We start from the raw sequence: 67,820 nt of genomic DNA on the forward strand, positions 1-67,820 counted from the left end.
CTCGAAACAAGCTCTCAAGCTTTAGCTCCTCCAAATCGCTAGTGGTATGCAGCACTGACGATAGCGTTGCTAAGTTCTGAGACATGCGTGCGTGCAGGGTAGATCCAAGCAGGCAGATTATAAGCAAAACAGATTCCTTGGCAGGTAGCACCCTTTTCCCATTTTCTATTTATTTGTCCTCCGCCGATACTACAATACTACCGTTTTCATTTACTGTGTACATTGGTTCTTTCCTTATTTAATCAAGTTCTCATATCTCACCCCCTCAGGGGGGGAATATATTCAAAATAGTACTCTATTACCAATTATAAATCCTTTTAGGCATCTATGTGAACCGTACCTTTTACTTAGGGCTAGGAAAATAAGAAAATCATGCAAATCTCCTACAAATCACCAACATTTTTCCCATATACCACCCTAAACAACCTTCTACATTACTAATTGTTGCCACTTAATATGAAAAAAGAAAACTTCAAGTATACTTGCTTGATGCATCCCGACAAGAAAGTGAACCACCTAACATATGGGCTAGGACAAGCAGAGCACACGTACGAATGGGCCAAAATCACAAGGAAGAGTGCTGGGTGCACACGCATTCGACGCAAAAAAAAATTGCTAGGAAAATGACACAGAGGTAGGCCGCACATCACTCCCCACACATCATCATCATCATTATTTGAGCAAACAAAAGCACAAAATAAGAAATCTGAACAAGTTTTGTTGCAAAAAAAAAAAGAGATCTGAACAAGTAAGTAATATCAAACTAAACACTACCTAATCGGATTTCCAGCGAGAAGAACACATAGCACAATCGGTCGTCGCTATGATTTTTTTGCGTACACATGACGTATGTATTTTTACATCCAAGGAAGACCTGATGTATTTACATCCATATAAGCTAAATCCATCAGGTCAACAGTACCTGTTGTTCCCACAAAAGCTGCTAGCTCCGATCACAAGGCGTGCATCGGGCATACACGCGAACGAGTGCGATGCAGAAGTGCATGCAGTTCTTCAATGGATATACAGAGATACAGGTGCGGAGAGCATCCGGATCGCCTCACTGCTTCTCCGGCTTCCCGAGCGCCGCCTGGAGGCGCTCGCAGTCGATGAGGTAGGCGAAGCCGTAGGCCATGTTGGCGAGCGTGGCCTCGTGCAGGTCCCGGGTGGCCGTGGCGGTGGCGTCGGCGGAGAAGAAGACCCGGAACCCCCTCACGAAGGCGTCCCGCGCGGTGGTCTCGCAGCACAGGTTGGTCATGACGCCCGCCACGACCACCTCCTCGGCGCCCGCCCGCCGCAGCGCCTCCTCCAGCCCCGTGCCGGCGAACGCGCTGTACGTGCCCTTCTCCACCACGAGGTCCCCCTCGGCGCGCCCGGCGCCCGGGAGCAGCTCGGCCGCGGGCGTGCCGGCGTCGATGCGGTCGCCGTCGCCGGGCCACCACTCGCGGAGCGGGCGGCCGCGCGGGGCGTCCCGGTCGACGTGGCGGGTGTACACGACGGGCATGCCCGCGGCGCGGCAGAGCGCGACGGTGGAGGCGATCGCCGGCATGATCGGCGCCGCCAGCGTCGCGAAGTGGCCCTGCACGTCGATGACGAGCAGCGCGGCCCTGCGGGGGTCCGGGTCGCGGCGGCGCGTCTCGTACCTGGTGTACGTGGTGGCCGGAGGCGGCATGGCGAGCGGTGGGATCCTGTGGCTCTGGCTGGTGGCTGCGAGTGCGAGATCCCGAGGGAATCGGGCGGTGGGGCTTTTGGTGGGATGAGCTGGAGACGAGAGACTCCGAGAGCAGAGGGCTTGGAGACGCGACAGGTGTCAGCACGGCCAGCAGCGCATGGCCACGGTTCGGCTCGCGGCCTATGCCACGTATCCACGATCGATCGCTACGTGCCCGGCAAAAAGCTCCTTCGCCTTTCATGAAGGGCTGCTTCGTTATCACCCATGAAGGGCTGCTTCATCTGCAGGTACGGCACGATCATGATCCATGAATCGAACTTCGAAATCCTGGCTCTGTTTGGTTGTGTAGCGCAAGCTACTGTAGCAAATTTTTACTAAATAAAATCAGATTACAAAACTAACTCCACAACTCTTGCGCTACTTCGCAAGACGAATTTAATGATGTCTTTGACCACACAACTAGAAGATGATTACTGTAGCATTACTGTAGTCAATTATCGATTAATTACCGTCATTAGATTCGTCGCGCAAAGCTACACCCATCCGTAAAAAAGTTTTTTTTTTAAATAAACTTCATTTAGTACTTTATGTATGAAATTTTTTTTTAGCGCGATTAGGGCAAGCGAAACAAATAGGCCCGATCAATGGACATTGGACTCCGAGTAACGTAGCAGGCTTATGCCACCGTGTGCATGATCTCTCCAGATGTGACTTCTTTTCTTCAACAAATTATCAATGTGGACCATCACGTGAGCCGTGGTTTTATCTGCCACGTTATGCGCGGCTGCTCGCGTGCGTCGCGAACTTGCGTGCCAAGCCGCGATGCTGAGTCTACGGGTGACCGTAAGTTTCGAAACTTATGGTCACCCCGTTCGGTCTGCGCCTCGTCCATATCATGAGTCCGGATCCTCCCTCACCTCTTCACTTTTCTCTTTCCCCCTCCCCCTTCTGGATCCTCGCCAGATCCCCCTCCTCCCCCTCCCCCTCCTGGATCCTCGCCAGATCCCCTCCTCGGCGGATCCCAGCGGCGCGCTCGAGCTGCTGTGGGGGGCGGCGACCGGCGCGGCGGCGGGGCCGCTTTCCTTTCCCGTTCTCCTTCCTCCTCCTCCTCTTTCTCTTCCTCGGCGGATCTCGGTCGGTGAGCTCGAGCGGCTACGGGGGCAGCGACCGGTGGGGTGGTGCGGTGCCGGTGGGAAGACGGGCAGCTGCGGTGGGAAGACTAGCAGCGCATCGCCGCGCGCTCCACCGACGTCGCGCGCCGCCGGATCCGCCTCCCCGGGGGTGCGGCGGCCTCGCGCCTCCCTGGGCCGCGCGCTCCCCCGTCGGCGTGGAGGGCGACGAGCAGCGCGGATCCGCCGCCGCCTCTCTGAGTTTTTTTTGTAATTTTTTTCTTTTTTTTAAATTTTCTCTTGATTTTTTTTTTAATTTTTTGTACAATTTTCTTGAATTTTTTCTGCTCTCCAATTTTTTTCTTGAAATTTTTTTGTGCGCTGTCCTTTTTTTTGCTTGAAATTTTTTTCGGTCTCCAAAATTTTTCGTTAAAAAAATTTTCTCTCCAAAATTTCTCTTAAATTTTTTTTCCAAAATCGGAAAACGACAAAAAAATTACTAAAAAAGGAAAAAAAACGGTCGGGAGATCGACCGTAGGGAGCCCCTCCCTGCGGTCAACCGTAAATTAGCGAGACCCGTGCCAACCCGGGTAGAAACAGCCCTGAAATTCTTTTCCTGTGTTCGCCAGCCACAGTGTTGTCCTATGCTCCAAGGCATGGGATCCGAATTCGGCAGCACTGCATGCTGCAGCTGAGCGTCTTTATCAGAAAAGAAAACGAAGATGATAGCACTGAAACAAAACAGGCCTGGCCTTCGGGTGCTCCTATGTATTTTCTGAAAGATAGATAAGACATTTATCTTTAAAGTCTATTTAGGCCTAATTATCTACTATAAATATGTTCAACATTTTGATTGAATTAATTCAACATGTTATTAAACTAGTTCAACATTTGACCATCAAAATATTGAAATTGTACAGATAAAATGTTGAAGCTAGAAGCACAAAATGTTGAAATGTTGAACGGCGAACATCATGGAGCTTCTTCATCGGCGGCGGCGGCGCGAGCGGCGGCGTAGCGCGCGGGAGGCGGCAGCGGCGGCGGCCCAGCGCATGGGAGGCGGCGGCGGCGGCGGCCCAGCGCACGGGAGGCGGCGGCGGCGGCGCTTCCTGCGCGTGGCGGCGTGGCGGGTGTGGGCAGCAGCGGAGCGGGGTGCGGGCGCGGGGCACCGCACGGAGCGGCGTCGATGCGGGCGGTGGGGAGAGAAGGTTGGGAGAGAGAAGAGGTTAGGGTTTGAGGTAGATCCAAGGGCTGTTATTGTTTGCACGAATCTTAAACGCTGGAAGGTAAGTTGGAAAAATCTTACGAAAGATGGATAAGTTTTCTGCTGGCCTTCAGGCGCTTCAGGCGGAAGTCCAGCTTCAGATGTCATGGGCCAGGCCGAAACAACACAGGTATTTTCCTAATATAAGGCCCAAGTGTGGCCTGGCCCCCGAAGCTCTCGGGGAATTCCCGACCTTGGCAATGAAAAAGATTCAAAGGATTCGTGCGGATCATCAGCCATTAAACATAAACTGGACCATCACAAATCCTCAGCAAGTCAGGTCAAGAAAGTGTGAGAACCGACCAATTTACACTTGATTTAAGTGAAAATTATTGATTAATACTCGATTTAAGTGAAAATTATTGATTAATCCATTAAGATGAGAGTTAACACGTGTCCGTCTCTCGACACGTCACGTATTAAACCACATCATAGAGGCACTTAATCAACACAATTCACATAAAACAACCGCAAATCCGGTAGTCCCGGTACATGTTTGCCACATTCCCAGAACTAAGCACATGTACCGTTATACAATCACATACACAGTGCCGATGAACCACAAGAGCAGTTTTACATTAACAAAGTTCAACACAGGTTCGATATAGGAGGGTTCCACTAACTTCCATTACAAGCTTTAGGCTCACAAAAACCATATTAAACAGAAACTTAAAGTTTATTGAATATACATGCTCTCACGGAGCTCGATTACAGTAAAGACATACTTAGAATGATGATGCCTTGCTCAAGGACATCACCACAGCCGCAACGACCTACTCCTCCCCCGCATTGGGATCAGCGGGGTTGTAAGGATCGATGGACCAAGAGGGGGGGTGAATTGAGCCTTTTTCAAATTTCTAAAGCAATTAAAGCAACTTTAACCTATGCAATACTAGTAAGGCTCAATTCACCAACCGGCTAACTAAGCAAACTACACAAGCTATCAAAGATACAACAAGATATGAAACTAGGCAAGGTAGAGCTAAGTTATGATCTCTAAGGTCAAGCACATGAATAATTGCATGAAAGTAAGTGCTTGAAATGAAAGAGTTGGCAAGAGACAACCAGATTTTTTCCCGTGGTGTCGATGTGTTGGCACACACCCCTAATCCACGTTGTGACACTCACTAAGAGTCTTGTCACCTCCCATGTCACCGAGACTTGGGCGCTCACTAAGAGTCTCCGTTCACCATCCCGCCGTGGTGGAGCTCAAGCCACGTACAAACTTCTTCGGGCTCCCACAATCGTTGGCAAGCTCAGGAAGAAACACCTTCAATCACCAAGATCACCTAGGTGCTGCCAATCACCAAGAGTAACAAGCTAGGGCCTTCACTTGAGCAAGAACCGATCACCAAGAACGGATGCACACAAGCTTTTCTCTACTCAAGTCCTTAGTTTTGCTTTTTGAATGATTGAATGAACAAATGTGTCTGGAAGGTGAAGCTCAAGGTGGCTCTCAACAATAGTATGGTGTATGAATGTTGCCTGGTGTCAAGAGAGAGCAAAATGGCCCATTGGAGGGGTATATATAGGCAGCTCACACGAATAGAGCCGTTGGAGAAAAACTGCCAGAAAACTGCTTAGCGCCGGTTAATCCGACGAACCTCCAATACCTAGCGTCGGTTTAACCGATGCATGTAATCTGCCCATTTGGAAAACTAGCCGTTACAACTGGGGCAGATTGACCGACGTATCATCGGTTTAACCGGTGTGTGTAGTTGTCCACTGATTAACTGAAAAACCAACTCTCTGGACAACTGCACCGACGTTAACTCAAATCCATCATCGGTTTAACCGGTGAGTACAACTTCTGAAATCCCTGGAAAAACCATCTCACTGGTCAATTACACCGACGTTTAATTTCAAACATCGTCGGTTTAACCGGTGTATAGAACTTGAAACACCCTAGAAAAACCAACTCTGGACTAATGCACCGACGTCAATTTCAAACAACGTCGGTTTAACCGGTGTATGTACTTGTCCAGATTCTGAGAACTTCGTTTAACCGACGTATAGAAAAGTTGAGTCGTCGGTTAAACCGGTGTATAGACTTTTTCTGATTTTGCCTTTTCTGATTTGAGTATTGAATGAAATCTAAATATTCTTGAGATATAAGTTGAAAACCACTTATTTGAACTTTTTAGAACCTGAGTGACCATAGTGTGCATCCATTTTTAATTGATCATGTCCATGCTCAAGTTACTTGGCCTTAACCCCACTTAATAGTGCGATCACTACAAAACTATAAAACCTATACTAACCTAAGTGTCCTTCTCAACCTTACGACACTTAGGATTAGAAAGATCCTTAGTCTTGATATATAATTGAGTTGAATACCGAGATCGCCTTTTTGAATAATGAAACTTAGGGGCCTCTTTGACATATGACCAAATGAGCGATAATATTTCATTAAGCTGCACAAACTCATTAGTCACAATAATGGTTGTCATTAATCACCGAAACATACCTAGAGGGCCTAGATGCTTACAATCTCCCCCTTTTTGGTGATTGATGACAACACAAACAATAACTTAAACGAGAGAGCAAGAAAAGTAAACAGGATAAACTCAAGCAATCTCGAAAAAGAACCAAAGAGCTCAACGGCTCAAACGAAATCCATAGATATGTCTCAACACACGGCATACTCAAGAGTCAAATGTACATATCCATGAACTAACATCAAATGAGATATAAAACATCAAAATCCTGTGACTACGAGCTCTCTTTAACTCTACCCTCCCCCTGACTCCAAGTCCCCCTAACTCTCTCCCCCTTTGGCATCAAAGCACCAAAAAGGCGAGCTACTGATCCGGCTGTCGCGGCACGGCGAGGAAGCGGTCCGGGTCATCATCGTCGTCGTCGTCGGACGGAGAACCCTCGGTGACGGACGGGAGCTGCTGGTCTGAACTGACTGGGGGTGTAGCTGTCATAGAGGCTCTCGTGCTAGCGCTGCCTGGGAGAGGGTCCATAGAAGTGGTAACCGGCTCAGTAGAAGAAGTGTCAACATCTGAAGTAGTAAGTGCTGAAGCTGCCGGCTGTGTCGACTGCGGAACTATAGACTCCTCTCCTCCTCCCCCTGAAGGTAGTGTATGTGGTACGACGGGGAGAGCGACTGACTGAACTGCCGACGGTGAGTCCTGGAAGAGTGTAGTCGCTGGCAGTGGTGAGAAGAGCGGACGACATGCAGAACCAAGGAGTGCGGACATCGAGAACGTGGTCTCGGGTATCGCCGAAAAAGCTGGAGCTGCAGCAGGGGCTGGAGCTGGAGTGACTGCAAGCTGAGGTGCTCCAACACCCTGAAGTCCTGGCTGCTGCGGGGTGAGTCCGGTGTGAGTGTAAAGCTGTGTAATCATACCTAACATCGCCATCATGCCCTGCTGCATCTGCTGAAACTGAGCGTCTGTCCTCTGCGAAACTCTGTCAATAAGCCCGACGAAATGCTCCTCGGCTGCAGCACGCTCTCGGGCAGCCTCTCTCTGAATGGCTGCAAGCTGAGCCTCATGGGCTCTCCTGGCCTCCTCCTGTGCTATCCGATCCTCTCTCTGCTGAGTGACCAGCTGCTGAAGGAGAGAGGTGAGCTCGGACGGCTGAGTCACCTGGGACTCTGTGACTGTAGGAGCTGCTGGTGACTCTGGAGCTGGCTCTCTGGACCCTCCTGCCTCGTGATCGTGACTGGCTGGTGCTGCAGGAAAGTATTCAACGTCCTCGGAGGAGTCTGACTCAAGCTCAGACCAGTGTATCTCATCATCTCCTCCGGGAAGCTGTGCCTCTGCTGCCAGAAGTGTCTCGTCCTCCTGTGCTACTCGGGCCTGCGCCTCAGGTGATAACTGTGCCATAGCAGCTCTCTCTGCCTGTCTGCCCCTCCTCCGGTCCTGCGGTGCTGTGGGACGGTAGACCGGGAACCTGGGAGCCTCATCTTGACGGTATACTGCACTGACGGGTGACTCAGCTGGCACAATCATAGAGCATATGTAGCTGATCCAGTGAGCATAAGGAAACCGGCGTACTACACCCATCCCATCAGTGATCACATCCTCGATCTCAGCCAAAATGAAGTCAACAATGTCAAAAGGCTCATGAGTGAGTATGTGTAGAAGTAGCAGCTGCTGCAGGCCAGTGAACCCCTCTGGGTAGACACTCCTTGGTAACAGAGTCCTCCGGAGGGCCATGTGAACTGCATATGCCTCTGGAGTCAGCAGGCTAGGAACTCTGGCATATGACACTGGAAATGGCTGGCGGAAGCACTGAGAGATCGCCTTGTGAGAAGGTGCAATCCCGCTAATCATCGCTCTGCACGGTGGATTTGCGTCTTCGTATACCATCTCGTGCAGGGAGACATTGACCAGATCGACTCCGAGAATCCCTGCAATCGTCGCCCTGGACAAACCAAAGACCTGGCCTCCAAACACGAAGTGTATGGCTCTACGCTTGGGAGCTATCCAAGCTGTGGCAAAGAACACTCTGACCCAGTCCTCAATATACCTGTTCTGCTCCATCTCTAGTAACCTGGCCAGGCCTCTGAAGTGAGCAAAATGCTCTCTGACGTCTGCTCCCCCTGCGGCTGTCCTCAGAGAGACCCAGTCGAGCACTCTGTGTGGGAAGATCCTGTGCCCTCGCGTTTGGTAGGTCTCGTAGAAGCTGGCCTGAAGAAGCGTCCAGAACCTACGGTCGACCCTGCTGTCACGGGTCACGGGGAACCAGTCCTCCTCTGACACACTCCACCTGAGCCTCTTGACCTTCGCCGCATTGGCCTTGGTCAAGTTCTGGAGCAGCACACCTGGCTCCAGACGCACACCAATGTCCATACAGAACACTGCGCGCTCGGCCTCTAGGGCCTCGGCTCTGCGAGCTGCTGCAGCTGCAGCTGTGGACCTGCGAGGCTCCTGTGGATGGTGACCTCCTCGCGTCCTCGGTCCAGTGCGACGCTCAGTCACTGATGAAGACTCTCCTGCTGGGGACGTCTGCCGAGTGCGGCCAGAACGTCGTGGAGTCGGTGACCCCTAAGTACTCTGCCCTTGAGACTGCACAGACTGCTCTGCCTCTGAATCTGCATATGAATCTGCAGCTGTATCTGAGTGATCTGACTCTGCTGCGGCCTCAGTCGTGGCTCTGGTGGCCCTGGCACCTCGGACCCTGCCCATACCTCTGCCTCTCCCTCTGCCCCTGGCTGGCTGCTCCCGAATCGCGAACGGACGAGCACGGACTGACGCCTGCTCCTCGGCAGCCTTGGCCACCATCTCGGCTCTCTCGGCCTCTCTCTCTGCGCGGGTCCGGTTGCGGACGGGCTTCCCGACAACAACCTTCTTCCCCTTCCACTTCTCGCGACCCATCTCGATCAGGCAATACCTCGAACACCCTGCGAGCACTACCAGGGATGTGTGTGGGCTGCGCGGGTGAGTGCAGGCGGGCAGCACAGGCTGCGCTGCTACGTGGGCGTGCGTGGGTGGCGCACGGTGGCGTGGATGGCACGCGGCGGCGGCGGCTTCGTGCGGGCGGCGTGCGAGGAGATCAGCGCGGGCGCGTGCGGGCGAAGCGAGGGCGGCGTGAATGATGCGCGATGATGGCGGCTTCGGGTCAGCATTGAGCGGCGGCGTGTGGAGGTGCGAGACGCGGCGTGGATCGGTGATGGCGGCGGCTCGAGTTGGGTGCGGAGCGGCGGCGGCGTGAAGAGAGAACAAAGAAAGAAACAGAGTACGCGGGCGAGAGAGATATATGACAGGTGGGACCCGCGATTTTTCTGAACGCCGGTTCAACTGATGCCTAGGTCTAGAACGCCAGTCAATTGCATCAGTTCAGTTCACCTGAGACTCCAGCAGAAATTCATCTGAACGCCGGTTGATCCGACGATATGCATTTTGAACTCGCCTGTTGAACGCTGGTATCACCGGTTGATTGCTTGGTCAGATCTGTGTTGTGCTCACCGGTTGATCCGATGCTCTGACATTTGTATAAGCCGGTTGAACGCCTGGTTTGACTAAGCTTGAGACAAAAACTTAGTAACGCCGGTTAAACCGATGGGTATAGATCCATTAAGCGTCGGTTTAACCGGTGAACCCGAAAAACCTTCACTCAGCTCACTCTTCTATGCTAAGTCCAATAAACTTATAAAATTCAACTAAACTCAAGTTAATGGACTTGCATAGGCGACTTCACCCCTCAAAATAAATAGGGTAGCTCACTAGCTTAATAGTTTTTCTTTTTGAATACAAGGAAAAGCCGCAAAGAGAGACAAAGCGCCAAATAAAATGTATGAGCCTTGTCATAGGAATATTGAAGATAGAGAGCTTCAAGCTCATTATGACATGACTCACTAGGCAATAACACACCTAACACTTTGCTCTTTTCACTTTTCAAAAATTAAGATCTTGCATATGAAACAAGTCTCATTTTCATCAAGTGATCTCATTTGTGACCCTTACGCATGCAATGATGATGCAAGCTACAACCACATGAGAAAGTAAAGTAAACATGAAGTGCACATCTATATGACAAGAAATGCAAAACAGGAATTTAAGTTCTACTTGTCAAGTTTGAACCCACGGAAAGCTTCTTCATGATGAGCCTTTCTACAAGCCTAGAGGAAAACAAGTGGACCGCCACCTCTAGCTAAACCATTGCTCATCACTATCTTACCATGGTTAGATAAGTGTCCTATATGTATGCATTTTTCTATATGACATGTCACTTACATGACGTTTGCCGCATCTAATACATTAATCTCATTCCTTAGCCTAACAAAAGTACTCTCATCTAATGGTTTTGTGAATATATCCGCCAATTGCTCCTCGGATCTCACACCTTGAAGAGATATGTCTCCTTTAGCTTCGTGATCACGCAAGAAGTGATGGCGAATATCAATGTGCTTTGTGCGAGAGTGTTGAACCGGATTTTTGGCAATTTTTACGGCACTTTCATTGTCACAAAGGAGTGGTATCCTATCTAGTTTCACACCAAAGTCCAAAAGGGTTTGCTTCATATATAGGATTTGGGCACAACATGCACCGGCCACTATATATTCCGCTTCCGCGGTGGACAAAGCCACAAAATTTTGCTTCTTACTCGACCAAGAAACTAGAGAACGCCCAAGCAAGTGGCAACCCCCGGAGGTACTCTTGCGGTCCACACGGCTTCCGGCAAAATCCGAATCCGAGTATCCCAAGAGATCTAAGCTAGCGCCTTTGGGGTATCACAAGCCTATGCTTGGGGTGTGCTTGAGATATCGAAGGATCCTATTCACAGCCGAGAGGTGTGATTCCTTTGGGTTAGCTTGAAAGCCGGCACACAAGCACACACTAAATATTATATCGGGCCTAGATGCGGTAAGGTAAAGCAAAGACCCTATCATAGAACGATAGAGGGATTGATCAACCGGTTTACCGTCCACATCCAAGTCGAGATGCCCATTGGTTGCCATGGGTGTCTTGATCGGCTTGCACTCATCCATCTTGAACTTCTTCAAGATATCTTTAGTATACTTTTCTTGATGGATGAATGTCCCTTCCTTCAATTGTTTGACTTGAAAACCAAGGAAGAAGGTCAATTCGTCGATCATGGACATCTCGAATTCCCTAGACATCATGGTAGCAAACTAATGGTTAGTAAATCATTAGTTGATCTAAAGATAATATTGTCAACATAAATTTGACAAATGAAAAGATCCCCGTTGACGTCTTTTGTGAACAATATGGTGTCCACCCTCCCGATCTTGAAGCCTTGCATTATTAGGAAGTCACGAAGCCTCTCATACCAAGCCCTTGGAACTTGTTTGAGCCCATAGAGTGCCTTGTGCAACCTATAAACATGGTTAGGATTCCTCGGATCTTCAAACCCGGGAGGTTACTCAACATAAACAAGTTCGTTAATAACGCCATTTAAGAATGCACTTTTCACATCTATTTGATATAACTTGATATTATGATTTGAAGAGTAAGTAAGAAGGATGCGGATAGCTTCAAGTCTTGCGACCGGAGCAAAAAGTTTCACCAAAATCCAAAACTTCGACTTGAGAAAACCCTTTTGCCACAAGTCTTGCTTTGTTGCGTATCACCACCCCATGTTCATCTTGCTTGTTTCAAAAAACCCACTTAGTCCCGATGATGTTCTTGTCTTTCCGAGGAGCTTCGAGGACCCAAACTTCATTGCGAGTGAAGTTGTTCAATTCTTCTTGCATGGCCATCACCCAATCCGAGTTCTCAAGTGCTTCCTCTATGCTAGTGGATTCAATACAAGAAACAAACGAGTAATATTCACAAAATGAAGATTGTTTAGAGCGAGTTCTTACTCCCTTGGAAGGACTACCAATGATTTGACCAATTGGATGATCCTTGGAGATACGACCATGCTTCACTAGCGGTACATGCATGGATGTTTGTTGGGGTGGATCATGGGTGACTTGTGCTTGTGGTGGAACATTTTGCTCTTCTTGTTCTTGGACTTGGGGTGTTGGCGTTGGCACATTTTCTTGAGATTGTGGATTATCTTTTTCTTGATCTTCATCCACTTGGGGTGCCATGGAGGTGCTTGGTGTAGACGAGGAAGGTCCTCCCTCTTGATCATTGCCTTCATGCACCTCTTCCGGCTTGATATCCCCAATGGACATCTTCTTCAAAGCTTCATTAATCTCCTCATCACCTACATTATCATAGCCAATAACCTCCTCTTGGGAGCCATTAGATTCATCAAACTCCACATCACATGTTTCTTCAACTAACCCGGAGGTTTGATTGAATACTCTATATGCTTTGGAGTTTGATGCATAACCAAGAAAGAAACCTTCATCACATCTACTCTCAAACTTACCGAGTCTTTTCTTCTTATAGATGAAGCATTTGCAACCAAAGACTCGAAAGTAGGATATATTTGGTTTCTTCCCGGTGATGAGCTCATATGGAGTTTTCTTGAGGAGTCGGTGGGGATACACTCGGTTGGATGCATTGCAAGCCGTATTGATTGCTTCAGCCCAAAACTTCTCGGACGTGCCATAATCATCCAACATTGCTCTTGCTAGAATGATTAGTGTCTTGTTCTTTCTTTCCACTACTCCATTTTGTTGAGGCGTGTAGGTGGCGAAGAATTCATGCTTGATGTCCTCTTCATCGCACCATTCTTCAATCTTCATATTTTTGAACTCGGTGCCGTTGTCACTCCGGATCTTTACAATTGGGGAGTTGTACTCCCTTTGAGCTCTTCTTGCAAATGTTTTGAAGACTTCCGGAGTTTCACCCTTATCGCCTAGAAACATGACCCAAGTATAGCGTGAAAAATCATCAACGATTACTAGGCAATAGAGATTACCACCAATGCTCTTGTATGTATTTGGACCAAAAAGATCCATGTGTAGTAGCTCGAGCGGTTTGGAGGTAGACAACATCGTCTTGATGGGATGATGTGTTGCAACTTGCTTTCCGGCTTGGCATGCTTTACATAACTTGTTCTTGTCAAATGTGACGTCCTTCAAGCCGGTGATCATCCCTCTCTTGTGGGCTTTCTTGAGGTTGCTCATGCCAATATGAAAAATTCTTCTATGCCAAAGCCACCCAAGAGACGACTTGGTGAAGAGGCATGTCATGGAGCTTGTTTGCTTTGAAGAGAAACCCACCAAGTAAATGTTGCCATGCCTAAACCCCGTGAATACCAATGACTTGTCTTCTTCAAGAGTTACTACAACACCATTCTTGTCAAAGGTACACGTTAGTCCAAGATCACATAATTGGACAATAGAAATAAGATTAAAACTAAGTGCTTCTACAAACAAGACATTAGAAATAGATAAATCTTTTGAAATTGCTATTCTATCCAAACCTAAGACTTTCCCCCTTGAGTTATCACCATAGGTGACATGTTCATGATCACCGGGGTCTTCAAGAGAGGTGAACATGCTATCATTGCCGGTCATGTGTTGAGAGCAACCGCTATCAAGTACCCAATGTTTTCCACCGGCTTTGTAGTTCACCTACACACATGAGAATTCACTTTTGTGTTTTTGGAACCCAAACAAGCTTTGGGCCTTGCACATGTGTGACAAGAGATTTTGGGACCCAAAGTTGCTTGGGGAGCTTCTTCTTTGACTCCTTAGTGATTTTGCCAATGAATTTGGCCTTCACCTTGCCCTTCACTTTACTCAAAAGAAAATGGTTATTTTGAAACATTGATGAGTAATTCTTTGGTAAAGTGGGAAGAGGGTGTGATGGTAAGGTGCACTCCCTAGTATGGTGCCCGGTGACTTGGCAATGTTGGCAATATGAACCAACTTCCTTGATGAAGCTAGTCTTGATCTCCGGAGAAGGAGTGGTGCCTTGATTTGGCTCCGGAAATGAACCAAGACCTCTTTTGCCATAGTCACGAGCATTGTTGAAGAGAATTTCCTTGTGGATGTATTCTCCTCTTGAGAGCTTCTCCACACTACTCTTGAGGCTTGCCACTTGATCCATCAATTCCTTTTCCCTAGAAGGAGCAAGCTCGGGCACAATATTAGTGGCATTTGCATTAATGAGTAGGTTATCACATGAAGTAGAAGCATTGACCTTTTCAATAGTTTCATTGACAAAGTTCTCAAGACTTGGGTCAATTGCTTCATAGGCAAATCCAAGTTCTTGATATTTGTGAGCCAACTCCCTATGCTCTTGTTTAATTTTTTTGTGGCTCTCTTCAACTTGCTTAGCAAGTACAAGTGACTCATTGTGCTTTTTGAGCAAGTCATTGTACTTGCCAAATCAAATCGGAGTGGGCAAGCTCTAACTTGGCATGAGTGCTCTCCAAAATCTTGACTTTGCCCTTTTCCCTCTTGATAACGGATGTATACTCATTAATGAGGTTAGTAAACTCATGAGGGTCAAGCTCTTCGTCACTATCACTATCCTCACATACATTTGTGTTACCTTTTGCCATGAGGCACATGGGAGGTAGAAGTAGAGGTGGTTCTTCATTGGTGAGGGCGATGGTGACGATGTCTTCTTCATCACTTGAATCTTCACTTGATGAGACATCGGTCACCCATTCTTGTTTTTCCACCAAAAAGCTTCTCTTGGTGTGACCTTTCTTCTTTGGGAAGAGCTTGGTCTTCTTGTCATGGCTCTTCTTCTTTCTAAGCTTCTTGTTCTTGTTCTTCTTTTCATCTTCATCATCATCGCTTGAGTTATGACGATGTTTGCTCTTGTTGTCCTTCTTTCTCTTGTCCGGCTTTGGGCAATCGGGAGAGATGTGTCCTTTTTCTCCACAATTGTAGCATGTTTTGTGCTTGACATCTTCCCTTGGCCGGAACATTCTTCTTTTAGGGTCAAAGTTGTAACCCTTCTTGTTTATCTTGTCGCTCAAGCGTGTGAACTTTCTCATCATGAGAACAAGTTCTCCATCTTCTTCATCATCGGATGAGCTTTCATGATGATCTTCTTCTTCATTGCTTAAGCTTGATTCTTGCTTGATCATCTTGAGCTTGCGGGGCTTGTTTGCCTTGGTTTTGAGAGCGATTGACTTGCTTGTAGTTGGCTCTTCGGACATACCAAGGATACCCATTTCATGAGCGCGAATTTCGCCCACAAGCTCTCCCACTTCCATCGTAACAAGATTCTCCTTTTGAAGCATAGCATTGATGATGTTATACTTGGGCTTCGGAAGGAGCATGAGAATATTGCGGTTGATGGGGCCACTGTCAATTTTAGAAACTTCAATAGCATTAATGTCCTTGACAATGACATTCAAGCGAGAATACATATCATTGCAATTTTCATGAGCTATCATCTTAAAGGAATCATACTTAGCTCTAAACAAGTGATATTTTTATTCACGAACTTTTGTGGAGCCTTCATGAATTTCAATTAGCTCTTTCCAATAAGCAAATTTCTTGCCCTCGAAGTGAGGCGGCGAACCACCCATCTTGGCCATAGCTCTAAGTGGTGAAGCCTAATGATCCAAATGAGCAACGAGGCTCTGATACCAATTGTAAGGATCGATGGACCAAGAGGGGGGGTGAATTGGGCATTTTTCAAATTTCTAAAGCAATTAAAGCAACTTTCACCTATGCAATACTAGTAAGGCTCAATTCACCAACCGGCTAACTAAGCAAACAACACAAGCTATCAAAGATACAACAAGATATGAAACTAGGCAAGGTAGAGCTAAGTTATGATCTCTAAGGTCAAGCACATGAATAATTGCATGAAAGTAAGTGCTTGAAATGAAAGAGGGCGCAAGAGACAACCGGATTTTTTCCCGTGGTGTCGATGTGTTGGCACACACCCCTAATCCACGTTGTGACACTCACTAAGAGTCTTGTCACCTCCCATGTCACCGAGACTTGGGCGCTCACTAAGAGTCTCCGTTCACCATCCCGGCGTGGTGGAGCTCAAGCCACGTACAAACTTCTTCGGGCTCCCACAATCGTTGGCAAGCTCCGGAAGAAACACCTTCAATCACCAAGATCGCCTAGGTGCTGCCAATCACCAAGAGTAACAAGCTAGGGCCTTCACTTGAGCAAGAACCGATCACCAAGAACGGCTGCACACAAGCTTCTCTCTACTCAAGTCCTTAGTTTTGCTTCTTGAATGATTGAATGAATAAATGCGTGTGGAAGATGAAGCTCAAGGTGGCTCTCAACAATAGTATGGTGTATGAATGTTGCTTGGTGTCAAGAGAGAGCAAAATGGCCCATTGGAGGGGTATATATAGGCAGCTCACACGAATAGAGCCGTTGGAGAAAAACTGCCAGAAAACTGCTTAGCGCCGGTTAATCCGACGAACCTCCAATAGCCAGTGTCGGTTTAACCGATGCATGTAATCTGCCCATTTGGAAAACTAGCCGTTACAACTGGGGCAGATTGACCGACGTATCATCGGTTTAACCGGTGTGTGTAGTTGTCCACTGATTAACTGAAAAACCAACTCTCTGGACAACTGCACCGACATTAACTCAAATCCATCGTCGGTTTAACCGGTGAGTACAACTTCTGAAATCCCTGGAAAAACCATCTCACTGGTCAATTGCACCGACATTTAATTTCAAACATCATCGGTTTAACCGGTGTATAGAACTTGAAACACCCTGGAAAAACCAACTCTAGACTAATGCACCGACGTCAATTTAAAACAACATCGGTTTAACCGGTGTATGTACTTGTCCAGATTCTGAGAACTTCGTTTAACCGATGTATAGAAAAGTTGAGTCGTCGATTAAACCGGTGTATAGACTTTTTTTGATTTTGCCTTTTCTGATTTGAGTCTTGAATGAAATCCAAATATTCTTGAGATATAAGTTGAAAACCACTTATTTGAACTTTAGGGTACAAAAGGTACTTGCAAGACTTACGCGATTAAATAAGCAAGGATTATGCAAAGGCTCAAATGAAAACTTTAGGGTTAAGTAATTATTGCATAGACATAAGCTCTCTACCCTAACCCTAGCAGAGTTAATTATTCTTGCCCAAATCCCGAAGATTTTAGTTAATTAAGAGCATAATATATGAATGATCATAAAGGTGGCAAGAACCACTCCAACATATCCAAAACTCTCTACGAGGAATTCGACGAACCAAGAGCTTGCTCATAACCGAGAGCGCGGCAATTCGAATTGATTCAAACCTTGCAAGAGTGTACTACTTTACCCACACGACGCGAGGACCATGCGACTCACCCAACCAGTCAGAGTTGGATAAGGGGATACTCGCATCAACCGTTCCCAACGAGGCTCGATCATTGAAATTTTCACACCTAGCTTACGCGTAGAGACTTAGTTCCACCGGAGACATATCTAAACTTTCCTACACATAGTTCCACCCGGGGACACACTAAGCCTCTCTGCATAGCCCTTAGCCACGTATCTAGGACTATACATCAATGATCAAGTCAAAGAAGGTAATTGGCTCATCCGTACCATTATATTGGATATGTGGTAGCACAGAAAGGTGCTCAAAACCGACATCATCCACGGACGGTTCTTAATCGGGCCAAGCGGACTATGCCCATGTGACTTCATGCTCTAGGCCCTACCATTCCACTCGAATCTCGGTACAACCAGACCACAAAACCTCAACTACTCAAGTGCGATCAAGGATAACCAGTAGGTGTGATGCTCCAAACTAAACTTAACTAGCGAGCAAAAAGAGTACTCTGAGCAGGGCTAAGCATCTAGTCAGGTTAAATAATTAACTGACTAACAAGTGACAAGGACATGGATAACAATTCAAGGAAGATAAGGCAGGAAATTAGGTAAAAAATGCAATACATACATACACACACACACACATATAAAACCCAACATTACCCGGTGAGATAACTAACTAACTCAGATTAAATAGGAGCAAGGAATCATGCTTAGTTACTTGCCTTGGTTAACTTCCGGCTCGACCACGAACGAGAATCCGGGTTCAAGCTCGACGGACTTGGTGGGCTCCACGGGTTCGACCTCTACCGGTTCGGTCACTAGAATGCATGAAGCGATGCGTATGCATTAGTATAATGCAGCGATATCAAAATGGCATGCTATGATTGAAATATGAATGCAACGCTATGCACAAGCACATGAACACTACACATGCGATGATGCACAAACACATGAACGCTACACATGCGATGATGCACAAACGTAACACACGCGACTACAAACGATCAGTAAACGCGAACGAGAAAGCTAGAGCAAGAATTAAGAAATGAACTTACACAACAAGAATAAATCACAAATTAAATTGAGCCTGAAGAGGACATTGGAAGGACCCCAAGAAAATTGGTTTTGCAGCAAAATCATTTTCCTATAATTAATCATAATTTTATTAGTTTTCAGCTATTCAAAACAAGATAAATCAGAAAAGATATTCAAACTTAACTAAACAAATCCAAAAAAATTAACATAGATACTAGGCATGAGTATAAGGGTAACAAAACTGGTTTCACCCCTTTATCACACTTCAGTAAAAAGTTCTATATTAAACCATTTTCAGGCAGAGCATATGAAATCACACTAAAGCTTTAACAAACAGCAAGGAAACATATGAGAAAGTTGAACCATTGGAAACTACACTTCACAAGGAGTCTAGCAAAATTTTGTTTGGAATTTTTAGAGCAATACACAAATAAATAAGCACTAAACTCACTTTTGAAAAATAAAACTATAGATAAAACTTAAGCAAGGTAACATGCACAACAACATTTTTTTCCAAGTAGATCTCAGCGATACGAACCCAACAAAACAAGTTTCGTATTTTTTGGAGCTATACACAAATTTCTACGCATTTTGCAATATTGCTGCTTAAATAAACTCGTTGAAAATGCTAGATGCACCCGGGGTCGCCCAGCCCAGAGACTGACAGCGGGCTCCACGGGTCAGCGGCCCACCAGGCCGGGTCAAGGCGAGGCCGGGCCTTGACCGCGGCGTGGGCGCGGCCACGGCGTGCGTGGCGCGTCGCGCACGGCAACAGCGGCGGCGGCGCGGCGCGAGGCGGTGCGACGAGGCGGGGCCGGAGCAGGCCGGGGGAGCGCGCATGGCGATGAGGGGGAGGCGGTGGACCTCACCGGCGACGGCGCGGACGGGGAGCGGCAACGAGCGGGCGGCGCGGCGGCGGGCCTGCACGGCGAGGGAGGAGGTCGAATAAGGAGGGGAATCGGACGAGGATAGGGAGGAGAAACTCCCCACCCGAGGAATCGAGCCACGGCTTACTAGAGACGACGAATCGCGGCGGCGACGGAGCTCGGGGGGTGTCACGGCAATGGCGGTTTGGGGGCTAGGGTTTGAGGGGGTCGCAGAGGATAAGGCCGGGGGCGAGGCTGCGGATAAGGATGCGTGCGCGGAACGAGGATGACCGACGCGTGTTACGAGGATGTACGCCGGCGACGGGGTGACGCGTGTAGCGCCGAAACAGAGCAGGGGAAGAAGAAGGGTGGCTGACAGGTGGGCCCGGCGAGGGAAATTTTTTTCTTTTTTTTTTCTTTGGGCTTGTGACAGAAAGCACACGATTTGGTGAAGTGGAGTAGAAGGCAAAACACGCCGGGGGAAACAGGTAGCGTAGGTGACTTTGGCGCGACTCCTGGAGCACCGCGGCCAGCAATTCTACGTCGTCGCCCCACTCCGTGACGGTGCGAGCGCGCGGTTTTCTCAGGGGAAGGAAGTGTAGCAGCAGCAGCTTTCGTGTCCAGGGCACGTATCTTTCGTGCACCGATCCCATGCAGCTAAAGCAACCCCACACCACACCGGAGATAATCTTTGGAGACGCGCCCTCTTTTGCCTGCCCAAGTCCTCATCAAAGCGTGGCACGCCTTTCAAACTTTAATCCGAACATTGACGGCACGTCGAGGCTCCTGGCTAGGCGCCGGTAGGAACGGAACGGAACGGAACGGAAGTGTGGCACGCCTTTCATCAAACTTTAAACTGAACATTCACTGTGTTCGGCTGGTGGTTAGAGCTCCAGCTCTACAGTGTTTCCCTCTCACATTCCTCCAGCTCCAGCCTCCAGCCACCAGCCAGGTAACAGTATTTTTCTCTCACACCACTCCAGCTCCAGCCTCCAGCTCCAGCCTGCCGAACAGGGTGTAGTGTACTGGCTGTAGTGTACTTGCAGAACGTAGCAATTTCGAGTAGTGTATGTACTGGCTCAGAGCGCCGAAAAAACTGTGCTTCTGAATTTTTCTGAAAAAGGAGACAGTTGAACACGTCCGCTTGACAGAGGAATCGCCCAAATTAGAGCAAGTCTTATGGATTTCGCCTGCTGCGGGCGGGGAGGATGCCATGTCATCCGGCTTCGACTAGCGCGCCACCGATATTGAATGCCCAGCAGCAACGTGGACGTTTTCAACTAGGAGAACGTCTGCTACAGTGCATTTCGCCGCTACAGTGCCGGCGTGTCGCGAAACGCCGGTTCTCTTCTCTCTCATGTTTTCTCTCTCATACACGTTGGATTTCGCCGGCCTCCTCGCCGGCAATACTTGCTCTTATGGGAACTTGGAAGACAGGGACTGAAGGACAAGCAGGAAAGAGACGGCCTTCTACTACTGTTGGCAGCACGGGCCATGAGGAAGATCCCCGATTTGATGCCTGGAGGGATGATTGGGATGGGAATAATTGTAGGATAGGGGCATGGCCGCCGCGTAAAAGTTGCTGGCACTACGGCCTCGCCAAACAGCTAATCTCCCCTGTCGTTTGCATCATCAGGTACATAAATAATAAAATAAATCCCGGCTAAGGAAGGAAAAGCGACACAAAGAGGGGATGTTGTTTTTGCCACCAGGCACCACCTTTGTGAGCCAGGCCCACAGGCCGCGCTAAATGCTTCCAAAACACGAGCTCGAGGGCGGCAACTGCGTGCACAGTACAATCCAGTCCACAATCACTCTGTTCGCTGTACTGGTGCTGGAGGCTAGTGCTAGAGTGATGTGAAAGAAAAATACTGTTGACTGGCTGGTGGCTGGAGGCTGGTGCTGGAGCTATATGAGAGAAAAATACTGTTGGCTGGCTGGAGGAACCAAACAGCGAACAGAGTGAATCATTGCACCAACTATGCTGCTCCACGCCTGGGAATGCAATGGAATCTATCCTGGCCTAGGAATTATTCTCTTTTTGACCACTGTAAATCTGAATCCACAATGACACGCATACAGTATTGTTTAGATAAAAAATTCAAAGTTCTAAAAATATAATATCGAATACTGTGGTATCTACATGAAGAGTTAAATAAAGATAAAATATAAAACTAATTGCACAATTTACTTGTAAATTGCGAGACGAATACGAATATAATAAGGCCCCGTTCAGTTCGCGTTTTTTTGGGTGAAAAGTTACTGTAGCACGTTTCGTTGTTACTTGACAAATAATGTCCAATCATGAACTAATTAGGCTTAAAAGATTCATCTCGTGCTAATCAGTTAGACTGTGTAATTAGTTATTTTTTCATCTATATTTAATACTTCATGTATGTGTCCGAAAATTCGATGTGACGGTTACTGTAGCAAATTTTTTGGAAACTGAACGGGGCCTAAGTCCAATTAGACCATGATTAGACACTAAACTGACAGTAACATAATAAATTCATTTTGTAGTTTACGTAATTTGTTTTGTAATTAATTTATGTTTAATACTTCAAATGTATGCCGAAATATTTGATGTGATATTCTACACCATTTAAACAAAAAGATGCATTTTGACTTTTTAGAACCGGTGGATGCAGGTATTTGCAAGAGAAGAGAGTACAGAGTAGATACAACTACTGTATTCAACTCCCAGCTACCCGCCAGAATCGCGCATTTAAAAAGAGTCCAAGGCCGTGTTTAGTTCCAACACAAAAAATTTTACGATGGAATTTTGCTAATTTGAAGTACTAAATGAAATCTATTTATAAAACTTTTTACACGGATGGGTTGTAAATCACGAGACGAATCTAACGATGCTAATTAATCCATGATTAATTTATAATTAGCGAATGGTTACTGTAGCACCACTGTTGCAAATCATGAATTAAGTAGGCTCATTAGATTCGCCTAGTGATTTACAGCTTATTCATGCAAAAAAATTTTGTAAATAGACTTCATTTAGTACTCCATACATGTATCAAAATATTTGATGTGATTTTTTTTGTTTACGAGGTTTACGGGTAAAGATCTGTTTAACAGGGCCTGAGCTCCCACCACGGCCAGGTAAGCCGGCGGTCGATGGGCCTGGTCCACGCGCCGCGTGCCTCGCACGCCCACTAGCCCGTCTCCCGCGTCCCCCATCGCCACGCCGGCGGGGAGCCGGAGGGCAGCCGTGCGAACGGCGACGCGGAAGCCGTGTCGAGGAGCACAGCTCGGGGAGAGGGAAGGAATCTCCTACCTGCCAACAGCTAACACCCAGCAGCCAGCATCCGTGCTCCCGCAACCTCCCGGCCTCCGCCTCCGCTTCCCCCAGCCCCACGGCCGCGTCGCCTTCCCCTCCCGGCAGGCCGAACCCCCCCCCCCCCCCCCCCCCCAACTGAATATTCAGCTCGGCTGATCCGCTATAAAAACCAGGCAAAACCAACCCGCCCGCGCAACGTGTTTATCCGTTTCCGGTTGGACCCATGAGATATTTCGCTGGGATCCCGGCGGCGCACGGGACGAATTCCTCCGTGCGCTGGTGGTGGTAACCGATACAAACTCCCAAGTCAAAAATCTGCCCATCAAAATTTTATGGGCGGATCACCAGTCGCCGCCCAGGAAGCGAGCGACGACGACGCCGCCCGAGTCGTGGTGCGAATCGCGGGATCCCACGTCGACTCCGCCTCCAATCCCCTCCCTCCGCCGGGCTCGGCGACTTTTGCAGCGGAGGGCGAGCAGGAGCACGCCAAGCCGGAGGCCCCAGCTGAGGCTGCGTCGGCGCAGGCTCCGGTAGAGGCTAAGCAGGAGGCGGCGGCGGCGGCGGCAGCAGCAGCAGGCGTGCAGGCCATGGCGGTCACCGTGGTGCGGGACGTGGAGGCGGGCCCGGACGCGAGCACCAGCGGCCAGGGCGGGGACAAGCCTTCCTGGTTCACGCCTAAGAGGTAACCCAGCCCGTAGCAGAGCTCGATTGAGTACCATCGTCTCGTCCTCGACTCGGTTGTGGCGGGTTTGATCTGTTTTACTTGCATCTTGTTTGAGGAGCTCGTTGGGGTGTTGAAATCCGCCAGGGGTTGGGGCGATTCGCTTGCTTGCTCGCTCGCTCTCAGGACTTCGGTGGGTTCTCTGGAGGTCCAATTGAACGCGCTGGGATTTGGTTGTTCACTTGTTTGCTTGTTCTGGGAAATTTGGCTTCTCCGGAGGTCCAATTGGACGTGTTGGGCTGTAGCTCGCGAGCGAGGTATTAGATTGCTGCCTGGCATTGCCTTGAATTGTGTTTGAACTCTCGAGCTTCTGGCGTTGTTCAAGTTGCGGCGGGATCTGAGCGAGGCAGCGGAGAGAGCCATTCAGCAGTTCGATCGAGGAACCAATCATTGGGGACGTCGTGTGACGATGTTTTGCTTGTCGCTCTGGTTGTTCCATCCGTGACTTGGAGTTTTCGAATTTCTCCTCGTTTGCTTGCTTCCGGGGTATGGATCTGCGTTTTTAAGTCGTTGTTCGCGCGATGCACTTTGTTTTTAGGGTTTTTTTTTATATAGGCCATTACAATTGTCTCATTACAATTGTCTGAGTTTGGAAAAACGCCACTACAATTCACTTATTCGGAAATCTACCATTATAATTTCATCTCTCACTCATCCATGCCATTTTCTACGGCTGTCGCGTATAAGGGCCCACTTTCAGATCGTATATCTACACAGATGGATACGGACTTCTAACTCCCAAACTACTCCGTTAAACGGAGCTCCGCCCCGCCACTGTTGCCGGCCATGGCGACGTCGGCGCCGTGCGTGCTCATCTCTGCAGTGCTCCACGCCTGCGCCGCCATCCCTGCTCCGCGTTCCCCCGCTTCAGGCGATCACCCCCGCTTCAGGCGATCGCCGCCCATCACCCACCCTGCGTGGTGGAGCTCACGGGCGGCGGCGCGTCCACCGCGGCGGCGGCGCACCGCATCCTGCGCCTCCTCCTCCGCACCGCGCTGCTGCCCCCTCTCCCGCACCTCGTCTCCCTCGCGCGGTGGTCGCGGGCCCACATCCGCGCGCCGCTCCCGCTCCCGCTGCACGCCCTCCTCCTCGTCTGCCTCGCCTCCCGCCGCGGCGGCGGCGGCCACTACCCGCTCCTTCGCTCCGAGCTGCACGCCCTCGCGGTCGCGCGCCTCCACTCCCCGGCTTCCATCCTCCGCGCCCTCTCCGGCTTGTCCCCGTCCGCACCGCTCATCGCCGACATGCTCGTCCTCGTCCGCCTCGCCTCCCGCGCCGCCGTGCCCCTGCTCCCCCTCCGCTGCTGTGCCCCTGCTCCCCGCCCGCTCGCGCCGCCGTGCCTCCGCTCCCCCCTCCGCCGCCGTGCCCGCGCTCCACGCCGGCGCCGCCCCTGCTCCCCGCCGCCTCGGAGCTCGCACGATGGCTGTAGGGGGAGGGAGCTCGTGCCGCCGCCTCCACCGTTGATCGAAGCTGGGCAACAGCCTCTGCAGCTTATACGCGCGCCGCCGCCCTGGACGACGCGCGGGATGCTGCCGAGGATGACCCACGAGGCTGTCGCCGGCGGGGCCCTCGGAGTTGGAGGAGCTCGGCGGCGACGCCATCGGAGGACGATCTGCCGCGGTGGTGGCGCCTTTCCAGCGCCATCTACTGCTACTTGCCGGGCCGCCAGGCGGTGGTCGCCGTGGGTTAGCAGCAGGTGGAAGGCGCCGTCGTGGTAGACAACGTCCTCCGCGTCCACGGCGGCTACGGCACCTGGCGGCGCGATTTTGTTGGCCCGCGGCCATCCCGTGCGCCAGAATGCGACGCACCGACGGCGGCGTGGGCATGGCGGCACGGTGGCGGAGGAGCCGGAGCCCGCACCCGCCGCCGGGTCGTCCTGCCCGGATGCGACGATGGCGACGGCGACGCAGCCCGCGTTGTCCGGCGAGGACAAGAGCGCGGCGGCGAGGATGGCCATGTCGTTGGCGAGCGGGCCGGTCCGGGCCACGAGCGCGGTCGGGAGCTCGCGGGCACAGCCGGTGGGGACGTTGAGGAGCTGGTGGCTGCGCTGCTCGCGGAGGTGGAGGAAGAGCCAGGCACCGTCGTGGGAGCCGAAGAAGCGCGCCCCACGCGAGTCAACGGTGAGGTGGTCGTGGACGCTGCAGCCGCCGAGGCCGCAGCAGGCGGCGCGGGTGGAGCCGTCGTTAGGGCCGGGCGTGGGGAGCAGGAGCCATGGGAGCGCGTGCGGCGGGCCCGTGGGCGGGAGGCGAAGGCGAAGCGAAGGTCTAGGAGACGGTCCTCTGACGGAGGAGACGGAGAGAAACACATACGTATATGAAAGTGGGCCCTTATACGCGACAGCCGTAGAAAATGGCATGGATGAGTGATAGATGAAATTATAATGGTAGATCTCCGAATAGACGAATTGTAGTGGCGTTTTTCCAAACTCAGACAATTGTAATGGCCTATGTCAAAAAAACCCTTTTTTTATTAGGCAACAGCTGGCGACCTTTTTCAGTGAGATAGGTTGAATTTACTTTACTGTGCATTGACATTGGAAGGGACCTGAAGTTTGGTTTGATCAGCTGTAGCTTTTATTGCCTGTATTCTGCTGGGGCATGGGAACGCTTTGGATCTCAATGTTAGCGATATTGAAGCTGGACAGTTGTTGTATGGCTGTCCTCTGGTGTACGGTCACAGATTCACAGTGGATTTTTTGTTACATCATCATGTGATCACCATGCGGCTGAGTTTTACTCATGTTTCAAGCTCCTTTTATCTCAATTTAGAGGGGATGTTGTAGAGAGAGGGCCGTTCCACATGATTTATTGCCACAATCAGCTGGTCTCTATTACAAGATTCTTCTTTATGTAGATTGTATTAGCATGGTGTATTCAGGTATATATGAATCTTCAAGTTATATTGTTTGCATTCAGTTTGATTTTTTTTTTCTACTCAAGCAGATTACTTGTCATGTTCTGCATTATCAACATGCTAAACTATGTTGATCGAGGAGCAATAGCAAGTAATGGTGTCAATGGTAGCCGCACAAAATGTTCTGGTGGAACATGCTCCCCAGGCTCAGGGATTCAGTAAGTTTTTGTGAGAAACTTTGTTTGAATCATGTGTTTTTTTAGATGATCGTTAACATACTTAGTTATTTATCAAATAGAATGGAAGCTGGAACCCACAGAAAATTTTATGCAATTTTCTTTTGCTTATTACGTGATCCCTCCCACTTTTTTTATTACTAAGTCACCACTTGTCTACTTTCTTAAGATGTTGACCGTACTCTTTCCTTATACTCATTATCTGTCTTACCATGCCTGGCCTCTACAGGGGAGACTTTGATCTTAATAATGCTGAAGATGGTGTGTTGTCCTCAGCATTTATGGTTGGTCTGTTGGTGGCTTCGTTGATATTTGCATCCCTGGCAAAAAGGTTAGCTCTCTCTTTATTCTTCTATTTATTTAATATACTTTCATATTCTTGAATGCTAAATTCACTCTGTAACTTTGGTGGCATTACATGCACATATGCTCGCTTGCTACTACTTAAATGGATCTACATTAATTTAAATTCCAAACTTTACTAACTATACTCAACACTAAACCTTTGTTCGACATTTTTATTTTTCTCTTTGATTTGTATTTTTTATTGTTGGGATTCGTGAGTATAGAATTTATATTTGGGGCTATGGCATTTTTTTTAAATTGGCAATGGATCATTTTAGTATGTAGTATCTGCCTCTAATGGGAAGATATTAGGGCTAACATTCTCTACGGTTCACATGCTGGCCGGAAACTCATGATTACAGTTTTTACTAAATGTAACATCTATGTATCAGCTATGTACTGTGATGTGCATGCACGTGCAGTTGTAAATACGTTTAGGAATGTTGTCTGTGGCTAGTTTTTTAATTCATCAACTGTATACCAGAAATTGTTGTGTGCTTGGTTTGAGGGCAAGGTTGAATTGGATATGGCCATCCATGTGTTTAAGGATATGGACATCCAAGTTGTCTGTTTGGTAGGGTGGAGGGATGGGATGAACCAATTTTTTGTATGGTTGGAGGGATGAGCGGATGGAATGTTAGAGTATAGTTAATTAAGTTATATATTCGTAGCTCTGTTTTAGAGGCTTCGATAGCAAGTTCTCAGAAGTAACAGGATTGTACTAGAAACTGGATAACGAAATGTGGTTACCAATGGAGCCCCTCATATTGCTTGATATAGTTATATTATGGAAAAGCAAGAAGCTACTATTACCATTAAGAAGAGGAATATTCAAATACATACTACAGATTAACAAGTAATAACAAGTATGTTCTGTGAATTGCTATGGTGGTGAATGCTGTAATTCATGTTTCATATCCCCCAACCTTTTGAAGTGCTATTCATCTTCCCTTGTGACCTCATTTCCCTGCCATGCAGATATAATCCTTTCAGGCTTATTGGTGTTGGCTTGTTAGTGTGGACAATAGCAACAGCTGGTTGTGGGGCCTCGTTTGATTTCTGGTCAATTACTATATGCCGAATGTAAGTGCTTTCTCATCGCTTTCAAGTATCTGTTAAGATTCAATGCCAATCTTCTAATGCAGGGTCATTATCCAAATTTTGTTACAGGTTGGTTGGTGTCGGTGAAGCTTCATTTATAAGTCTCGCAGCTCCATTCATAGATGACAATGCACCTGTACCTCAGGTTCTGTTATCACACTCCTGCCTTTAAGATTGCTCTACTGTATACTTCCGTCCAAAATTTACAGTTACCTCTGTGTGTGGGTGGGGGGTGGGGGGGGGGGGGGGTTGTCCCACGTTAGATAGTGCTAGCACACACTTGGGATCCAAGCATGGAAATTCTGATTAGCCCCTTTCGGGTAAAACAAGGACAAATGTCCTACGGAGCTAGTATGTATGCATAAGCCTGCCCCACATCACCTAGCGGGTGCACATATTCAAACAATTCTTTGGTCAAGCTATGATATACATGTTTTTAATGGTTGCTGCCATTTGTAGTTCTTCATGTCTTAACCAGCCAATAACTTCCTGCTACTTATTGTGCTACCAGAAAACAGCATGGCTTGCTATGTTCTACATGTGTATACCTACCGGGATAGCATTGGGCTATGTTTATGGCGGACTGGTAAGCCTTAACATAAGCTCTGTTTTTCTTCCTATTCAGTTTTGACTCAAGTTACAGTTTGAGTAATATGCGTTTTCAGCATTATTTACATGACGGGCTTGATCCTGGCAATCTTATCTATGGCATCTCTGCCCACTGCATACCCATCAAATGGCTATTGCTTTCCATTTGCTAAGGCTTCTTTTTTTATGGCAGTGTAAATGAATATCCACCGTGGAATAGTTCTTGGAGACAATTGATACCATAAATTATCTTTTATTTATGATTAAATGAATGAAAATCCTTCATTATTCAGCTTATTTTTGTAAAAATGTTCTGTCGATTTGCATGAACAGGCTAAAAAAAGTTATGTTATTCTCATCAGGTCGGAAAAACACTGGGTTGGCGTGCTGCTTTCTGGGGAGAATCAATTTTGATGGTTCCTTTTGTTATTCTAGGATTTGTGATAAAGCCACTAGAAATGAAAGGTATGCCTTTCTTTTTGTATGGTTATTGTTACTAAGCAACACCACTACTTATGTGCATTACATCATTTCGTATTCGTATTTGTCATCCTGTGTTACCTGATGTTTTTCACTTTTTGTGTCCCTTTGGGGGATGTGGATTTTGTTTACCAGGACTTTCTCACAGCGGAATAAAAGAATATGGCCAGATGCTTAATCCTGAGGTTCAAGATCAGATAGGTATGTGCCTTATATTAATTTTATCCACCCATTGGACAACTAACAGTTTTTCCGTAATGCAATTTAGCATTTTGGTAGAGCATATAAGCACTAGTCTCTGTTGGAGCCAATTGTTCTTTATGCTGAAATTCCTCTGGATTCCCATCTGTCTGTGCTCCTTCTCATCTTTATTAAACAAACAATTCTGAATTGCAGAGCTAATTTTGTGATTATTTGAACTTGCCTGTCATTTATAAGCATCTCAAATGATTCATAAGATGAACAATTTAAGGATAAGGCTGGTGCCAAGGACATTGACTTATTTTGACTTCCCTTACATTTAAAATTGAAAGCTGGATTCCCATCTGTCTGTGCTCCTTCTCATCTTTATTAAACAAACAATTCTGAATTGCAGAGCTAATTTTGTGATTATTTGAACTTGCCTGTCATTTATAAGCATCTCAAATGATTCATAAGATGAACAATTTAAGGATAAGGCTGGTGCCAAGGACATTGACTTATTTTGACTTCCCTTACATTTAAAATTGAAAGCGGTGATTAAGTACTTTTAGGGAAGTTAGCAACTAATTTTTATGTCTTTGGTGGCCTTTTCAATGTGCATAGAGCTTGTTTGCTAATGCCTAGTTTTATTGACATGTCTAGATGCATCAAGATTCATGCTAATTAGAAGCTGTTTCCTCTTTGCTTATGGCTAATGCTCCCTTATTTTTGCTTTTCTGTTTAATTTCATCCGTTCTAGATAATAATGGGACAAAGCATGTTATGCCTGGTGGAATCAATGATCTTGCAGGAAAGGTCCCACAAAAGTTTTCCTTGTAAGCACTTCTAGTAATTTTTTAGCACTTGTTATTTATTGGTTTGTTTTTATGTGTATTGCCTTTATGTAATTTATTTAAATATTTAATTTGATGATTTATCTCAGTTCATGAGGATAAAACTAAATGTTTTAGATATTTGAAGTGATTACAGCTATATAATATGCTTACTGGACCTTTTAATGATATAAAGGCTCACTACACATCTCCTTTTTTGATCCTGCAGCTCCAGATTTGCCAAAAGGCTCATGACTGAAATTGGTCTTTTCAGCAAAGATATGAAAGAACTACTACAGGAGAAGGTTTTTGTCACCGTGGTCTTAGGTCAGATTGCCCTCTGAATGTCTTCTGTATTCCACAGTTTTTGTACCTCTGCTATTGATTCTAGAGTTTCCTTTGCCTATATTGTTTCAGGTTATATCGCCTACAACTTTGTCATTGGTGCTTATTCCTACTGGGGCCCCAAGGCAGGCCAACAGATCTACAATATGGTAAAGTCTTGTCTTTCACTCACACGTGGCAATGTCGTAGCATGCATTTGGAGATATATTTGGTTGTAGTAATTCTTAGATGTGTGACCATTGGACATTTCCTATTTAAAAAAGTATGCTCAAGCTTGATTCATGCAGTTTAAGCCCAGTTTAGAACTGATCTTCTCTGTTCACTGTAACCTTTCTCATTGGATTTTTTTTCATCAGACAAGTGCGGATCTTATGTTTGGTGGAATAACTATAGTGTGTGGAATCGTTGGAACTCTAGCTGGAGGTTTCACCCTTGACAAGATAGGGTCTACAATACCTAATGCTTTCAAGGTAAGAACATATTTATATTGTAATATGTTCATTAATTTTCTCCTTAAAGATAGTACCGTCGAAATGCATGTTTGTTATTTTCATAACCAAATTCTCTGTCTGTGTGCGTGTGCGTGTGCTTGTGCTTGTGCTTGTGCTTGTGCTTGTGTTGCTTCTGAAGTGAGCTGCAAGCTAGCATTCTCCACAACCCTAAGTTGTGGTTGAGTAAAATACACCTGTAATCCTTAAACTTGTCTTACGGTGCCATCCAGGTCCCTAAATGAACTGCTAAAATACATATGATCCCCTAATTTTGTTTTCTTTCTTTTTCCTATTTGTTTTTTTTAATTCCTTGAGCATGCAGGAGAGTTGTGTGTCCATTAAGAAGAAGAAAATACATGATAGGAAAAAGGGAGCAAACCCTACCAAAACACACCCACACAGAGAACTAGATTATGGCAGTGTTGATTGCAAAAGTCTGCCTATTTGGTTTCCTATCATCATGATTACAATAAAATTGAGTATGCAGGGCCAGTTTCGAAACCAGGCAGATAAGATAGGAATATATATGACTATATGAGTCACTGAACCCCAAAAAAGTGTGTATGTGAATAGTTTGGGGCAATAGAGAGCTTAACAAATTCATTTCATGTACCAGTACCACTTTCAACCATCATAACTAGTCATTATGTTGACTTCTTGAGACTTTCTTTTGCAGCTTCTTTCCTGTGCAACATTTCTAGGGGCGATATTCTGCTTTGGCGCCTTTTGTTTCAAGAGCCTTTATGGATTCATACCCTGTTTTTCAGTAGGGGAGATTTTGGTTTTTGCAACTCAGGTAATTCCTTCTCTTTTGTTCAACATTTTCATACTACTTCAAGTGCTAGATCTTGTTGCCAGTATTACCTACCATGGTAATTTGCTGCATGTGTATTGGATGCAACAATTGCTTTAATTTGCAAACTCGCTTCTATCTTAATTTGCTTTTCATACCGTTGAGCAAATAAGCATTTCTTCAGTGTATGCATGCACCTCGCTAACTTCTGTGTATGCTTAATTATTTTGACTTTCAGGCACCAGTAAATTTTGTTTGCCTTCATTCTGTGATGCCACATTTGCGGCCACTGGCAATGGCCGTATCCACTGTTTCGATCCATATATTTGGTGATGTGCCTTCTTCACCTCTTGTTGGGCTTCTTCAGGTACTTGTTCGTTTTTGTTGTTGCTGGTGTATTGTAGTCAGTCAAAACCGACTGTCTCAGCAATTTGCCGTTCTCCTTCTACGTGATTAAAATATTGGTCCATCATGTATATTTGTTGAAATTTTTTGTATATTGGATTCATTGAATATGTTACTACGCATCTCAGTTCTTCTAAGCTCTGGTCTCGCCTGGATGCATTTAGACTTGCATATAAGTTTTGGTGTTTTTAATTTTTTTTTTTCTTTCTGAAAGATGCTTTTTGAACCTTGATGCAGGACAAAATCAATAACTGGAGGTCCACAGCTCTTATATTGACATCCATCCTTTTCATTGCAGCTGTGTTTTGGTTTATTGGTGAGTTTCTAGTATAAACGCCTACAGTGTCGCAAAGATCTTTTTTTTTTCTGCCATCACATGCTTCTGAAAAGCTTCACTAAGAATGAACAACTGTAGGAGCATTTTGATGTTCTGACCAACATCAAGTCACCCAAAAATATTAATTGCATGCTTATGATCAGCATGTTTGGTTTGAATATTTATTTTCTATTTTTTAAGCCTGGAAATTCATCTCATTTCACCGAATTGAATAAAACTTCCCACATAAAACGAGATTCTGATGCACCTTTTTAGCTGTCCCCTTTCTTCCTGAAATGTGTTTAATATCCCCTTCCTTCTTGAAATGTGTTTAATATAAAGAGTGACTTTGCAGCCCCAGCTGATAGTTTAACATCATCGCCCGCAATACTCATGAGTCAGTAGCATACTGTTGTCTGGATGTTGTATTCTGTGATAATTCAACTGAACTTGAGATAACATCTTCCCTTTGCCAGGCATATTTGTCCCCAGCGTGGATCGTTTCGAGGAAGAGATCGAGCATGGCGTTCCTGCAGCCGAGAGATCAAACCTCAGGCCACTGCTCGATGACAACGAGGAGGCACGGGCATCTGACTAAAATCCGTGCAAGTTAGAGCACGTCATGGCAATTTTCTTTTCTTTTTTGAGGGTAATCTTAGCCGGATTATTTCCCTTGTGCTGGCAACATGTGAAATGTAAATTTGCATGTCAGCTGGATGTACTATGTATATATAATAGGTGCATTTGGTTTGCGTTCTTTTCTACTATAGTGTACAGACTACAGAAACAGGCAATGTCAGGATTATTTTTTAACGAATGCGAAACATTTCAGCATGTGCCACGATTTTTTTTTCTTTTGGGAACGTTAGTACCACAATCTAAGTTGGCTGATTAGAATTCACCTATGCTGCTTTGGAACTGCTCTGCCCGTTTCACGGCTGGCATATGTTCGAATACGGAGATCTGGTGATGGAATTGTCTTGTAAAATAGTAATAGTAGAAAGGTTGACTAAAGCATGCTTATATGCTCCAGCACAAGAACCAGGGGCGGACAGGGGACTGGCCCCATGGTCCCCAAATTTACATTAGAAATTTAAATTTTTATATAAATTTGTATAGTTGGCCTCCATAACAATGAAAAAATCGACTTGCTGGCTCCGGCCTGACAAGAACCTGGCTCCGCCCCTGACAAGAACCAATGGAGGTTAGCGCTGGTGATGTGACGAAATGCGATAGATGGGTGTGCAAAGTGCAACCACTCCCGTTCGTAAGTGGCAGCGTGGACCATGCCCAGCATGGGTGTGTTTAGTTCCCACAAAATTTCTAAATTTTCCAAATTTTCCATCACATCCCCTATCACATCGAAACATTAAATATAGCAAATGACCTATGCATGGAGTACTAAATATAGTTAAATAAAAAAACTAATTGCATAGTTTTGATGTACGTTGCGAGACGAATCTTTTAAGCCTAGTTAGATCATGGTAGGACAATATTTACCACAAACAAACGAAAAGTGATACAGTGCGCTACAGTGACTGATGTGATTTTTCTCCCAGCTTTTCACCCCATCTAAACACAGCCCATATGGCGTTTTGTACCAGAAGCTGTTGTCGCAAACTTTCATTATTAATTAAAGATATTAAATAAAGTCAACTAATTTCACAACTGTTGTGCTACTTTGCGAGACAAATCTAATGAGGTCTTTGACTACATAATTAAAGAATAATTACTGTAGTCAATTATCAATTAATTATTATCATTAGATTCGTTGTGAAACATTGCACTCATCTATGAAAAAGTTTTGCAAATAAACTTCGTTTAGTACTTCGTGTATTCAAAAAAAATTTAGTGCAAATAGCGCCACGAAACCAAACAGAACGTAATAAAGGATTTGGTTTGTATAAAAGATAATATGAAAAAACGAATTAGTCGATGCACATCCCAGGCACCCAGCCGTGGTCCCTATCATTTCAGTCCAGCTAGTACGTACATCCTGGTAGGTCACCGGAATAAAAACACGGCGTCAATTCCTGACTGGAATGTGGCGTGTACCCTACACAAACGCAAGCGGTGTTCGCGCGGGCGCGACGAGTCGCTGCGTAGCGCAGAGCCGCGGGAAACCGCACCAGGTGGTCCAGGCTGGGTGGCTCTACTCAACTGCGACCTTTGCGCTGCGGCAGGGCAGGAGGTGAGTCGTCAATCCTCCCGGTGATCCAGCCGCGCGCTCTTCCCACCCCCGCCCCCCCCCCCCCCCCCCCAGCCCGGGGTCCACGACACACGCAGCTCAGCTACAGGCCCCCGTCCCGTAGCAACCAGCCAATGATCCAACCAGCAGCTCGGCTCTGCAGCTGCTACGACCGGGAGGAGCTCACCGTTCGCCGGGCCGAGCTCTGATTCAGATTCAGTAAAAGTAGGGGGCTCCTCTCTATCCCTTCTCGGATTATCGCCGGCAGCATCTCGCCCGGCGCTACACGCGTATCCCGGCCCTTTTCTGTTTGAAAATGACCTGTGACGGTGCCTTCGTTTCGCGTATCAGGTCTGGCCCTTCCCGAGCGAAAATGACCGCTGCTGCTCACTGCTCAGCTTGGGTCGCCATCTGCATTCATCGATGCGAATCTTTGCTCTCGGGTTCCCTGCGGTTGAGCTAGACATCTGAAGAACAAACATCTCCAGCCTAAATTCAGACATGAAGGCTCGTCTCTGCGTCCAATTATCGAATATCTCTTCACCTATAATTACAACTGCATCCATAATGTTTGGTTCGAAATCTCCAACCAGCTCGGCACGCCGCTAGGCTTGCCAGCTGCGAGAGGTGAACCGCAAACACTGCGTTCCGCAGCCAGTTCCAGCTCCAGCCCAATAGTATTTTCCTCTCACACCACTCTAGCCACCAGCTCCAGCTCCAGCCAGCCCAACAGTATTTTTCTCTTACACCATTTCAACTCCAACTTCCAGCTCTAGCCTGCATGCAGTGAAAGTGAGAGCCACCAGGCGGAGGCGGACCCAGGGACCCAGCGTCCTCCCATGTGGCCTGCCCCCCCCCCCCCCCCCCCGTTGCCTACAGTGCACAGCGCTGGGCTGGGCACTGCTGCTGCTACAGCGCTGCATGTCTGTCCCTGCATCGCCACTTTGTGGACTCTGGACGTCCAGGTTAACCAAACCGACCGGTCCGGTCAAACCGCCGCCCTCCGGTAGCAGTTTACCGGACCGGTTTGACCGGTAACCGGTGGAAACCGGTTGAATTCAAATCCAAATTCAAATAAATTCAAAAAATCCCGTGCAACCGGTTCCGACCGGTTTACCGGCCGGTTTGAATTCAAATCCAAATTCAAAAGCTCCCGTGCAACCGGTTTACCGGCCGGTTTTACCGGTTAACCAACCGGTTTGACCGGTTTACCGGTGGGCCTTAATGGGCCGGCCTATTTTTTTATTTTTATTTTTTGATTTAACTTTAAATCCCCGCAAACTATACTAAATGAACGAATTTTTGAGAAAATTTGACACTATTAGATTCATTGCACCTTGAAGTATTTTTAGGAATTTTTTTAGGAATTTTTCATTTTTTGAATTTAAATTTAAATTTTGAATTTTGGCCGGTTGGGTACCGGACCAAACCGGAACCGGGCCGGACCGGTTTGACCGGTAACCGGTCAAACCGGACCGGTTCCCACCGGTTTGGTGAACCTTGCTCTGGTCTACTCATCCAGAGACAGGCGCCAACATTCTGTCAGGCTGAGGCGCCTGCAACTCTTTACGAGGGTTTCATTTAGGGACCGGACCGGATAAACCGCCGGGGTCCGGTACCGGTATACCGGTCTGGTTTGGTCGGAAACCGGTCGGTACCGGTTGAATTCAAATTTGAATTTAAAAAACTCAGTTCAATCGGTTCGTACCGGTATACCGGCCGGTTTACCGGCCAGTTTGATCGGTTTAAATTCAAATCCAAATTTAAAATCGCATGTGTCACCGGTTTGGAACGGTGTACCGGCCGGTTTGACCGGTTTACCAAGTGGGTCTTAATGGACCGTCTCATTTTTTTCTTTTCTTTTTTTGGTTTAACTTTAAATGCCCGAAAAGTATGTTAAACGAACGAATTTTTCAGAAAATTTGACACCATTAGATTCGTCGCACCTTGAAGTATTTTTAGATTTTTTTTAGAATTTTTCATTTTTTGAATTCAAATTTGAACTTTGAATTTGGGCCGGTTTGGTACCGACCCAAATCGGAACCGGACCGGACCGATTTGACCGGTAACCGGTCAAACCGGACCGGTTTCCTACCTGTTTTATAAACCCTGCTCTTTACTTCGCCCATCAATTATTGCGCAAAGGAAACCCTGAAAAGACCGGAATGAAATACTCTTTCAGCGTAGAGTAACAGATTTTTTTTGAAAAAAAAGAAATAGAGTAACATATCCAGCGTACTAGGTGCGGATATAAGGCTTATAAAAAATCCTTGAAAAAATTCTTCCTGAGTAGATGCCCGAGCGGTTAATGAGGACGTACTGTAAAATCGTTAGTTCGCAAATTTTTTTGGATTTGAGTATGTAACACTTTTGTTATTACTTATTAATTAATGTCCAATCATGAACTAATTAAGTTTAAAAGATTCGTCTTGTTATTTAAACTGTGTAATTAGTTATTTTTCAACTGTATTTAATATTTCATACATGTGTCCGAAAATTCGATGTGATGTGTACTATACGAAAATTTTTGGGAACTAAACAGGGCTACAGTACGTATCAGTGAAAATAATGAGGAGCCTCTAAATTTAAGATCTGGTCTTCCTTTTCTGTAAATGAACTGAACTGGAATTTTTTCAGATGTTCGACCGTGCACAATGCACAGGTTATTAACGCTCGCTCTATGCTGATGCTACCGAATACACGTTTTTCAGAAAAATGTAGCACATTTCTGTTTTGATAAATTTGCCAACCCTATGTGAAAATTGAGTTTTTCAGGTAAATTTTGAATTTTCTTTCACCCAAGTTCAGGATACTCTATGTCAGGGAAGTTCAACTTCTCATTTACTTGATATCCAATTATGAAGCAATATTATCCATTAAAATGAAAGCTATCCTTCCTCGCAAAAAAAATGAAAGCAATCCTTTTTTTAAGGATGATGAATACAATCACCGAGCATACTGGCAGCCAAAAAAAGAGGGAAAGAATTAAATAAATTTGACATAAAAAAACAATCCGCTTTATAAATGGTTCTACCCCCGGGGCCAACGCCTGGCACGGCCCTATCCCTATCCGGCTATCCCCATCACTCCTCCCCACAAGCCCTGTCCTCCACCAACAAACTCGTACGAGACTAGAGAACGCCATGGCTTCTCGTGACGCCGCCACCACCTTCCAGGTCTACCGGCCCATGCCCGCGCCGACTCCGGCGCCGGCGCCGATGTCGCTGGCGGCGGCCGCCGACGTCGCTGCGCCCGCGCCCAAGAAGGCGAGCCCGGGCGCCGGCAAGGACCGCCACAGCAAGGTGAACGGGCGCGGGCGGCGCGTGCGGATGCCGATCGTGTGCGCGGCGCGCGTGTTCCAGCTCACCCGCGAGCTGGGGCTCAAGTCCGACGGCCAGACCATCGAGTGGCTGCTCCGCCAGGCCGAGCCCTCCATCCTCGCGGCCACGGGGTCCGGCACCACCCCCGCCGTCTTCTCCTGCTCCTCGGCGCCGTCCACCTCCTCCCCCGCCGCCGCCGCGCACCCGGTCCTCGGCAAGCGCCCGCGCGAGGACCACGAGCCGGCGCCGGCGCCCGCGCCGTTCTGGGCGACCCTGCAGGCGCGGCCCGTGGCGTGGGGCCTGTCGCCGGCGCAGGAGGCCGCGGCGCAGGCGTACGCGTCGGTGGCGGCGCAGCAGGGGCACCACCTCAACCTCCTCTCCGTCCTCTCCGGCGCCGCGAGGCCGTCGGAGGAGTCCCGGTGACCGCCGCCGCAGCGTTGCTACGTTAATTGCATGCGTCGACGCGTGGCGTGGTTTTCCGTCTCGTTCTGTGCATCCCCAGGGTGCATTCCGTGCGTGTTTTTCCTGTGATCTGCGGTGTGAGGAGAAGAAGAAGGCGAGCTCAACGATCAAGAACTCGCGATCGGATCGCCGGGGGGTAGCGGTTGTAGATAGCATTCGTCAGGTTTTGTGCTTGTCCGTTGTCTGGGTTTGTGCTGTGATGATCAGGGCTCTGCTGCATGCCGAATCGTCAGCTGATCTGAAATTCTAGCACAATGCCGGTGTGTTATTCCTGTATGAGTATGACATGGCTTGCTGTTGCAATAGGAACCTTGCCCTTGAGAATTCGAAACCTATTCAGCTGTGATTTCTTTTTCTTTTTCGACGAAATTCAGCTATGATTTCTCGGCTTCTCGCAGAGATCGATAATGGCTGGTGAGATTGGCTTCTCCTGGGACTGTGAAACAATGATGGATCACCATCACCTTCCCCCACATTATTTCACCATCTACATTCTCATCTCATGGCAGCCTGCTATCTTTCCTGCAAACCCAGGCCACATGCTGTTCAGTCGTTGCCAGGGAACAGGGTAGCCCATGCTACCGCCCTCCTTTGGCTAAAAAATGCAAAATATAAAATTTTTATAAATTGCTTGTATGATGTACTAAATGTAAATCAAAAAACAAATCGCATTACACAAATGGACTGTAAATCGCGAGATGAATCTAATGAGCCTAATCATGATATGATTATACTAAATTGCTACAGTAATACTACAGTAAACATGATTTAATGATAGATTAATTATACTTATTAGATTCGTCTTTTAGTTTACAGACGAGATCTGTAATTAGTTTTGTGATTAGCCTATATTTAATATTTCAAATATTAAGATTACCTGGTTAGGAGTACGTGAATTGCTTTGGCTCTGCACTGCAGCAAAAGCTGCGGCTCCAGCAGCACTGCCCTGCTCTGCGTCTGGGACGGCGTCTGCACTTTGCCTCTGAAAGGTTCAGGCTGTTTCGCCGGACATGATTCGTGTCAAGCTGTAGGCCATTGGCTCTGTGAAAAGGCGCACGACCATGCTCGCAGACTTTTCGCACTGTATCAAGTATCAAAGGGTCACTTGATCACTTGATCTGATACTGTTAGTACCACAAGTGTACAACTACTGCATTGTAGATTATACTCAGTGTAGAAGTATTAAAAACGAAGCATTAGAGCCGTTTACTTACTCGGCGGATGAAGTACGTGCAGACTCTGATCGAGATTCATGGCCATGTTGAGGGAGAGGCAGGCAAGCCGCTGCTGCACGGACCTCAGGCTCAGACTGGCCCATCTGGTAGTAAGTAGGGGTGGTAATGGACCATGGCTCTAGTGGTCTCTTCACAGTCCAATAAGACCCTTAAAATTTTTAGTTCAAAAATACATATGTTTAGAGCCCGATCCTTTTAGGGCCCGATCCTTAGATTTTCTAGTTCAAAATATTAGGCCCTTTACCACCCCTACCAGTACATTGGTGGCCGCCAGCTAGCGAGAGCCGAGAGCTGCATTGGCCTGGCGGGCCTGGCCTATGGATATTCCTTCCAGTGGCTGTTGGGAGCTGGTCCTACGCGACATGTCAGTAATGCGTACTTGGGAGGGGCCCTTTTGGTTCGAGATGAAAAGATCTGACTCGCATCGGTGTGCTACGCTGTGCGCTCAGGGCATTTGTGGTGAAAACAAATAGTCAAAGATATTTGACTACTGTTTTTGAAACAAGAACGCGTAGCGGGGATAGCTCAGTTGGGAGAGCGTCAGACTGAAGATCTGAAGGTCGCGTGTTCGATCCACGCTCACCGCATTTTTGTTCTGCCTCACCTGCTCTTGTTTGTGTCACCTACTCACGTTTTCCGCATGTCATTGACGGCCTGCCGTTGCCGTTATTCAGTGATATGAAAATAAAAGCAGCCTTTGGCACGGCAAAATTAATCGCATTCCCGTTGGTACAGATTTCTGAGCTCTTAAGCTTGTGCCAGCTGATTTGGATGCACAATACGGTTGTACGGCAACTTAGAATATGATTTGCATATGTACGTATGACACAAATATAGAATTCGTAATTAAGATTCGTGGAGGAAAGGACAAAAGGCGAAATAGATCCTTCATCCCTTCTTTAAAAGAAAAAAGAAAACTCGATGGGGCAAAACCAAATAAAAGAGCTTTCGCCCATAAAGAAACGGGAAAAATAAAAAAACAACATAGGCAAAACCAAAAGAGCTTTTCACCCATAAAGAAAGAGGAAAAAATAACAAAAAACAATATATGTTTTTTGTAGAAAAGAACTTGTTTAGCTTTGAAGGAGAAAGGGCAAAAAGGGAAAAAGAGCCTGCACTTTAAAACAGAGAGAAAAAATAAGGAGAAAAGTCCAGAATGGTGAAAAAACAAAAATAGAGCCTGCACGGAAGGGAACTAGGGAAGGGAAAAAAAAAACTGCCCCCATGCAGGATCGAACTACAGACCTTCAGTTTACAAGACTGACGCTCTACCACTGAGCTATAGGGGCAGAATTGATTAAATTATTCAATTAGCTTCGTCGTGTTTGGTAAAATTTTACGAAAAAAACAAATGTACGCATAGAGTGCTAAACGAAGTTTATTTGCGAAACCTTTTCATGGATGGGTATAACTTTTCGAGACGAATCTAAGGTGCCAACTTCCACCATAATTGGCTATAGTGATCTACAGTAATCATTCTCTAATCATACGGTCAAAAACTTTATTAGCTACAGCACATGCTACAATATCATAAATGTGAAGATTGTTTCATAATTATACTTCATTTAATACATCTAATTAGTGGTCAAATGAGCGAAAAGTTTTCATGAAAACTTTTACACTCCTAACCAAACACGGCCCTTTATTATAACATTATGGATGTCCGATTCGACAGGTGCTACTTGCACGATCGACGAGGTCCCACCGTGTTCGGCGGCTCCACCAGCTTCCAGCTCAACAGTGTTTTCTTCTCACACCGCTCCAGCACCAGTCTCCAGCCACTAACCAGCCAACAGTATTTTTCTCTCACACCACTCCAGCACCAACCACCAGATCCAGCCCAGCGAACAGAGTGTAATCGTTGGAGTTGGACCTTACCCGTACCCGATATGCAGATGCTACCGATTCCGCTGGTCCGGTTGACTGCAGCAATGTGTATGCGCTCGGCCCTCCGCTTGACATGGCTAGGCAAAAGCCTGAAACAGCGAGAACCAGACTCTATCCCCATCATCATCTTCATAAAAGTGGTGCTGAAGGCTCGGTCTGTGCTCGAGCAATAGTTGCGGGCTGGAGGCGCAGCATCTTCGTTAACTTGTTGTCATACCTCACTTTATTCATTTTTACACCCTCTTTCCATAGCTCCATCTCTCTCGTAGCTGGTTGTTCTTAGAGCAAAACTAACATTAGCTGCTAAATTGTCTATTATTTGTAGTTTTCTTTGAAACTGTTTGCTCTCTCTTTGGGGCCGAGGCCTTTGTAACCTGTACGTCTTTTTGTTGATACTAGTATAGATGCACGTGCGACACACATGTAATTTTAAAAAAATCTAATTAGTGTTTAATTCGAGAATGCATTGAATTTATATTAATTAAATTAATATTCAAATTAAGTTCTAGAAATATGTGATACCATGATAGACATCTGTTCGTACCCTGTAGCAGGGATACCCACTCCTACTGCAGCAAGGATGGGCCTACGTAGTTAACTGTAACTACTCCAAAGGACAAGGGCAACCAGGTCCCACGGGTCAGACTGTTACCTCACCAGGCTAACAGCTCCGGACCCGTTCCCCGCTTGGGATAGGTCCGGAGACGCTACGTGTCCCTGGAGAAGGGAAGCTCCGAGCGCCAAATGTCGTGGGCTTTTGGGGGTACCCACAGCCGGGTGGCGGAACGCACCCGCCTATTCCCCGAGGGGGAGTACTCGGGGAAGTGCTAAGCTATTAGGCCGATCTAGCTTGGGGGCAAGAACGCAAGAACACACGGATTTAGAGTGGTTCGGGCCGCCGGAGCGTAATACCCTACGTCCACTGTGAGGTGTATTGCATTAGGGATGAATGAGTCTATTCTCTGCCCAGCCGGGCCTCTCCCGGGCCCCCTCTTTCTCTAACGGGCGTCTCCCTTTTATAGAGCAAAGGAGGACGCGTACACAGGCGTTGGACCCCGACAGGTGGGCCCAACAAGGATGTATACTATACTGGAAAGATACTAATGGCGCTTCAGTGGTTGGGGATCTCTTCTCGGATACGCTTCCTCGTCCTGTAGACTCTCTGACCGAGGGGAGTCTTTATTTGTCCCATCAGCGAGGCGCCCGTTGGAGCAATGTAGCTTGCGGCGTAGTCTGTCGAGGCTACCGTGTAGGTGCCTTAATGGGCGAAGCCGAGCCGTCGTATCCAACTGGCATAGTAGGCTGACATACGCGGAGTAGGCGGCGCCAGCGACTGCTCTGTGCTCCTTGGTAACATTCAACAAACAGTGCAACCTGGCAAAAGCTGCCTCGGGCTTTGCTATGGCAGTGCGCACTTCCGCCTACTGCATTGAATGTGGTAGGTAGGCAAGTCTTCCAGTGGAAGCCTCGCGGCCCCGCGCGCGTGCCCGCACGTGACGCGTGGTGGTCCCGGACCAGCCCCAGGCGGGGTGTAAGTTCTACTCCGCTGAGGGGTCCTGATAGTGTATAAGGGTCCGGGTCCGGGACCCGGCAAGGGTTCGGTACTCCTGGGAGGTCCGGGGTCCCCAGCTGTTTTGGCTGAGGGCTACCCCCGGGATACGTGGCGCCACCGGACCCTTTCCAAGCGGGGAGCGGGTCCGGGGCCGTTTGCCGGGAGAGTATGGCTCCGGACCACAGGGGTCTGGCTGCTCGGTTGTTAGGGCGTAGTTAACGATAACTACGAGACTCTTGCCTAGACTCAGCAAGAAGGGGTACCACGGTCCTGGGGTACCGACAGTGGCCCCCGGGCCCACCTCGGGAGAGGTACGAACCCGCGGGTGGGGCCATTATCGTGACACACTGCTGATCGTGTTGGCGTGCTCATGTCGAGAGCAGGTGCTGCGGACCCCTTCAAGGCCGCGGCACCTGTTGCCAGGTTCAGGTACTAGAGCACTCTGCGCAGGGCAGTGAAGGTGCAGGCTTAGGGTACGGAACCAAGCTAAGTGGTTGCATAGATCTTGTACCGCCCAGGGAGCAAGCATTACTTCTCCGGACCGGGCTCTAGGCGACCATGGCGAGCGGTCTCCGCGCGGAGCGGGTCACTGGAGTGGACTTGAGGCGACCGTGGCGAGCGGTCTCCGCCGGAGCGGGCCACCGGAGTGGACTTGAGGCGACCGTGGCGAGCGGTCTCCGCCAGAGCGGGCCACCGGAGTGGACTTGGAGCGACCGTGGCGAGCGGTCTCCGCCGGAGCGGGCCACCGGAGTGGACTTGGAGCGACCGTGGCGAGCGGTCTCCGCCGGAACGGGCCACCGGAGTGGACTTGGAGCGACCGTGGCGAGCGGTCTCCGCCGGAGCGGGCCACCGGAGTGGACTAGTAGCGACCGTGGCGAGCGGTCTCCGCCGGAGCGGGCCACCGGAGTGGACTTGAGGCGACCGTGGCAAGCAGTCTCCGCCGGAGCGGGCCACCGGAGTGGACTTGGAGCGACCGTGGCGAGCGGTCTCCGCCGGAGCGGGCCACCGGAGTGGACTTGGAGCGTTGCCATCGATCCTCCGAGATACGTTACCGGACCTCGCGGTGAGGCATAGGAAACCAAGCCTTACACTAGAAAGAAGCCCGGACCTCTAGACACAGCAGCTTCGGATACTGGGGTACTCGTAACAGGGCAGTGGAGTGCGTAGGCTTAGGGTACATTACCAGGCTAAGCGGCTACGCAGAACTCCTTCACCCCAGGATGCAAGCACCACTTCTCCGGAGCAGGTCCCTAGAAGTTCGGACCGTCTTTCAGCTAGAAGGGGTGTCCCAACCTGACTACAAGCCAGCAACTCAACTTGGATCGTTAGCAACAAAAGAAGGACCTCTGTTCCGAAAAAAGGAAACATGCAAGCTGTACGGACAAGTGCTATTGAGTTAATGTATAGATAGGACTGGGGAAACAAATCTCCTTCATTACTTGATTTGTGGTGTACATTAGAGGCCGGGATTACGAGGGCGGACCTCTACCGCTCTGGACCACTTGCTGGTGTCGACTGTTTGTGCGATGAAGCCAGAGGCCGGGTTTACAAGGGCGGACCTTTACCGCTCTGGACCACACATAGGCACCACATCATTACAAAGGAGATACAGACTCAATCCTATCTAGTGAAAACCTACAGCCGTCGCCCGTAAGGCGTGCACGTTGCTGGCCGTAGTGGAACTGCCACACTGGGGGCTATTCTCAGTCGTTGGGGGCGAAGGCGCTCTGAACATGCTTGTACAGCATCATCCAGCATCACATCGGGAGCTTGCGGGGCCCTTCCCAGCACAAGAACTGTCCCACGCTCAGATAGCATGAGAACAAATTCTTTGGCTTTGAATGGGAGTGGCCCTGCCGCTGTAACGACCCAGGTTTTTAAATAGCCAATTTAGGGTAATTAGAACCAAATCATGCATCATGTGCTTGAATTGCTTGAAAAAGGATCTTTTTGTAAATATAAAGGTTATATGTGTAATTATGATTTTATGCAAGGTCCTTTCTATAGTTATTTTGAATGGGGTGTGCATTTATAGCTTTTGTGGAGGGTGATTTTGCAAAAATTCAGTGCATTTATTGCTTGGCAGGAAACTTTTCAAATCAGCCCAAGTTTGAAGTGAAATTTCATTGAAAAAGTCAAGTTTCCTTTAAATTCAAATTCCCTTCTATGTTTTCAAATTTAGCTCTTGAATCTTTGATCAAATAAATTTTTGCTCAACATCAATGTTGTAGATCTTGAAAAACTGAACAACTTTCATGTTGGGCACTTTTTCATTTGAGCCCTAGATTAATAGTTATCAAGGCTTTACAGTTTGGTCCCTAAAATTTTTGGAAATTGCGTTTAGGTCCCTGTCTTCTTCCTTGGCCTGCCTGCTCCTCTGTTTCCCGCCGACAGCGCCACGCCGCCCGCCGCCGCGCTGGACCGGCCGCAGGCCAACTCCGACTTCGCCTTTGCTTCGCGCTGGCACCTACGCGTCGCCCCGGAGCCGCCCCACCGCCCTCCTTCCTCGCGCTGGTGCTCCCAGGCCGTGCCACGCACCCTCGCCGCTTCCAGAGCCGCCGTGCCGCCGCCACCTCAACGCCGCGGTGGCGAGCCCGCTGCAGTACCCCAGACCACCAATTCGCGCGCGCTTGAGAACCCAGAGCACCGCAGCCTTCTTTTCCCCCCACTCCTTTGCCCGCTCGCTGCTCCGAAAACCCCAGAACGCTGCTGCCCCCTCCGTGGTTGCCGGCGAGCTCCGCTCGGCCGCCGCCGACCCCCTTCCACCCTCACCTGGCTCAAACCCGAGGCACCACGAGCTTCGCCTCGCTCCACTGAAGCTCCTAGGTCCGGCTTCTCCTCCCAATCGCCACCAGAGCGCCGCCGCCATCTACTTGAACGCCGGCAAGCAAGCCGCCGCCGCGAACCCACCATTTCAGACCCGATCCGCCCCCACAGACCCCGCCATTAGCACCACACGAGTACTGCGCATCTCCCAGGCATCTTCCCCACCCCAATCCGCCGCCGCAGAACGGTCGCCGGCGAGCTACCCAAGCCGCCGCCGCACCTCGCCGCGGGGAACCCCCAATCCGACCACCCCGAGCCCCAAAAAGACCACCTTTGGGTTCGTCTCGGCCTCTTCTTCGTTTCCCCCAACCCAGACCTCGCCGCCGGTGAGCCGAGGCGCCGGTAAAGGCCGGCCATCCTCCCTCTGTTCCTTTTTCCCACGGCCAGGGACCTCGGGTTCAAATTCAAGACAACCCGGGGGGTTTTATGCATAGCCCAAGACTCATATGAATAGTGCCAGCAGGGACTCCTTTGTAATTTTTGCAGTGAACTTTGAAATTCCATAGAAAATCATAGGAAATTCAGAAAAAGGCAAATCTTGATGTTTTGGAATCCTTGTGTTTAGCTCCATGCAGTAGAATCATAATATGTTAGGCTTTTGTTGAAAGTTTTTGCTGTATAAATGGTTTTATGCCACTAGGTAAATAAATACTAAATGTTTTATCTTTTTCTTATCTGATGATTAAAAGCTTGTCTTGCTCTGAAATTTTTATGGTAGTTTACACATGTGACACTAGCTTTGCTATAAAAATTTCATGATCAGTTCTCTTGTGTAGCTTTTTCTTTGATTTAAACTTTGTTTAGTACACTTTAATTATGGTAAATAGTTTATGTTCATAATAAATCATGTAAATATTTATGCATGTTATTCTTGATTATCTTAGCTTGTCCAGGAAGTTTGAGCCTCAGTTCATGGCTAGAACAGGAGCTAAAAATGAATCTTGCTAAACTGATGTCTGTTTTGTTTATTTTCTCAGAATAAATTCTGTGTAGTTAAACTCATGAAAAATTTACAGTAGCTAGATCATACCTGTGTAGATCTCATGTTAAATTTTGAGCTTCTGATCTGCTCTAGTTTGAACTGTGTAATTCTTGCTTGTTCTAGATGTTATCTGAGTAAATGAATTATTCTGACTAAATGGTTAAATGTTTTGGCATGATTTTTACAGGGTAGATTACTTTGTTCATGTTCTGTTTAGTGTAATTTTTGTAGAATTTATTACTATTTGTACTCTGAGTTGTTGATTTATTTACAAACCATGACTTAATTGTATAGGAAATCACCACCCCTCATTCTATGAAGTTAGTTAACTTCTTTTGTGCTGTTGATCATGATGTCTTGTGTAGTTAAATTTGGTATTTAACTACTCTATAAACGATTGCCCATGTATGTTTATAATGTTGTTCTTGCATTACATATAGACACGACTGCCTTATCGGACGGAACGTACAAGCTGATCCCGGAATCTGTCGGAGGTGATCTCGAAGCTCAAGCGAACACTGCTGAACTAACTGAAGCCCCGAACCAAAGTTCGGAAGAGCCTAGAGCTGAAATAGTTAGCAACTACCGAGAAGGCAAGCCCCGGACATAACCTATTCTTCAAATTAATATCATGTACTGTATTATTTTACTTGTGCATTTACAGTTCATAGGAGTTGAATTGAAACCCTAGATGCATGAGCCTAGGAACCTATGTACTGAACACTAGACCTGAGTTCGAATAATTGCTAAGCTTATAGGACCGGTAAAAGTCGAGTGATTGCCTGTCACTCGCGAGCTTTATAGGAATTGCCTGTTTACTTTCTGTTATCAATATAAGGACGACGGACGGGGTTGTGTTCGATATCATGACCTTATATGAGACCCCGTCTGTGTTAATAAACTTGCTAAGGTCGCGGTGTGTGGTAGCGCTGGTTAAGTTTTTGAACGTACTAGCCACATGCCGTAAATATGGTACGCGGTAAGCCTAGTAACCGATTGGACCGAGGAGTGGATATACCTGACACTCTCTCTTAGAGATAGGTTTTATTTTTATATTGTGCAACACTACGACTTCGAGGGACAAGGGTGGACCGGGCACGGGTGGACCTTGGAGCCCTGTAGTCGGGGAGAGTGTTCCTATCCATGAGCCGGAAAGAAAGGCAAACGGTTGTTTGGAAACGACCCGACGGTGTTCCAAACGTGTGTGTTAGGTTTTCCTTGCAAGGTTGAATTTCGATTCAGAATCGTCCGCCTCTCACGATGAAATGAGACTGCTTGATCTCTTTGCCACACAGAGTAATAAGAGCAACAATATTCTTATTAATCTTGATGTTTGCTTAGAAGTTCCACCATGATTGGATAGTAGATGCTTACATAGAATGGTTAATCAACTAGAATCTTGAAGCTAAAACTTGAAAGTAAGGACCTACTCTTTATTGCTTTTCAGCAAAGGAAAACCAGAGCCTTACAAAGCCTTGCATAGTCTAGCTAAGGTGGGCTACTTATACCCGTTGTCGGTTAAGTCTTGCTGAGTATTAGAATACTCAGCCTTGCTGTTGAAACTCTTTTTCAGGTATGAGTTTTGAGGATCAGATCGCTAGCTTAACCTATCCTTGCACTTTGCCTCCTGGCTGGTCCGTAGAATGGGATACGTCTTCGGCCGGCAATGACTATGACGAGTGATACCATGCTTGGGCTAGCTTGGTATACTTTTGCGACGTATTGTAATCATCGTGTTTCATCTTCCGCTGTTTAGGCTCTGCACTTATAATCATAACTTGTATAACTGCTTTACTTAAGTTGGCTTTGTAATAAGGTTTTAAACTGGTTTGTAATCATTACTATGCCTGTGTTGTAAAAATTTTGGTTGTAATATCTCTGGACTCGCCTTCGTGCGGGGTATGCTTGTTCGATCCAAGAATCGGTGGTTGTATCGGGACGTTACCCGACAGACCAAAAATTGTTCCGTTTGAAGTGCGTTTAAGCTAATGTTGCCTTTATGGTGATGGTTTACGCACTTGAGCCGGGATAATTTAGGCGGTTCTGCCACAGCCCGATGATTGCTCACCACGAGCTGGGTGCTCATTTGGATGAGTACGGAGCGTGGAGAAGGGCGGTCGTTCGCCGGCTCGACCTTGGTGCTGGCATTAGGCCCCCGCGCCTGGTGGCGGAGTCCTGTCTGCAGCAGCACCAAGAGAGACTCGGTCCTGGCGAGGGAGGAGGCGACGGTAAACTTCCCCCGGGCCACAGTGGTCGGCTCCAGGCTTCACATTGAGAGAAAGCCTTGAGCCGATGCCATGTCGCCGCAGGGGAGTCCTGGTGGTTGCTTGAGAGAAAACCTTGAGCCGACGCAGAGGTGTTGTAGGGTGGCGCACAGCGGGCGTCTCCGCTGCGCGCCGCTGCGCCGGCTCTGAGGTGTCGCAGTGGCGACGCGCAGCCGGCGCCGCTGCCGTGCGCCGCCGCACCGAGGGCACTGCTGCCTCGGCGCTGTGACATGCGGCGTAGGTGTCGCCATGCCTCTCTTCATCTTCTCGTCGCCGTTGCAGAGGATGAGCTCAGCCTCAGAAGCCTGGAGATCTAGCCAACACTTGCACAGCCCCCACGGTCGGCGCCAAATGTCGTGGGCTTTTGGGGGTACCCACAGCCGGGTGGCGGAACGCACCCGCCTATTCTCCGAGGGGGAGTACTCGGGGAAGTGCTAAGCTATTAGTCCGATCTAGCTTGGGGGCAAGAATGCAAGAACACACGGATTTAGAGTGGTTCGGGCCGCCGGAGCGTAATACCCTACGTCCACTGTGAGGTGTATTGCACTAGGGATGAATGAGTCTATCCTCTGCCCAGCCGGGCCTCTCCCGGGCCCCCCCTTTCTCTAACGGGCGTCTCCCTTTTATAAAGCAAAGGAGGATGCGTACACAGGCGTTGGACCCCGACAGGTGGGCCCAACAAGGATGTATACTATACTGGAAAGATACTAATGGTGCTTCAGTGGTTGGGGATCTCTTCTCGGATACGCTTCCTCGTGCTGTAGACTCTCTGACCGAGGGGAGTCTTTATTTGTCCCATCGGCGAGGCGCCCGTTGGAGGAATGTAGCTTGCGGCGTAGTCTGTCGAGGCTACCGTGTAGGTGCCTTAATGGGCGAAGCCGAGCCATCGTATCCAACTGGAATAGTAGACTGACATACGCGGAGTAGGCGGCGCCAGCGACTGCTCTGTGCTCCTTGGTAACATGCACCCAACAGTGCAACCTGGCCAAAGCCGCCTCGGGCTTTGCTATGGCAGTGCGCACTTCCGCCTACTACATTGAATGCGGTAGGTAGGCGAGTCTTCCAGTGGAAGCCTCGCGGCCCCGCGCGCGTGCCCGCACCTGCGGGCGGGCACGTGACACGTGGCGGTCCCGGACCAGCCCCAGACGGGGTGTAAGTTCTACTCCGCTGAGGGGTCCGGATAGTATATAAGGGTCCAGATCCGGGACCCGTCAGGGCTCCGGTACTCCTGGGAGGTCTGGGACTCCGCGCAAGCTCCGGGGCCCCAGCTGTTTTGGCTGAGGGCTACCCCGGGATACGTGGCGCCACCGGACCCTTTCCAAGCGGGGAGCGGGTCCGGGGCTGTTTGCCGGGAGAGTATGGCTCCGGACCACAGGGGTCCGGCTGCTCGGTTGTTAGGGCGTAGTTAACGATAACTACGAGACTCTTGCCTAGACTCAGCAAGAAGGGGTACCCGGTCCTGGGGTACCGACAACATCGATGCTATCTCGAAGTTTAGGTTAAATCTATTGCAACAAGAACAAAGCTAAAACAATTAAGCAATTCAGATTTAAAGATATAGAAATAGGTATTTAAATGTTATTAACTCTATACTTTGTAAGTTAATCAGAGATTTTGCAAGGCATTAAAAAACATGTCAAACCTGCTTGTTGCCAACAAAACAACTTCTGTGACGACAACAACTTCTGCGACTCCTGGTGCGACTGTGCGAGGTGATCGTTAACGACTTCGTGCGTGCAGCCATGGACATCTGCTCTTGCCAAAGCATGCGCCACCGTAGGATATTGGGTGAGGGCAACAACAACTTCAAAAGCATGTGAAAGCAGCAACGCTTGCAGTTTCAAAGTAGCTTCAACAGAATTGAGCAAGGCATTAAATTTACAATCTTCACAATCTAAGGTTGACACAATAGTCAGTTTTAATTGAGCAAAACATTCAATTTACAATCCCAAATTGACACCAATTCAGAATCTCAAATCAACATCATGCTAGCGTTGTTTTGCCCAAGTTTGGACATCAACTTCTGAGGGTACTCTACAAAGCAGTGTGCCGTGGCCACTCTTCCTCCAGCGTGGGTGCCTGGCCCCACATCCTAATCCGGCATGCACACACTCGTCGCGGCTTCACTCCGTCAATCACCAATTCACCATGCCCCCGCCGCTCTCCTTCCCATGCCGGGCCACCTGCTTGCCCCCGTCCCTCTCCGCTGCCACGCATCGACAGCCGACCTAGCAATCCTCCACCGCTGCAGATGCCCACGAGGCCACGTCCTCCTCCTCCGCAGCGCAATGCTGTAGTTCGCGAGGGCGCCGCGGCGACGAATGAATGCAGCGCATCCCCGCAGATGAACTTGGATCTTGATGTGGCCGCCGGTGCTGGTTAGGTAGTGGAGCCGGGGAGGACGTGCGTGGATCTTGACGAGGGCCAACCGTACCATACCATGGTCCCTCCAGTCCAGGTTGCGGGGGAACCCGTTGATGGGGAGCACCAGTGCCCTGCACGTTCTTGTGACAGTCGTAGTCGCATTGCCGGCGCCGGCGACTTGGCCTAACGCCGACGAGGATGACGACATCGTAGCTACCGGGCGCATGCGGCTTGGTGGACGGCGGGCCAAGAACCTCCAACGCTCCTCCAACAAACCGCAGCCTACTTGGTCACGAGGATGACGGCGACGAAATGCATGCGCTGCGCCTAGACCGGCGAGCCGAGATGCACGAGGACTGGAGGTGAATGGGGTCACCGCTCCTGTCGCATGGAAAGGGTTGCAAGATACAGGGAGGGCGCGGCGCGGTCAGGGCGGCAGGACCGGAGGCGTGATCCACACGGACTGAGGAAAGACGGCGGGCGGGGTGGCGAGTATCGGGTGAGAAAACAATTAAGATTTTGGCAGAAACATGCTCCAACTCGCGGTTTCTATGGGTCTCCACCACCTCCCACCTCCCTCCACCCTGACAGATGGATCCGGCGTGAGGGGTACGACGGGCTCAGTTTGGGTGAGAAAGATTTTCAATTGTTTTCGATTTTTATATTATATATAGATGTAATAAAAATTAGGTAGGGGGCTCTACTGCCGATTACTTTTTTAAAAAAAGTAGCATGACGATATTTTGTTAAGAAAATCTTTATTCTACTAGTATCATTAAAATAAAGTCCCACCCTTATTGTCGTCCATGGGTGCCGCCTGTGCTTGCTGTGACACTCCATGCACAACATCCCCTCATGACTTTCTGTGCTCATTGTGAGCGCTCATCCCCACCGTGACGATCACAGTGGTCTATTGATATCATCTACCTCCACTGCGTGCTGCTGCTAGTGCTTGCCACAGTAATTACTTTGGGGAAGAAGAAGAAATGAAAAACAAACTAGCATCTCAAAAGTATTGATATTTGCTTTGGAAAATGTTGACTCTATTTTATTTATATGTAGCCTATAGAAAATGTTGATTGTATTGCTATCTACAAAAATATTTTATATGTTTTGAAAAATATTGATTATACTATTTTTTAATGTTAGTCTAATTTTTTTAATATTGTTAAATTTGTTATTACTTTGTTTTAGATTACAAGTCCTCCCCTTCTCGCCCACGAACAAGTGCAGCCCGTGTGACGGCGTCCGCTGTAGTTTTCTTCTTCCACACTACTAGAAGCATAATTAACTGATGTGAAAACTGAGCCAAAAAAGCGAGATCAAAACCAATATTTTTTTATCCTAAATTGGGTTCACACATCTAAATAACTGAATCAACTTTGATTTTTTATCGATTCTTGGGCTTGGGTAACTAAATAACCAAACTACTATCAATTAGGCCACCCAAAAGCAAGTACAACCCAAGCCCAATAAGCAGACCTACCTATATAAATGATTCTCAGAGCATATCTAAGAGACTCTTTATATTTTTCCTAGTTTATAGAAATAAATATTTTGGTGGAAAAAATAGCTTCCAATAGCCTCTTCAATTGCACATCTAAATATATTTATTCCGAATTTGTCGCTAGCCGAAGATGGAAAGCGAGAATGACTCTCTAGACTACGCAAAAGATATAGAAAAGTTATTGAAAAATATGAAGATATATAAAATAATTTTATTCAAATGACTCTCTAAATAATAATTTAGAGAGTAGATTTAGAAGGTTTTTTTTTGAGATGCTCACTCTCCGGTTCATTTATCCTGAAATCTTCACTCATCCATTGATCCATCCATACCCTAGCCCCAGTCTTCTCGTCTCTCCCTAATGCGGCGGCGGTGTCCTCCTCTCCTCCTGCAAGATTCGGTGTGTCGGGGCGCGCCAGCGGCTCCACCGGTGACGGACGGATGAGCGATGATGCAGGACTACCTTAAAATTGAGCCAAAATAAATTGCTAGTATTTCTCAGCCCACAATGGCAGAGCTAGACCCAAAACATGTGGGGGGGGGGGCAATTTGCAATGGAAAGATGCAGAGTAGAGGACTGTTGTGTGGGGGGACGGAGCTGATGCTAGCTGCTAGTCGACGCTCGGCCGTCCAGGCCCCGCCGGTCACCCGCTGAGGCGCTGAACTCGTCAACTCGCCGCTCGCGGATGCACAAGGCAGCCGGATATGATGATGTCGCTGAGAATTGCGGCTTGCTGTCATGCTAACCTGCTGTGTTGGACAATTTGGACTAGATAGAATATGGGCTCCTTCAGAAATTCACGGAAGCAAGGGGGTAGGGGGCGCGGAGCCCAGTTTGGCCTCCACTAGGCTCCGCCCCTGTCTGCCCACCAGCAGGAGCAGGTATATTTCATAAGGTAAGATCAAGTAGTGAGCCAAGCGGCCAAATCGAAGAAATGGCCCAACAAGCGAATCCTAAGCCCAGTGCCGCCTCCTACTACGCTTGACCTCCCGTCCGGCCCGCGCCCGACCCTGACGGTCGCGCCTAGCACCTGCCCGCCTCCGCCAAACCTATATATCTTCTGGTAGATTTTTTCTTATTCATCTTCCACTGTTTGAGATTCGTGCAAACAACCTAAGCCCTTGGATCCACTCCAAACCCTACCTCTTTCTCTCTCTCTCTCACCCTTCTTTCTTCCTGTGCGCCGCCGCCAGCCACCTGCGTGCCCACCCGTGCTGCTGCTGCGCGCTCCCGCCGCCGGCGGGCGCCTGCTGCTGCGCGCCCACCCGCCTGCTGCTGCTCCCCGCGTGCGGCCGCGCGCCTGCCTGCTCCGCCGCGGCTTTATGCTCCGCGTGCCGCCGCCTGCGTGCCTACCTGCGACGCCGCTGCCGCTTGCTCTGCTGCCATCGCCCTCCCCGCTGCTTGCTCCGCTGCCGCCGGCCACCGGCGCCGGAGAAGAAGCCGAGAAAAATATTGAGATTCAATATTTTCAAAATACTACTTCAATATTTTCGAAATACTAATTTAACATTTTCGAAAATAATAGTTTAATATTTTTAAATACTAGTTCAACATCAACTGAATTTTAATGGGTTTTATAGATGATTTGCTTAACCATCTGCGACAGGATGCATAGGGTGCCCCGCCCGCCTCTCCCCGACGGCCGCACTGCTCCGCTTCCGCCCTCCGCCCGTCGCCCGCTGCCCACCCTCCCCTACCCGGCTCACCCCAGCCGGCCGCCGCCCTGCCGCCCCTTCGCGCAGCGCCCCTACGCCTTGCGCGGCCGGCGGCTCCACCCGCCTCCCGGCGCGCCGCGCGGCTGCGGCCTGCGGCTTGCGGGCGCGTCTGTTCGCTGGGTCCAGCCTGCGCCTTGCTACGGCCGCCCGTCAACTTCCGCCGTCGTCGCCCACTGCAGCCCTCTGCCCGTCGGCACTGGTTCGTACAAACTGCTGCCCTTTCCCTTTGCTCTAATTGCAACCAGCAGTAGTGATTAATTGGTGTGTTGTTGTGTGTTACCAGAAAGTTTAGCTATGAAGAACGGAAACATTACTCTAGAATTTTTGGCTAGTGATTTGAATTTGTTTTTGCTATGCCTACCCTAGTTTCAATTCCTGGGTCCGCCACGCCGCGGCCCTAGCAGCTCACGGCAACCGCCATCTGGCAGGTAGCCGGCGACGGAGCAACAGTGCCTTCTCCTTTGATGGGCAGCACGCCCATCATGCTATTATTCCCCTCCCTTCCCATCCTGCTGCGCGTACTCAAACACCCAAACCCCTAATGTGTGGTATTTGTATTCGGATCTGACCATGATTTTACCTACTAAATTCGATCTTTTTGCAACAGTTATTGGATGTACATGTATACTGGGTCCGCCCCTGATTACAGAGATGAACGTGGCAGCGCCACCACATCTTCGCCTATATGAATTCGCCAAGACCGCTCTCATCAAAATTTTTGCCTTTCCTTATGCCACGGTCCGTTATATTGCTCCTCTCTTTTGTGGTTTTCAATTTGTTGCAAATCAGCGAGAAACTCAGCAGCAGAATCCTGAAACTAGTATTGCATTTGCTGGTTGCCAAATGTTTAAGGTCTGTGACTTGTATTGTGATGGTGGAGTTGATACGGACAAGTGGTGTGATGCCCAGGTTGGTCACTATATAGGAATCGGTACGCTGCCTCCACTAGCCTGAGCCCTCTATGGTCTATTGCTTTGACTGTCAACAAGATAATTTGATCTTGATCATCATACCAATTTCTACAACAGATGCCTCTGCATCGGGTGTCAGCGATGCCCGTGAGCTATGGGAGAACAAGAGGAAACCTTTCACTGCCGAGTTCATCGAGTTGGATCCTTCTGATGTACACCCTCCCTCCATACCTTCCTGGTTCCTACACACAAATGCACTAGTGCTGGCAATTGGCATGAATCTTCAGTGCTGACAGTTAGCTTTTGTTACATTTGCAATTGCACGGCAGGATGATTTCGAAGCTCAAGTGCAGGAAAAGGGCATCCAGGCAGATATTGTTTGTTGTATGCAGCACTTGCAGGCAAGTTGGCTGTTCTCTAGAGTTCTGGATCTGGAATATGATATACTTGTGAGCTTTGCTAATCTTCATAATTTATCCTTTTCGAGAGATAGTTATGCTTTGAGAGTGAAGAACAGGCAAAGAAACTTCTGAATAATGTATCATCACTTCTCAAACCTGGTGGCTACTTTTTTGGCATGACTCCTGATTCGTCGACAATATGGTACCGTCACTACATGAATTTGTTCGTATATCCTAATTTCTTCTCTTTTTTACTTTAAGCTATTATTAAATTAAATTATCTTCTAAGCATGGGTGGTCATCCACCAACTAAGCAAAATATGTATTGCTGGCATTTATGGCTTCACTGCAAATAAAGCTTAGTTTACCTTCTCTAGCACAAATTTAGTGTGCAATGTGCTTGGACAAACTCTGTTCTTTCTATCGCTATGTTGATTGGTATTTTGTGTTCTGTAGGACAAAATATCAAAAGAATGTTGAGGCTTCACATAATAAAGGCCTGAAGACTGTTCCAAATAGCATTCGCTCAGAGAATTATACCATTACCTTTGAAGTTGAGGAAGAAAAGTATGAGCTGGAATTGTTTTGTTGATGCTGAAAAATTCTGTTACATTGACTTCCTGAGGGGATCCTTTGGTATATGGTGCAGGTTTCCCTTCTTTGGAAAGAAGTACCAACTAAAATTTGCGAGTGAAGCAGTATCTGAAAATCACTGCCTGGTTCACTTTCCCAGCCTTATGAGGTGATTCTTTCCTCATGTATTTTCAACATTTTGCTCTATAGCTTCATTGTCATGAAATCATAATAACATAGAACCTTTATAAATTCAAGCAAGTTGGGCGATAAGAGTTTTCACAATGCTAGGTTGTGTTGAAACAGATTAGCAAGGGAAGCTGGACTTGAATACGTGGAGATCCAGAATTTAACTGAATTTTATGATGATAACAGGTAGCTATTTCCATGTCAAGACCTGTCATTTTCATGGAATTATTATCTGCTGTCTTTAAGTTATTATTACTCGTCATCTGCTGTCCAAAGAAATGTAACGTTGTGACTACAACAAAAAGAAAGAAAGAAAAACGTGGATGCCCGAACTCTATTTAACTTTTGGTTCTGACTGATCCAGAACACAATTTGCTCCAATGCTTGGTGGTTACAGTGCAAGTTTTTTGGATGCTCGTGGAAAGCTTGTTACTCGTTCCTATGACATTTTAGGTAGTGTAGAAATTCTTCTTTTTGCCGTATTGGATCATAAGGTCCCAGTTTACTCAATGTTTCCACCTGGTTTCTGCAGGCTTGTATTCAACTTTTGTATTCCAGAAGCCTGACCCAGATGCAATACCACCTATTGCAACACCCGACTTGCATGATACTGATAATGCTCAGGAAGAGGTATGTTTCTTCTGCTTATTAGTAGCTGGCTGTAGGTTTTTCTTTTCTGTTTCATTGGAAAGCGTTGTTGGTCTCACACTTTGATTGAACTAGGATTGGCTCCGGCGGCAGCAGCCAGCCGATGACGGGAGGGGTCCGCATGCGGATGTGCTTCCCTTGGATCATGAGAAAGGCATCCTGGGTCCTGGACCTGCAGATATGAGACTTTAGCTGCTGGTAAATCAAATCCGGCTTGACGTAGGGGCAATGATGCTTTTATTTTTTTTCCTCCCACTTAGGACAATCTCTTGTGCTTCCACTAAGAGTTCACGAAATTGTAAAACAACATTACTAAGGAGGTCTGCCAATCTTGGCAGAGACACGTTTTCTTTGTACAATTTCGGCCTTGCCCAAATTGCCTGGCCGCAAGCTGACTTGAACCTAATCCAGTGCAAGCCCTCTTCCCCGCCGAGACCACATATTCTGATTGCAAGAGGTTTATCCAGCGTAAGTACTGGGTTATTACTGATGACGCACAAGTGGAATCTCTTCTTCATCAAATCTTTTTGCTTCCATAGGGTCCAATTCAGCCGTATTTGTCCATCAGCTTGAGCAATTCTAGTAGGATTGCTAAATTTGGGTGAACAAATGTCTATTTAGAAGCTCACTTCTAAATTTTGCACACTCATATGAGCCTCCACTCCAAAACGATTGAGTAAACAGGCTTTCATTTTTGGGGCTTTGGCGTTCATGCCCTCATTTTGATGTCTAATGGTAATTTTACCCCTATTTTTTTAACTTTGTGAATTTGCCCTTACGATTTCAAAATAAAGCAAAGATTTACCCCTATTCCGTGTCCCTCTCCTAACGGTGTCAACTTTCATTCAAAAAGACCATCATGTCCATCTACCCATATGATTTTGCCTCTATTTTTTGTTGTGGGACATAACTGCTAAACAGCGCACGGCTTGTCTTGGTTGAGTCTCTGGCTGCATGCAGGGCGCCATGCATGTACTGCGTTCGCCGCTGCTGCCGCACCCATGGTCGCGCACGCCGCGGACGCCGGCCGCTGCTGCCGCACCCGTCCCTGTCGCGCGGCATCCGCCGCTCGCTTCTGCCGCGCCCGTCTCGCCGTGTTCGCCGGCCGCTACTGCGACGCCCGTCCCGCTTGCCCGCGCCGCGTCCGCCGGCCACTTGCTGGCTACGCCCACCCCCGTCCGGCTCGCGCGCGCTGCGTCCGCCGGCTGCTATTGCCGCGCCCCTCGCCCGCCCCCGTCCGGCTCGCGCGTGCCGCGTCCCCCACCGCTGCTGCCGTGGCCGTCCCTCTCGCACGCGCCGCGTACCTCGGCCGCAGATACATCGCCCGTCCCACTGGCCCGCGCAGCTGGGACGACGCCGGCGCGAGCTGGGACGGGGGCCGGCGGAGGCAGTGAGGATGCAAGCCGAGACGGGGCGGGTGGAAGCGGATCCGGCCGCACGGGAGGGGAAGCCAGCGGGCGGAGGCGGCGCCGGCCGCCGGCCCTTCCTTCCACTCGAGCGGGCGGAGGCGGATCCGGTCGCACGGGAGGGGAAACCGGTCTGCCGCTGGCCGGGGGTGCGCCGTACCTGCGCCAGAGGGGATGCGCCGCGACTACGCCGGAACCGGGCCGCGCCCGCGCACGAGGCCGAGCCATGCCGACCCTCGGGCTGGGGCCGAGGCCGGACCGCCGCCTCGACCCGCGCCGGGGCCGGACCGCCGCCTCGACGCGCGCCGACGCCGGGGCCAGACCGCGGCCTCGACCTGCGCCGCCGGGCGCGCCGACTCCGGAGCCCGACCGCCTTGACCCGCGCGGCCGCGCCGCCTTGCAGAAAGAGATGAGAGAGACGAGGGTGGGAAGAAAGAGATAAGAGAGACACGAGGGAGGTGCTGCCGGGTGGGATGAAAGGATAAGGGGCAATCTAGTCTTTTCCCCTTATTTTGCAAGGTATTTTTAGTTGTTTATTTTGACTGCATGTGACGGAGCTACAACCAGGGGCAAACGGAGCCTTTATTTTGAAAACACAGGCACAAATTCACAAAGTTTTAAAAGTGGGGGTAAAAATGTAATTGGAGCTGCTAGCAGGGGCAAGAACACCAATCTCCCTTCATTTTTTAACCTGATAATTGAACCCCACCTGTCATTCTCTTTCCCTCCCCTGCCCGTCCGAGCCCGCGTGCCTTGGCCCCGCGCGCGCCACCGCCACCGTCTGGCACCGCCGTCCGCTCGACCCCGCACGGCCCGCCTCCCCTGCCGGTGCCACCTCTCCTGCCTGGCACCACCTGGGCTCCCTGTAGCTGGAGACCGAGATCTCCATCCGGGCCGCCGCCGGCGACGATGCGCCCGCGCCCGCGCAGGAGCCCGCCGGCAACGAGCACCGGCACCGTCGTCGGCAGGAGCCCGCGGTGCTCTGCCAGCCTGCCCGCGCCCCTGTACCCGTAGCAGTGCTCCTCGCCCTCGTCCTCGCCGTACCCGGCGCCCTGCTCGTACGGCTGCTGGCCCTCCTCCTCGCCGTAGAACCTGCCGCCGCCGGCCGGCATCTGCTGCGCGTGGTCGCGGGGCTTGTGGTAGTAGTACTTGTCGGTGCCCACGCAGTCCTTGCGCCCGCGGATCTCAAAGGTTCCTGCACTCGACGGAATAATGGAGATTGGAGAGAGCGTGGTCAGCGGCCGGCCGGGTGAGGGGGAGCAAGAGTGACAACGACGAGCGTGCCCACCTCTGTCGGGGTCGTAGCCGCACCCGGTGCTCAGCGCCTGCCTCACCGCCAGCACCGACGCGCCGTTGGAGAACCGGAAGCTCTTGGCGGCCACCTCCTCCACGCACTAAACGCCAGCTTCGTCTCCTCCAGGCAGGGCCCGCCTTGTTTGGATGCGCGCCAGAAGACCATCTTTCCCGCATGAAGGACCAAATGAAATCTATTTCTAAATTTTTTTTAGAAATGGGTGTAATTTTTCGCGACGAATCTAATGACAGTAATTAATAAATAATTTGCTATAGTGATACTACAGTACCCATCCTCTAATCGCGCGTTTAAAAGCCTCATTAGATTCTCCAGAGTCACTAGCGCGGAGTTCTAAATGTAAATTGACTTTGTTTGCCATCATAATAATCGATGAAAATGTCGCTCTTCACTGGCGCGCACGCCAATAACTTCCGCACGCGCCGGAGCCGGTCCGCTCGGGCAACGAGATCCTGTCCAGCGCATGGGTGGCGGAGGCGGGCAGCCGGCGGCGGGATCAGGATTGGATCTGCGAACGCAGGGAGGAAGGACAGAAAAAAAATAAACCCACAGTTAGCAGCCCAAATAAAGGATCTCACCCTGCATGGCATGGGTCCGGATCGGATCGGCCTTGATGTTGCCCCTCTACCCCGTTGGAGTAAATTAAGGTTCTAGGATTGACCCGCACTGCACGTCATAAAAATCCAACTGCCCCACGGGGAACCTAGGGTCGCACCACGAGAATAACCGGCGAGCTTATCACGGGCGCTTGGTTAGGCAAACGGCTGCAGGCCTGCTGGCACATAAATGTACTACACGACACCATAGCAGGGCACATTAACATATTCAGAAACCAAGCATTCAGAGACAGATACGACACATTCCCAATTAGGTACTGGCGCAAGTGAGATTTTGAATCCCATGACGCAAGTGACTCCATGCATAACGATGTTTAACAAGATAGGTAAGTTCAGATAAGGCACTGTAATGCCACACTTGGAATTCTAAGTTCCACAAAGCAGATTAAGATAGACTAAAAACAAAACGTCTGGAATGGCATGAATGGCATTCCTGCTGTAGAGTCTGGGAACCTTGAGCGACGGCCTCAAGAAAACCTTCCCAGGAACTCTTCTCAAGCTGGCCATGGTTGCCAAGCAACTGCACAAAAGTAAAAATAAAAAAGACAGAAATCAGATTACTTGCACTGGCAGACACATGAAGGGATAAAAGCTTAGTAAATTGGTAACTATCCTGTCTAAAATACCAGACACACTTTCTGCATATTATTAAATCATTCAAAATGACCCCTTCCATATCAAAATTAAGATCAACATTATATATGTTTGCTTGAACTGCTGATGCACCCATGGAGAGTAATGTTGGCAACAAGGCATCGCCATAACAGGGTAGTAAGGTAATAATGAAATTTCAAGATAATATTTGAGCGAATTGGCTGGTCATATTGTCAAACTTTGTTCATAAAAGTTAAATTAATATTGGCCTGGCCATAACCATATAACATTAAATTTCATGCTCATCCACGTAAAAGAAACTGTTAGTAACTTGCATATCTTGCTGCCTCGTAGTTTCTATCTATATGAAAGAAACCGTTAGGGACTGCATATCTTGCTGCCTGGTAGTTTTGCTAGACAATCAAAATTGCACCTCATAATGAACATATGAACAAAATGTATTCAGCTGAAATAAAACCTACTGGAGAAATTTGGGGTGGGGTGGGGGGGGGGAGAGAGAAATTTGAAAGGCCTATCAAAATAACAGCGGAGATGAAAATTTTTGCACTCACCGAGTAAATATGGAGATGGAAGTCCATTTAGTCACCCTGCTGGAGTTTCTTAACTGTACGAGTAGGAAAACGCACCCAACGTGGACAGGAAGTGTTCTGTTGAGCTCTTTATCACTGCGATCGATCGATGATCTGTCACTGAATTTAATTGCCTTGTCCATTTATCGTCGGATACTAGAAAGGAGGCACTCAGATCTGCAGAAGGAGAAGGACTTGGTGCTTGATGAAGTGTTCAAGCTACAGGAACAGATCAGGCTTGAGAGGAAAGAGCATGACGATAGTACACACTCAAGCAACAGTCGATTCGATGCTCTACAGAAGAAGATTAGCTTATTAGTAGAAGAGGGCAGGAATAGAGAGGTGCAGCTTGGAGAAGAGGAGCTCAAGATTGGCAAAGCTCAGATAGAGATATTTGTATTGCAACAGTGTTTGAATGACATGGCGGAAGTAAATTACGAGATCTCAGCACAGTTGAAAGAGAAGAAAGAAACATGCAAGGTCCAGGAGGGTAAAATGTACAGTTTATCACAGCATAATCAGAAACTAACTGAAGGAATTGATTCAGTGGTGAGAGTATTGCATTTGGATCGTAAGTATGAATCACTAGACCAAATGAAGCTTGAAATCATTGTGCAGCTCATCTTGAATGAGATAAGCTGCCTGCTGAATAATGTATCCGATGCCCAGGATGTGAAGCAGAATGAGCTTGTTGAGAAATCACTTGTTACACTTCTGGAGCATTTTGGGCAAGAGGTGGCTGACTTGAGGTCAGAGCGGAATGCCTTGAAGCAAGATCAGCAGACAAAGAATGACGAACTTCTCCAGCTGCAGAGAGAAAAAGAGGAACTTATGAAGATAAGTGATGAGTTCTTGGAAGAGGTAGAGGCTCGTAACCATAAAGTGGATGAGCTAAAGGATGAGGCAAAGTTCTTAGTTGGAAGGCTGTCAGAACTGCAGGAGTCCAGGAGGTTATTGCAAAGCGAGATGACCAAGCTGTTACAAGCGAACTCTTTTCTGTCAAATGAATTAAATGACTCCATTGAGAAACGTAAGATGTTTGAACATGACTTCAGCAATCTTGTTACTGAAGCAGTCAGCAAAGATATCCTCAGTGTGATTTTTAGAAGCCTTCATGAAGAGAGGACATTGCAGCTGAAGTCTTTGCATAATAATTTTGGCTGCCTACAAACAGCAGGCAATGAACTTTATCAGGAGATCAAGATGATGAACAAGAGGCTTGGAGACATAGAAATCGAGAACAATCACCTTGGCAAAGAACTAAGTAGAACCATGAGTGTTTACGGTGGGTCTATTGTGCAAACTGCTGAAGAAAAAGGACATCCAGGGTGGAGAGATGCCAGGCTTCTGAATTCTGACAGAAAAACCCAAGATTACCATGTAAACATGGAGGTGGAACAACACAAAGAATTCGGCGATGCTAATTTTCAGGAGTCAAGTGAAATGCTACAGGATGAGGTATTTAAGTTGAGGAACGAAGTGGAAATGCTTAGGAGCAAGGAGAACACTGTGTTCGACATCAGAGCTTGTGATGAGGAGATCATTAAATTGCTGGCTAACATGCAGATGGACATCACGAATGCAGCTCTGTTCAAGGAGAAGGTCCTTGAGCTCATCATAACATGCGAGAGTTTTGAGATAAGTGCCATGGTACAGAAGGAGGTGCTGAAGGAAGAAATCATACAAAGAAACTCATATGTAGATGAGCTCAAGGACAAACTGAATGCTGTTGAGATTGAAAACAGAAGACTCAAGGTCGATCTAAATGGTGATTTCATGATGTTAGGATAATTGCAGAATGAAATCAGTGCCCTGGAAGAGCAAACCTTGTCCCTTGCCAATGACTGCTTGCAATCAAATAAGCTCGGAATGGAGGTATCCATCCCCTCTTTCATGTTTTATTCAAAGATCTAAGGATCATATATAGTTCCTGCTTTAGTATCATACTGCTATGGCGCGGCGCATCAACGCTGTCACCAAGGCCAAAAATTAACCTTTATAAGGACTCCGGTCTCAACGTTACTCCGGTCTCAACGTTACTTGCATAAGCTAATCTCTCTGCTAGTAATGTCGGGAATCACGATAAGGGACATCTTAATCAGGGTACTAAAATCACCCTAAAAACACAAACACATATTAGTCAACTGAGCCCACGAAGGCCTACGGCCTCCTTCCAATCTGGAAGAAAGGAAAGGACTCAAAGAAGCCCAACACACGGCCCATCCGCACCCCCCTCGGACCCGCGGGGTGATCTCCGTCTCGCTCGAGGGCTCCCCATTGAGACCCTCGACCGCGCCCCTCGTCTCCGCCTCGCTCGAGGGTAGCGAGCCTATCATCGGGGAGGCGAATCGCCTCCACCTCGCTCGAGGGTAGCGAATCTACCCTCGAGTGAGGCGAATCATCTCCGTCTCGCTCGAGGCCACCCCTCGACGAAAAGGACAAACGACTCTTCTGCTCATCTGCCCATCGTACGGGGGCATTAAATGCCAACCACTCCTCCACAGCGCCCAGGATAGACAGCGTCAGGCTGCCATTCCCCACAGTAGCTGTGACCGGAGTCCCGTCCGCCAACTCCGGCCACTGCTCTGCCATCCCGGACACTGTGGCAACACTGTGGGAACCAGCGACGTGGTACGAGACGTGCCCGGCACAGCTCCCGTTACTATTCTGCCAACTCCTGCTGTCCGGACTCCACCTCACCGCACCTATGGCGCATGACCCGTCCCCTACTCGGGAAGAGATCCGGCGTCGCCACGTGTCCCCCAAGGAGAGATGCTTAGTGTTAGCAACCAGAGGCCCGGACCTCCCCCCTCGGGGGGTCCGGGACCTCCGCGTGACTCCCGGACCCCCTTAGTGCACGCGCTAGCACTCCGCCCAGGGGGGTCCGGGACCGCCACGTTCCCTATTACCGATGGCGCATATATATATATATATATACACACACACACAAGACCCTGGCCTGCAGGGCCCACGGAACGCCGCCACGCCACATCTAGAAGACGGTACACCCTACAGCGACGACCACGCCGCCTGCTGGGGCTGGCAGGACGCCGGCGCGATCTCCGCAAGACCAATGACGATACCCAGGACGACTGCCACTCCCGACATCATGCCCCACAGTGTACTTCCCACAGTACTCGACCACTGCACCCCCGTGATTCGGGGGAAAGACGACGACTTCCACGATCCCCTGCGCATGTACACCGTTCCTCCTTGTGTCTATAAAAGGAGGAGGCGGGCTTCCTTTAAGGGGTCGCGCGATCAGACCCACTCGATAGAACGCAACACTCAGCACTACTGAGCACCCGATATTGGCACTCGCCTCAATCAACTTCTCCTCTAGCAGAGACTTGGGAGCTTCCCTCCCTCTCTCGCCTCGCCTGTACCCCCAACTACAGGCACCTCCGGTGCAAGATAATACAGTGCCCTTGCACACCCCTTGCTGGACGTATGGCCCCGCGGCCGGAACTAGGATAAACCCGTGCGTTACTGTGTTGCCTCTTACATTAACATCTGGGACGAGGAAACACGCAACATTACTAGTTGGGTCCAGACCGCCGGGTCAGGACACCGACAGTTGGCGCGCCAGGTAGGGGCCGCTGCGTTACATTTTCTCTTTTGTTCCCATTTGATCTCCAGGGATGGCGAGCAGATCCAACCCATTCCTCATGGGCATCTCGGATCCGCTCCCAGCAGGATACGTGATCTGGTTTGGGAGTCTTGAGTTCAGAGCAACCGGCAACGATTACCTCATGGAGCTCCTCTCGCCAGACGCAACCCGGACACTCCGACTTCACCAGCCCGGCGCAAACAGGCGCTCGGGCCAGCACTCGCGACAAGCGCGCGTGGAGCGGCGGCGGGTGGCACGACTCAGCTCCCCCACGTGGGTGGAGGTTGCCATGTCACGGCTCAGCGTCGCGGTCGACGGCGCCACCGCTTTGTCGTCACGTGTTTCGGTGCCAGCTACGCCGGCACCATCATCGACTGCAGCTCTAGTGCCTCCCAGGGGGGCACGACTGCGGCGTCGCCCTTCCCCATCGGGATGCGCAACGCTGCCTCCTACGCCTCTTCGTCCAGCATGAACTTCGCCGAGTATGAGGATCTGCCGGGCCATCACCTCCTGTTGATCCGCAACCTCATCACATCCTCTCCTAACGACTCCTACCCCGAGACGGCGAGCTCGATCACCGACGACATCAGCTTCTTCATGGACAACTTCACGGCCGAGGAGGCCGAGGACTACTCCGGGGTCCGCGACCCCGACGCTTTCCGATCGTTCCAGCTCGCGGCGGCTTACTGCCTCACCTGCTCCGAGAACTCCAGCGAGGGGTATTACGATCCCGGCCGGGAGTGCTTCATGGTCCAGCTCGCGGACGGGCAGGAGGACAACGCTCCGGGTGATGACGGGAACGGCAGGGCAGACGCACAGGCAAACCAATCGGTGGTGCCGGCTGCGGCCCCTTCTTCTTCGTCAAGCTCAGCGGCACGGCAGGCACAGCTGGCGCAGCTCAAGGAGCTTCAAGCCAAGCTCGACGAGCAGCGTCGGTAGAATCAGGAGCTGCGCACCGCACTCGAGCAACAGCGCACCGCGCGTGGCGCACCTGCCCAGGCGGCGGCATGCATTGCCCGGGAACGGATCCTAGCCGATGACAACGTCGACAAACCTCCGGAACTTAAAACGGTTGGCGAAAAACTCGTCGCTGCGGCCTACCTACTCCAAGTGATGTCCGAGCCGTCGACGACTTCGGGTCGCAACCTGCGCCGCGAGGCACAGGCGCTCATCGAGCAAGCTACTGTGCAGCAGGCCGAGAGCTCTGCATCTCGCATGCGCTCGATGGTCCCAAAGCAGCCCGGTGGGATTGCACGCCAGGACCACGAGGTTTTGGTGCATACTCCACCAGGAGGGAGGGGAAAGGCAGACGTCACACATGACGCGCAGGCACCCTTGGTGCATGACCGCATCGGAAAGGCTCCCGCAAGGGAGCAACTCCACGACACGCGCGGGCATGCCGGCGAAGGTGATGCCCGCTACATCATCAACGGCAGGAAGTACACCCCTCGATGGGGTGGACGCTTCGACCCCGAGCACTACAGGGGCGAGTCACCAGAGCCTCCGGGCACCCGTGTGTTCAGCCGGGAAATCCGAACCGCTCCTTTTCCCCCACGCTTTCGACAACCCACCACCCTCGTCAAGTACTCGGGCGAGAGCGATCCCGCAGTCTAGCTCAACGACTACCGCCTAGCGTGCCAACTGGGCGGTGCGATGGAAGACGCGGTTATCATCTGCAACCTTCCCCTTCACGTTGCTGACGCCACACAAACGTGGCTCGAGCACTTGCCCGCGGACCAGATCCACAACTGGGCCGACTTGGTCCAGATCTTCGTGGGCAACTTCCAGGGAACGTACGTACGCCCTGGGAACTCCTGGGACCTCAAAGGGTGTCGCCAGAAGCCCAATGAGTCCCTGCGCAACTACGTGCGGCGCTTCTCCAAGCAATGCACTGAGCTCCCCAACGTCACCCATGTCGAAGTCATCAACGCCTTCCTCGAGGGCACGACGTGCAGGAACCTGGTGCACGAGCTTGCGCGAAGCCGTCCCGCCAACACCAACGAGTTGTTCGACGCTGCCACCAACTACGCCGCCGGCGAGGAGGCAGTTGGTGCCATTTTCGATGACAAGCCGAAACAAACGCAAGGAAGATGCGCCCGCAGAGGGCGGCAACGCCAAGATCAACGCCCCCGCCAAGAAACAAAAGCGGG

The 67,820-nt window shown here is 48.9% G+C and overlaps 6 protein-coding genes and 2 non-coding genes across 9 annotated transcripts; 5 read left to right on the top strand and 3 right to left on the bottom strand.

The window, feature by feature from the left end:
• Positions 1-646: 646 nt before the first annotated feature.
• Positions 647-1,730, bottom strand: LOC120682771 (nicotinamidase 2-like). Its single transcript, XM_039964782.1, has one exon. It carries the CDS (start codon positions 1,670-1,672, stop codon positions 1,061-1,063), a length of 612 nt encoding a protein of 203 aa, XP_039820716.1. The 5' UTR covers positions 1,673-1,730; the 3' UTR covers positions 647-1,060.
• A 21,292-nt stretch (positions 1,731-23,022) lies between these two features.
• Positions 23,023-33,350, top strand: LOC120681822 (probable sphingolipid transporter spinster homolog 2). The gene is made up of 16 exons (XM_039963445.1): positions 23,023-23,514; positions 26,493-26,621; positions 26,869-26,970; positions 27,963-28,067; positions 28,155-28,230; positions 28,597-28,671; positions 29,036-29,138; positions 29,289-29,354; positions 30,094-30,169; positions 30,396-30,493; positions 30,584-30,660; positions 30,868-30,981; positions 31,679-31,798; positions 32,034-32,162; positions 32,438-32,516; positions 32,993-33,350. The coding sequence occupies exons 1-16, from the start codon at positions 23,165-23,167 to the stop codon at positions 33,112-33,114; spliced, it is 1,821 nt and encodes a 606-aa protein (XP_039819379.1). The 5' UTR covers positions 23,023-23,164; the 3' UTR covers positions 33,115-33,350.
• Positions 33,351-37,769: 4,419 nt separating this feature from the next.
• Positions 37,770-38,876, top strand: LOC120680530 (transcription factor TCP7-like). The gene has a single exon (XM_039962028.1). The coding sequence runs from the start codon at positions 37,848-37,850 to the stop codon at positions 38,445-38,447; it is 600 nt and encodes a 199-aa protein (XP_039817962.1). The 5' UTR covers positions 37,770-37,847; the 3' UTR covers positions 38,448-38,876.
• Positions 38,877-40,235: 1,359 nt separating this feature from the next.
• TRNAF-GAA lies at positions 40,236-40,308 on the top strand. The gene has a single exon. It is a non-coding gene; the product is annotated as a tRNA-Phe (tRNA).
• Positions 40,309-40,938: 630 nt separating this feature from the next.
• On the bottom strand, positions 40,939-41,010 carry TRNAT-UGU. The gene has a single exon. It is a non-coding gene; the product is annotated as a tRNA-Thr (tRNA).
• Positions 41,011-54,686: 13,676 nt separating this feature from the next.
• LOC120683150 (mRNA cap guanine-N7 methyltransferase 2-like) lies at positions 54,687-57,981 on the top strand. 2 transcript variants are annotated; one of them, XM_039965179.1, is made up of 12 exons: positions 54,687-55,018; positions 55,427-55,557; positions 55,672-55,750; positions 55,848-55,942; positions 56,060-56,131; positions 56,224-56,333; positions 56,588-56,698; positions 56,781-56,873; positions 57,011-57,079; positions 57,258-57,346; positions 57,426-57,523; positions 57,617-57,981. In XM_039965179.1, exons 1-12 carry the CDS (start codon positions 54,712-54,714, stop codon positions 57,731-57,733), a joined length of 1,371 nt encoding a protein of 456 aa, XP_039821113.1. In that variant the 5' UTR covers positions 54,687-54,711; the 3' UTR covers positions 57,734-57,981. The 2 variants fall into 2 exon arrangements, 1 of the variants encoding a protein (XP_039821113.1); XR_005678684.1 differs by lacking the exon at positions 57,258-57,346 and having other exon boundaries at positions 54,699-55,018.
• Positions 57,982-59,631: 1,650 nt separating this feature from the next.
• LOC120683305 (rRNA 2'-O-methyltransferase fibrillarin-like) lies at positions 59,632-60,355 on the bottom strand. The gene is made up of 2 exons (XM_039965376.1): positions 60,236-60,355; positions 59,632-60,142 (listed from the first exon to the last, which is right to left on the bottom strand). Exon 2 carries the CDS (start codon positions 60,057-60,059, stop codon positions 59,634-59,636), a length of 426 nt encoding a protein of 141 aa, XP_039821310.1. The 5' UTR covers positions 60,060-60,142; positions 60,236-60,355; the 3' UTR covers positions 59,632-59,633.
• A 1,869-nt stretch (positions 60,356-62,224) lies between these two features.
• On the top strand, positions 62,225-63,929 carry LOC120683118 (protein NETWORKED 1B-like). Its single transcript, XM_039965139.1, has one exon. It carries the CDS (start codon positions 62,481-62,483, stop codon positions 63,849-63,851), a length of 1,371 nt encoding a protein of 456 aa, XP_039821073.1. The 5' UTR covers positions 62,225-62,480; the 3' UTR covers positions 63,852-63,929.
• Positions 63,930-67,820: the final 3,891 nt, after the last annotated feature.

This window comes from Panicum virgatum, chromosome 7N, assembly GCF_016808335.1.
Source record: "Panicum virgatum strain AP13 chromosome 7N, P.virgatum_v5, whole genome shotgun sequence".
Taxonomy (NCBI): domain Eukaryota; kingdom Viridiplantae; phylum Streptophyta; class Magnoliopsida; order Poales; family Poaceae; genus Panicum; species Panicum virgatum.

What these genes read in the sequence shown, in the direction of transcription:
- LOC120682771 (XM_039964782.1), bottom strand. Translation starts at nt 1,672, where the DNA reads ATGCCGCCTCCGGCCACCACGTACACCAGGTACGAGACGCGCCGCCGC.
- LOC120681822 (XM_039963445.1), top strand. Translation starts at nt 23,165, where the DNA reads ATGGGCGGATCACCAGTCGCCGCCCAGGAAGCGAGCGACGACGACGCC. An exon ending in GTCCCACAAAAGTTTTCCTT is followed by an intron (nt 30,170 to 30,395) that starts GTAAGCACTTCT and finishes TTGATCCTGCAG; the next exon opens with CTCCAGATTTGCCAAAAGGC. An exon ending in GCCAACAGATCTACAATATG is followed by an intron (nt 30,661 to 30,867) that starts GTAAAGTCTTGT and finishes TTTTTTCATCAG; the next exon opens with ACAAGTGCGGATCTTATGTT.
- LOC120680530 (XM_039962028.1), top strand. Translation starts at nt 37,848, where the DNA reads ATGGCTTCTCGTGACGCCGCCACCACCTTCCAGGTCTACCGGCCCATG.
- LOC120683150 (XM_039965179.1), top strand. Translation starts at nt 54,712, where the DNA reads ATGCATAGGGTGCCCCGCCCGCCTCTCCCCGACGGCCGCACTGCTCCG. An exon ending in TGGTCACTATATAGGAATCG is followed by an intron (nt 55,751 to 55,847) that starts GTACGCTGCCTC and finishes TTTCTACAACAG; the next exon opens with ATGCCTCTGCATCGGGTGTC. An exon ending in TTTGAAGTTGAGGAAGAAAA is followed by an intron (nt 56,699 to 56,780) that starts GTATGAGCTGGA and finishes TATATGGTGCAG; the next exon opens with GTTTCCCTTCTTTGGAAAGA.
- LOC120683305 (XM_039965376.1), bottom strand. Translation starts at nt 60,059, where the DNA reads ATGCCGGCCGGCGGCGGCAGGTTCTACGGCGAGGAGGAGGGCCAGCAG.
- LOC120683118 (XM_039965139.1), top strand. Translation starts at nt 62,481, where the DNA reads ATGGCGGAAGTAAATTACGAGATCTCAGCACAGTTGAAAGAGAAGAAA.